The 51720-nt window shown below is 40.6% G+C and overlaps 2 protein-coding genes across 2 annotated transcripts; one reads left to right on the top strand and one right to left on the bottom strand.

Annotated features, from left to right (window-relative positions):
- The first annotated feature begins 3726 nt into the window (after window positions 1-3726).
- GFM1 (G elongation factor mitochondrial 1) lies at window positions 3727-42541 on the top strand. Its single transcript, XM_037126354.2, has 18 exons — window positions 3727-3917; window positions 5184-5336; window positions 6670-6802; window positions 7240-7444; window positions 9227-9343; window positions 11261-11411; window positions 12483-12640; window positions 13902-13986; window positions 16419-16556; window positions 18061-18162; window positions 20268-20324; window positions 23234-23371; window positions 25468-25550; window positions 35113-35275; window positions 36866-37010; window positions 41080-41240; window positions 41975-42028; window positions 42185-42541. The coding sequence occupies exons 1-18, from the start codon at window positions 3828-3830 to the stop codon at window positions 42314-42316; spliced, it is 2265 nt and encodes a 754-aa protein (XP_036982249.2). The 5' UTR covers window positions 3727-3827; the 3' UTR covers window positions 42317-42541.
- Window positions 25580-31622, bottom strand: LXN (latexin). The gene is made up of 6 exons (XM_037126352.2): window positions 31079-31622; window positions 29819-29881; window positions 28562-28739; window positions 28326-28462; window positions 26151-26213; window positions 25580-25896 (listed from the first exon to the last, which is right to left on the bottom strand). Exons 1-6 carry the CDS (start codon window positions 31205-31207, stop codon window positions 25798-25800), a joined length of 669 nt encoding a protein of 222 aa, XP_036982247.1. The 5' UTR covers window positions 31208-31622; the 3' UTR covers window positions 25580-25797.
- Window positions 42542-51720: the final 9179 nt, after the last annotated feature.

Genomic DNA, 51720 nt, shown 5'->3' with positions numbered 1-51720 from the left:
TGACCTTCATGACTCCACTGTCCTGTACTGTCACAGGGCAATTTGGGGAGCACCTTGGGGTCCAAAGGTGTTGTGCACGTGGCAGTATGACGGGATTTAGAGGTGGGGCCTTGAGAGCTGATTAGGTCAAGAGGGTGGAGCCCTCAAAGCGGGGAAATAGTGACTTCAGGAAGTAGTCTCGGAGAACTCACTTGCTCTTTCTCCCAGGTGAACACTAAGTGAAGTTATTGCCTTTGAACCAGGAAGTAGTTCCTCACCCAACTTCAAATTTCCTGGCCTTGCTCTTGAACTTCCCAGCCCCCAGAACTATGTGAAATTTCTATTGTTTATAAGCCACCCAGTCTAGAGTACTTTTGTCACAGCAACCAGAAGGAACTAAGATAGTGGTCCCAGGCTGATCAGGCTAGGACAGTTGGGAGATTCTACTGAGGCCTGACCTGGACTGCAAAGAACAGGACCTTCACTGCGGTGAAAATGTACGTATCTAACACTTCCTACGGCCCCTTTTACATAGGTTTGCAGTGATCTGCATTCTAATGATGTCACGCGGGGTTTGGGGGTTCTCAGATTTCGTGTCCTCTGGTGAATTTTGCTTTAAACCCCATTTGCCACCTTCTGTCTGACTTCCCACCATCTTATATTATTTGTTCATGAAAATGTACTTCAGGCTTGCCTTCGTATGAGAAGTTCGCTTTGGGAGCATCCTTCTGCCCACGCATGTTGCCTTCTAACCACAGGTTTCTCAGGTCAGTAGTCAGCCTGAGACGGACAATGCCCCACATTCGACAGAACACCAGGCAGCTCTTCATGGGCTTGTTGGCTGATAGATTTGCATTATCTCGGGCATAACTTCAGCAAGGCCTCGCAGTGACCACTTTGGGGAACTGTGGCATGTCGAAGACTTTCCCTTGAGAGGCCCATTAGAAGACTGCACCAAAAAATACAGCCAAAGCCTCCATGTCATTTATCTGAAGACAAACACTTTGTTTCTGTTGAAGCTGCCTATCTTCTATTTTCATGCTTCAGGGCTTTTTAACTCTACAGCTTATAGTTAAACTCTCTTCTTGAGGAGGGAAAGTAATTAGACTTTTACATGGATACTCCCATATTTGAATTGTTAAATTAATGAAACAAGGAGGCCATTAGATCGAAGTGGCTTTCATGCCTCAGTAGCCCCTGGGAGCAAAGCAAAACCTGAGCCTGTAATGGCTCAAAGTGAAGAAATTGAAACCTAAAGACACCCAATCACAAACAGCCAAATAGGCTTTCCTAAGTAAGGCAACAGGTTAAGCTACAGCCAGTCGAAGACTTTCACTGCTTTGCTTTTGCCTCCTTGTAAGTCTTTCCCCAGCTGCCCTTGGTGGAGAGCTGCAAATCACTTACGGATTGATGCTGCCCATTGCAATCGATTTTGCTCCAACAAAAATATGCCTTAGTTTATCTTTTATCAGTGCAAAGCTTGCTCTAGCTAGCAAAATTTATCTACATTTTAGCTAAATTTAGTTTTTCAGATCCTCAGTTAACTTTTCAAAACCTTAGAAATGTTAACCCTTAGATACTTGGACAATTTCTAAGTAAAAGTGATACAAATCTTTGGTTACTAAAGATAGTTTCAACTTGTCTTCATTTTTATGCTTTATATGATGACTATGAATTGCTCACTGTGCAAATAGGTGGGTGATATATTTTATATTTTACCTCTTTATAACTTAAAAGAGGTAATCTATAATGTGTACTCATAAAAATTGAGCTAAACAGTGGTTCATTTTCTGTCTTTCCATTTTTTATGTGGAGAAAACAAAAATTGACTACTTTGGTTAAAAGTGGTATTAAAAATAATTCAGAATAGCCCTGGCTGGTGTAGCTCAGTGGATTGAGCACAGGCCTATGAAGCAAACAATCGCTGGTTCGATTCCCAGTCAGGGCACATACCTGGGTTGCAGGCCAGGTCCCTAGGAGGGGACACATGAGAAGTAACCACACACTGATGCTTCTCTCCCACTCTTTCTCTTTCCCTTCCCCTCTCTCTAAAAATAAATAAAATATTTAAAAATAATAATTCAGAATATACTTGGTATAATTATAGGAAAACAGATAATGAGTATGAATTTTTACTGAAGGGAATTTTAAAGTAGTAATTTCAATGTCAATTGATACATTTTTATTTAACATAATTATCTTAAAATTAAAGTAAAAAACAATATTACTATTTACATAATTATGTATTTAATTTATATATTTTAGACATACATATAAAGATTTAAATACTTTAAAAGTCTATAAGTGAAAAAGTTTAAAGTTATAGTCAATGTTAATGGATTTATCAAAGCAGCTCATAAACCCTTTATTGCAAATTACATGGATATGCAAAGAGTGCATTCAAAATTCATCATTGAGACTTTGATTTTCTTCTTGTCCCTTGTGATTTTCTCTGATTTCTATTCACTTGGTCTCATTCATTCATGTAACGAATGCTTACTGAGCACTCTGCACATGCAAGAGGATACAGCAGTTAACAAAACCAAAGCATGTCCTTACGGAACTGACATTCTCACTGGTAGTCAGACAATAAACAGGTATCTAAATGTCTGGATATGTCTAAGAAATGCTCTGCAGGTAATTGAAGTAGCATGAGAAGACAGAGGAACTTGCTGTTTTGGAAGAGTTGGTCAGGGAACATCTCACCTAGAGGCTGTTTGAACAGAGAGCAGAAAGTAAGTGGAAAAAGCTGGTGCCTGGGGAAGAGCATGCACTCCGGTCATGGGAGGCTAAGCAAAGAGGCCAAAGTGGCTGGAGCAACAGAGCAAGGGAAGCAGAGCTACACTGTCAGCTGCTCAAGCAGAGCCCTGCAGCTGGGTGCTTACTCTGACAAGGAGGGGAAGTTGTTACAGAGGTCTTTTAATCAGTTATGAAAAATTTCAAACCTACACAAAAGTAGAGATAACAGCAACAATGAATTCACTGGATGGAGTGTTGCTTAAAGGGATCCTTTAGTTACTGTGTTGACAATGGGAAGAAGGCCAACAAGGACTATTGCAGTAATTCTGTCGAGGTGTCAGGGCTTGAGAGGTGAGGAGAAGGGGCAGGTTCTGGATCTGTTTTTGAAGGTAGGGCCTATATCATATGCTAACTGATTAGGAGTGTCAGAGTGCCATCAAAGTGACTTAACATTTTTGGTATGGGCAATCAACGTTGTTCCCGTTTATACAATGAAGACTGCGGAAGTGTTTGGGAGGAAGACCAGAAGATCTCTATTTTGGACATATTAGGTTTGAGATATCACTAAGAGACTCAAGTGGAATTATTAAGAATACTGTCTTCCTTGGGCTGGGCATATAACGTTCAACATCAAACAATGACAGAATATATTGTAATGAGAAAATGCACAAATAATTGATGGGTCATTATTTCCCCACATTCTTTTCTGGTCAGTTCCTACAATATTTTTTTTTATTTGTATTAGCATAGATAACAATTTTGCATTTTTTCACTTAAATTCTGCTACAAACATTTCTCCACATTGCTGTATCAGCAAAACATTGACGTTTAAAGACTGCATCTTTCTGGAAGTATGCAAAAGCCCAGTTAGTGCCGACAGCACTTTCTCTTCCTAGTCGGCAGATGGCGCCCGGGAAGCAATTGGAGCCGCTCAGCTCAGAGATCCGGAAGCTCCTCCCTCTTTCCCTTCTTTTCCTCCCTCTCGTCCTTCACCCCGGAAGTGTTCGTCCGGCACTATTAGACAGCGTGACTTTGAACGCTCTGGCTGCAGTGCGTGTTGCTGAGCACACACGGAGTGGCTGAACCTCCGCACCGGCTCTGCATTTGTCATGAGGCTGCTGGGCGCAGCCGCTGTCACGGCTCTGGGACGCGGGCCGCTCCCGCGGATCCCGGCCGTCCTGGGCTGGAGGGGGAAGCAGGTATTTATCAGTGCCCGACAACACGGGACCGAACTAGGAACTGTCCCCGGAACCTTGCGTCCCTCCGGGGCCAGGGAGGTAGTAACACCCCTTCCCTTCCTGGCACTGGGTTACTGACAGCTCTGAAAACAGGCGTCGTTCCTCTGTGCTGAAAAGCCCATCGTGCTTTCACAATTACTTGTTATTCTTGAACAGCGTTTCGGTGCCCTGGGAAGTTGGACGTGCCCCGATTTATGGTTAAGCCTCTTCTTTTTGGTATACCACCTTAAAGAGAAGTGACTGGAGCGCAGGTCAAGACAGCTGAAAAATTAGTGTGTCCAGGGCTCGAACCCAGACCTTCTTACTCATTATCAAGCGCTCTTTTCATTACAGAGCGTCATTGGTCTGGCTGCCCTCTCTTTCAGACGACCCTGGGTTATTTGATTTGGCGCTCAAACCTCCCGGTCCTTTTCCGTTGTCTTGTTTCTGCCTTCTGCGAGGGGCGCAGAATAAAGAAGTATAGTTAGGTAGGAGTTGAGTCTTTCCTATCACGCAAGCTTCATTTGCTTCGTTTGCTGGTGTCTCAGACATTGACTCAACTAAGTGCCTAACACCCAGTTTCCATTTAATATTTTATCCATATTTTCCAAGGTCTTTTACTTTCCTCTTCCCAGAAGTGGCTGCAGAGGTTTATGTCATGTCTTGTCTCCATAAAATGCAAGATTTCCCCCCTCCCCACAATTAAAATAAAATTGTAAAAATGTGATTAATTGTTTTTTTGTAGAAGAAATTGGAAACCTTTTGTAAGCTGTGTGGGAGCAATTTCACTACTGCATAGAACATACAAGCCCTTGAACAGCCTTGCTTGTGGTGAACTACAATAAAGGGGAAGGGGAAGAAACTAAGTAAATTTTAAACTAATAACTGTTTCCTATTAAAGTAGTTGTTGGGAGCTGTCCTGGTTTTATCAGCCCCAGTGTATAGTTTCAAACCTGTAACCAGTAAAAGTATCTGCCCTGTTTATTTAATTATTTGAATATTTCTTTCTTGTTTGATTTATTTTTATTATTATATCCTTTTTTATTTTTAAGGCTATTTTTCCCTGCCCTTTGTTGCAGTCTCTCCTTTGCTTCCAAGAGTTGCAGGTTGAGACATTTATTCTTTTGCCTTTCCAGGCTGTCTGGGATGATGTTTTGCATCCATGGAGACTCCTTGGAGGAGAGAGATCCCCCAAACCCATTCTAATTTCTTGCTGTGCAATGAATTGAACTTTCTTTCTTTTTTTAGATTAATTGGAAGGTCTGCCGATGGTGTTCTTCGGAGGTGATTCCTAATGAAAGGATAAGAAATATTGGAATCTCAGCTCACATTGATTCTGGGAAAACTACTTTGACAGAACGAGTACTTTACTACACTGGCAGAATTGCAAAGATGCATGAGGTAGCGGTTCATACAGATTCCAGATTAGTTAGAGCTTTGTTTTCATTGTTTTGTGGTTACAATTTAATAAGCTTCACAACCTGAAAGGGTCAAGGAGTGGTTACAGTGGATGTTTAATCAAATTCCTATCCCAAAGTGGATAGTTCAGATGGGCTTGAAACGTTGCCCTAAAGACTCTGTCTAGACCGTCACAGTAGGTTTGTTGAGCACTAGTGGATTGTCTTTTGAAAATGTTAAGTCAGTATGATGTACCCTTAAGCAACCATCCAAATAGTACTTACAAAATTTTTATTATATTTTTAATCGTCACCTAAGGATATGTTTATTGATTTGAGAGAGAGGGACATCAGTGTGAGAGAGAAATAGCAATTTCTTGTCGCAATCCCCCCTCTGCCGCCCCCCGCCCCGCCCCCCGCCCCGCTGGCCCCGCTGCCTTCCCATACCTGCCTGGGCCCAGGGATCAAAGCTGCAACTGTTTGGTGTACGGGGCTATGCTCCAGCCAACTGAGCCATCTAGCCAGGGTGCATTTACATAATTTTTAATGTTATGGAGAGATGTTTATAGTGTTAAGTGGAAAAAAGAATTTAAAATGATGCATAGTATGGGCTTAACAGTTAAAAATGCATATATCATCCCTGGCTGGTGTGGCTCATCTGTTTGGGCATCATCCTACAAACCCAAAGGTTCCAGGTTTGATTCCTGGTCAGGGCAACTGCCTGTGTTGCAGGTTCGGTCTTCAGTTGGGGCGCATGCAAGATGCAACTGGTTAGTGTCTCTCTCTCTCTCTTCCCCATTCTCTAGAATCAGTAAAAGAAAAAAAAACCTTTAAAAAATATATCAGAAAAGAAAATATTTAAGAAAATCTTGAAACTTTCTTGAAGGAATTCCATTATCATTGAGTAACGTAACTTTCCATTTAAAAATATTTCTTCAGATAAAGATCATCTTCTTAAATCACATGCTTTAAAAGCTGAGTTCTTCCCACTTGGGCCTCAAAATCCATGTGCAGCAGAGCAGGGAAAATTCTGTTCTCCGAACATCTGCTCACAGACCAACACAAGGCTGGAGGACAGGACCCTGCAGAAGGAGCAGGGATGGCTCTCAGACGGGGTGACTGCTCTGGCGGTAGTGGCTGAGGACGCCAGTGCAAACAGGGTTAGGCAAGTAATGGAGGGCAAAACCTGTAGTGTTTTCTGTTTCATGAGGTGACATGGTTTCACAAATGAGGCTTCTCTGCAAATCACATCAGTGTTCTGGCTGCATCTCAGTAAAGATTTCTTTGCTTCTTGGAGCGCAGGATGGAGCAATCTGAATTGCCGTGTCTGTGTTTAGGTGAAAGGGAAGGACGGAGTTGGTGCTGTCATGGACTCCATGGAACTGGAGAGACAGAGAGGAATCACCATTCAGTCGGCGGCCACCTACACCGTGTGGAGAGACACTAATATCAACATCATAGACACGCCTGGTGGGTTCAGTTCTTGGTTTTATTGCAGCTTGTTTGGGCAAAACCACATTTAGCTATTCTGATGCAGCTCGTTTTCGAGTACCAAATAATACTCAAAAGTGGGACTGAGTCCCTGTTGAACTTTGACTTGGCTCCTAGAGCTCCTCGTCCTCCTGCGGTTTCCCTGGAAAACAGTGCTAGTAAATCGTGAGTGGGAAGGCTGTGCCTGTCACGTGTGGGAGCTGATTCCACAGGTTCCCGTGCCCTTGTATCTCTTTGAAGCGATCTTGTGGGGCCCCTGGACCTTATGGTGATGAGCAGTATTGGTGATTTAAAAAATTCACATTCTAATTAGAAGACTTATGTGATGAGCAGAGATACGAAGACTTTTAATCATACATGTTATAAAAATGCACACTGCTCTTTAAGACCACCACGCACTTCTCTGTCTCGTCTAGGGCACGTGGACTTCACAATAGAAGTTGAAAGGGCCCTGAGAGTGTTAGATGGCGCCATCCTCGTGCTGTGTGCGGTCGGAGGGGTGCAGTGCCAGACCATGACTGTGAATCGGCAGATGAAGCGCTACAACGTTCCATTTCTAACCTTCATTAACAAACTGGACCGGATGGGCTCCAGCCCCACCAGGGCCCTGCAGCAAATGAGGTACCGAACCTGGGAAAGGACAGAGTGGGTGTGGTGATCTGATAACAAACTTTGTTTGCAGGATAATTCATTCAGTATCATTACGCTTTATTCTTACATTTCCCCTCCTTAAAAAAATGTGTTTATGTGAGTGACTTACTTTAGTAAATGGAACACTGAAGTCAGTAGTTTGGTTGGTGGTGTGATCTCATCAACTGCCTTTTCTGTAAAATGGGGAGAATGGGACCTAAATTATAGGGATGCTGAAGGTGAGTTCAGAAAACAGTTTGGTGGTTTCTGGTTTGCTGTGATTAGAGAAGTTAGAACCTAGAGTAGATTCTAAAAGTGCTTTGCATTTATTTAGACAAATGTAGAGGATCCTCTTCACTTTCACCTTCCCCGGAGGAATGTACCTGAGGCCCCCAAGCACACGCTGCGTTCCCTTGCTCCCAGGGTGACACAGCTGCTAGGACAACATAACCCTTCCTCTCTGTACCAGACAGCCCAGTGCGTTGCAGAGCATGTTACGTTTTGCACAGTTCTGGGTGTTTCAGCCAGCCTTGAAAAGAGTCAGAGTTCCACTTTTTACCCCCTGCAGAGGTGTGACAGGAGCTGCGGAGTTTTGGCCCAGCTCACACAGGGCAGAGCCGATGGCCGTGGGCAGCGGAGGTGATGGGAGCGGGAAGACTGAGTGTGATGACAAAAGAGACGGTGTTGGGGAACTCTGAGTGACTGTGCCGCTCTGAGCACTCGGATGCAAGTGAAGCGTTTGAGAATACGAGAGTGAAACTTTTATTAGATACTTTCAATATTTTCTTGGTAAAATGAAACATTTTCACTTTTTACCTTTATTGCTCATATTTTAGTTGTGCTTGGCAGTGCAGGGACTCTGCCAAGCCTTTTTCTGAATTTTAGGAACATTCTTTTTTAGCATCTGTTTGACCACTTTGGTTTGTATCACTCCCTTTTCCCCTGTTTTCTCATTTTTATAACTCCCACTTGAACAGAATTCGAAACTTCTGGATCTGATCTCTGTGTTTTAACTTTTCTACCATACTTTCTTCTGCTTTCTGTCTCTATTTTATAATGATGAGCAGTGAGTAAATTACTGAGGTCGGTTTTCCAGTTCACTAACCTGCTGTTCATCTGCAGCCCCGCAGTGATTTAGTCTGTGTTTTTCTTTTTAATTTCAGCAATTATATAGTTAATTTATATAAAATTTCTCTTTTATTGCAATATTCTTATTAATAGAGATAATTCTCAGACCTTTACATTTTATTTCTTCTAGTAAATCTCTCCTTGGAGTTTAGTACTATTTCTTGAACTCTCATGTCTCTTTTAAGCTATTGGTTTCCTTCAAATATTTGGGGACGTCGTGTTTTCTGTCCATAATTGTAGATGGGCACCTGGCGTCCATAGCAAACAGTGGGAGCTAGAGCATGTTTCTTCTCAAGTGAGAATCCCGGCCTGTGAGCGCAGTTTCCGGTCAGCGGTTGTGCCTGGTGCTGGTCACAGGCTGATGATCGGTGTCTGACTTCAACACCCGCGCTGAGAGGTTCCCGTCAGAACTTGTCCAGACAGCTGTAGTCTGTTGCTGGAGTTGGCTGATGCGCTGTGGGCGTGGTTATCCCAGCATCCTTTCAGAGTGCTTCTGTTGCCGAAACAGGGTTGTGGCTTCCTGGGCACGCCCAGTCTGGCTGTCAGTCTTGTCCCAGCTGCTTTCTGTCCTCTGTTCTGTCCTGCTGGTGACACCCTCCCAGGTCTGCAACATCTGGCGTTGACTCATTTTTATCTTTATTTTAGGTCTAAACTAAGTCATAATGCAGCGTTTATGCAGATACCCATTGGTTTGGAGGGTGATTTTAAAGGTATTATAGATCTTATAGAAGAACGAGCCATCTATTTTGATGGGGACTTTGGGTAAGTATTAAAAATATACCATTAAATTCTTACATTTTAGAAAGTACTAAAGGGAGGGAAAGGATGAATTCTTCAAACATAGACACTTTTTTGAAATGTTGCCGGAAGAATATCCTCTAAGATGATTTTGTTTTAATGCCTTTAATTCCATTTGCTTCCCATTTTGCTTAGTATTCATTCAAAGGGAGACTGTGTTACTTGTTGGGTAATATATTTATATCACGTTATGACATGGACGGTGTGGTAGAAGGCCTTCAACTTGGGTTGGTGGTGTAGTGCACATTCATTCATCAACTCACTTATTCTGTGGACTTTGAGGGAGCAGCTGTGTACTGGGTATTGTGATAAAAACTGGTAAGAAAATAGGAATCATAAGTATTTCCTCTACCTACTTCATGGCATTACAAAGATAAAATGATTAATGTATAAAAGGCAGAAGTTGTACAGATGTTTAGGCGATACAAGGAGCAAATGGATAACTGACACGGTATTTGGCTTGTCAGTCAACTTTTGGGTGACTTTAGCATACAAAGTACTGTAATTGCTCAGTGGTCATCAAGCCGTAGCATTCGGAAAATCACCCGCAGAGTTTGTTAAACACATACTCTTGTGTCCACCTGCAGAGATCGAGTCAGTAGCTCCCAGGGTTGCATTCAGCCTGGAGTTCGCATCCCGGAAGCTCCCAGTGATGCTGCTGTCCCAGGCCTGCAGACCACCCTGTGGGTGGCACTGATCTGGACAGTGTGGGTCGTAAATGACCTTTGCTCTGAGGAGTGGCCCCAGCAGCCTGGCAGTTTCCTACCTCTGCCATGAGCTGGGGTCGCTGTCCTGGCCGATGGGTAAAGGGTGTTCGTGGTCATTGAACAGCGATTTCTCTTCAGCAGCCATCTCGAAGGGCTGTCCCACAGCCGGAGTGTTTCTCACACTTTGTGTGTGACAGCTAAGTGATGACAGCAGAGTTGGCCTGTTATTCCTTCAAGTGGGTGCAAGGCCCAGGAGGCAGGGATTTTTATCAGGTGTGCTCACTGCTATTTCACCAGCCAGAGGGCTCTCTGGTGCATAGTGGGGACTGAACAAATACTTGTAAATAAATCAGTCAGTCCACTTCTCCAGAACCGCATCAGAACCACAGATGGGACCTTCTTGATAAACCTGCCCCCTTCCCCAGCCCTAGACCACTGGGTTTGTGTATTTTGATGATTCTGATGTAAAAGTCAAAGAACCAGAGAACTTGCTAGAAAGGAAGAAATTAAGCTCTAAAGACTATGAAAAACATTCCTTAGAACTATTTGCAATTAGCTATTATTTATTTAGTTATAGTTTTTTCTGAAAAGATTATTCTCGATATTAGTTTCATTTTTTAAATACTTTGAAAACTTCAATTTTATAAATATCAGGTATATTTGCTTATTCACCGTACATATTTTATTTGTGACTCTCACCCCTTTGGCCTCCAGAGGAAGGGAGAGCCGGTGCCAAGGTGGATGAGTCTGTCCTGTTTAGTGCCCCCTTCTTACTAGAAGATGGGGTAGTCTGTGTTAAAAATTACGTGATTGGGTTTGTTACGAATGGAAAGGGATAGTCAGGTCTCTAATTCTGCCTGTTAAGAGACTGTGATGTTTTGATTAATTTGGGTAATAAAATACTGAGGTGTTCACATGGCTTTGGAGTGAGGTTGGCTTTGAATCTTGGCTCTTCCATTTACTAGTAGCACAGCCTGGAGCAGTTCGCTTTGCCTGTGTTGCCTGCTGTCTGAATTTTAAAGATACCTATCAGTATTATTTACCATGTTAATACCAATATATCAGAGTCCTTTCTCATCTAGATTATTAGCTATTAGTTTAACTTTTTCACTGGTGCTTTATATGTTTGATTGCATGTCCTTAAAGTACCAAAATAAACCATTTCTGTTCTTAGCCAGATTGTTCGATATGAGGAGATCCCAGCAGAATTCAGGGCAGCGGCAGCTGACCACCGGCAGGAGCTGATTGAATGTGTTGCCAATGCAGACGAGCAGCTTGGTGAGATGTTCCTGGAAGAGAAAATCCCCTCAGTTTCTGATTTAAAGGCAAGTGTTCTCAAAAGAAGTCTTATATTAATCAACAATAGAGGGAGAGGAAGTTTTGTTTCTCAGGGTATGAACATGATGCCTTTTTTAAAAAAGTTATATTACTTATTTTTTAGTGTGTTTACACAATGGAATACTGCTTGGCCGTAAAAAATTAAAAAAGAAAAAGAGATCTTACCTTTTGTGATAGCACAGGTGGACCTGAATATGATGCTTTTATGCATGGGTTTTACTAATGAAATTGGAGTAATTTATTTAACATAATTGGTTTCTTCAAAATATACTTGACATGCATTACTGTCATGTAAGAGTTCTATATAACTCAGTTACGTGTTACATAATATATATTGTGTTATATAACTAAGTTACATAATATCTTAAAATGGAAAGGGAGTCATAGTTTGTTCTAGGAAAAAAAGACATTTACAGAGCCAACCTTTTGAGTACATTTTTATTAAGAAAGAAGATAAATATAGAAATAATACAGCAATAAATATGTATGTTCTTTAAAAAAATTAAGCAGTTAATTAAATATTTTTTATTATATGACACTAAATTTTTTATTAAATGGAACATTTTTAAATGTTTATGGTTTAAACATTTAAAAATATGTGAAAGTACACAGCTGCTTAGTTTTCTGCCCCCCCCGAAATAGGTGACCAGTTAATAAGTTGCCGGTGTATCTTTCAAGATACACACACACACACATAAATTTTTTTCTTTATTTTACACACTTAGCATAGTGTTTCACATAGTGTGCTGTCTACACTGTTCTCTGTGTGTGTCTTCTAAGTGTGTATATATGTACTTGTGTATATATACTTTTATCAAATTAAAAATTAGTGACATTCCAAAAGTGTTGAAAGCAGCTTTCTAGCTCTAAAAAGGCATCTGTTTTTTCTCTTTTTGTTTTGTATTTTGACTGTAAGTTATAGAGGACCTGATACTCCACTAGAGCCAATACTCCAAGGAGTATTAATAATTTCTTTGATTTTTTAGTTTGTAATTGGTCTGAAACATAAAGTATATGACAATCATTTAGGATTGACTAATCTTTTTTTTTTTTGGTAGCTTGCAATCCGAAGAGCTACTTTAACGAGGTCATTTTCTCCTGTCTTTGTGGGAAGTGCCTTGAAGAACAAAGGAGTTCAGCCTCTTCTAGACGCTGTTTTAGAATACCTCCCCAATCCATCTGAAGTCCAGAATTATGCCATTCTCAATCAGGAGGAGTAAGTCTCGGAAACAGACTCTTAGTTTATGCAGAAATACTTTAACATGTATGCACTATGAGAGAATGCAAGAAGTGTTCTTTTAGTTGTGTTTGTGTTATTTTTCATAATTTACCAAAACAATTACCATTTCTATTTGGGTAACAATTTTGGCACATACAAAAATATTTATTATTCCAGTTCCCATATTACACTGTATTGGTGAGTTAGAAGTATTACTTGTTTTATTTTCCATCAAGGTTTATATCATTAGAAAAATTTGGGACCAGCTGTTCTCAGTCATAATTTTTTTTAAAAAAGGCTACATGTAGCAAAAAAATTTTTTAACTCTCATTGATTACAAGGTCTGTCCAGAGAAAGTCCAGTCACTGTTAATATAATGAGAATGGTTTGCACAATATTGATGTAAACCTGGAAGCCAAGGAGAGTGGACTGGAATGCCCACGAGTGAACAATGACGACTTCACCGGGCTACTCAGTGGGGGTGGTGGATGCCGTTGACTAAGCATGTGTATGGTGTGGCCATCGCATTGAAGATGACTCGAGTAGAGCAACAGTTCTGCATCAGATTTTGTGTTAGGCCTGAATATTCCCCCACAGAAACTATTCATATGATTCTGAAGGCCACAGTCATAGGAAGCTGGTGATTGGCAGCTGTATCACAACAATGTGCCTGCTCATGTATCATGTCTCGTGCAGAGATTTTTAGTGAAACAGCAAGTCACCCAGGTGACTAAGCCCCTCTATAGCCCAGATTTGGCACCCTGTACTTGTGGCTTTCCCCAAAACTAAAATCATCTTTGAAAGGGAAGAGATTTTAGACCATCGATGAGATTCAGGAAAATATGACCAGGCAGCTGATGGCAATTGGGAGAACTGTGAAGTCCCAAGGTGTCTACTTTGAAGGAGACTGAGGCATCATTGTCCTATGTACAATGTTTCTTCTATCTTGTACCTTCTTCAGTGAATGTCTATTTTAATATTACATGGCTGGATACCTTCTGGACAGACATTGTATCTTTCTTTTCTTTCTCTATCAGACCATTTTTGTGGGTTTTTTAGTTTCCTCTGCATCTGTCACAGTGTAATGACTAAGGCCATAGAAGTTATTCTTACAGATTTCTTTCAGTGAAACTTCACTAATGTGTGAAGTCAGAGTTTGGCACATGTGCTTTTTCTCAGATAATATGGTTCGATGAAACAAATTGATATAAAATATCAAATATTGCATCTCACAGAGTTATATTTGCTTTACTTTAAGTGACTCAAAAGAGAAAACCAAAATCTTAATGAACTCCAAGAGAGACAATTCCCACCCATTTGTAGGCCTGGCTTTTAAATTGGAGGTAAGTTGCTTTCTAATGTATTTAACTGTTATATGTAGAAATTTTCCTTCAGGCTTTTATTCCTATTATGAGATAACTCTCATGACATATTTGGTTATAGGTTTCTTCGCTGTTACTCTTTTCTCTCCCTTTCCATTCTGACTCTGTAGAAGGAGGTGACCGTGCACCTCCCACACTTAAGGAGTGGACATTACGTTCCGCCTCCTTGAGGGAGCAGTATCTACCCAGGCCGTCTGGGGTTCTTCTGTGTGGGAGAGTTGTCTTTTCTCCCCGTTTATGTTTGTGTTCAGTCATTTGTTTACATCAGTATGGACTTAGGGTATGTGCTGCATTTTGCCATGCGTACTGTGCTGCTGTGTATGGTGCGCACCTACATTTTTGTGCGCACCATACGTGGGATTATCATTTATTCCCATGGCTTGCAATCATTATACCCATGTATAATGCACATCCTTATTTTCCCCCAAAAATGTGGGCAAAAAAGTGCGCATTATACACAGCAAAATATAATGCTTGGTACTTTGAGTTACAATTCAGGAGTACGTTACTTATTTTGTTGCCTAGATTAGCCAGGTTTTGCCCTTGTAGCTCTTTCAGTTGGGTCCTGTGACGTGCCCCAGTGTTTGCTTTTCTGGCCGCTTCCTTCCCTTTCTGGCAGTACAGCATATTCCAGGCTTATCTTGAGTGTTCCCTGCCCTGGCCCTAGAATCAGCCTGTTCTTCAGGAGTCCTGTTCCTTTTAATAAAGAGAATGGTATCAGATATCAAGATTTGGTCACTGGGTACGCTTTTTTGTTGGGCTGTCTTTGCTTCTGATCTTACTGTTTTATGTGGGGAAAGAAAAGTGGATAAATTGGAAGTGGTATGGACAGAATTATATTTTGGGGGCTTTTTCCAAATTTTAAAATTTTTATAATGTAATTTTTAGTATCAGTAAAATGAGAAAAAAGGTAATTTTAAATTATAAAGTAGAAATAACATAGCAGTGACAATTTTTATACATAAAGCTTTTAAAAATACGTATTTAGGAATACTTTCTTAAGATCCCCAGAATAATGATTATATAGCTACAGAATACATTAATATTTAATGGTTTGTGTCACCGAATTGCTTTCATACTCAGAATTAATGTATTAGATTATTTTGATGGATCTTTATCAGCAGAATATTATTATTAAAATCATTGCTGACTTCTTAAATGAAAAATGTTATTTTAATATTTTGCCTTGCCTTAATTACTAATGATAGAGAATATTTTTTCATATACTGTATTATGCAGTTGTGTTTTGTAATTCCTTTGTAATTGCTACTTTTATAAAAAAATTAGGGTAAAAAATTTTTACTTGTATGAGCTTTCTCTAATGAAGTGAATTTTTTAAAAACAGTCATTGCTTTAAAATTTATATAATCAAGTCTGTGAGTCTTTGTCTTTAGTCATTCTTTCAATTTTAACCTTAGAAACTCTCTTCTTTGACTATATTTAATAAATACTTCTTACTTTCTACTTTTTTATGGTGGGATTTTTTTACTGTTAACCCAACTGGAACTGGCTGTGCTGTGTGCTGTGTGCTGTGTGCACCGGGGCGGGCCCAACAGACCTCTTCGGAGAGTTGTCCAGCGACCAGCTCTGAATGATGTTGCACTTTTCCGTTGGTTGCCATGTCTTCTGTATCACCTGTTGATAAATGAATTAAACATTTTAGATGTGTATACCATACTTGGTGGGATGTTCAGTCTAATTTGTGCTAGTTCTATACTTTTTAAATTGTGGAGGATTCAAAATGTTTTAATATTAGTTTTAGTTCCTTCTCATTAACATACATTTTCACAAGTTTTTTATTTTTTACCTATTCCTCTACATGACTTTTAAGATCACTAATCAAATGTTTAAATTTTTTTCTTGGGATTTTGATTGCAATTGTGTTAAACCTGTAAATTAATATGGGAAGAATTGTCAAGGTTTAAATATGTGTCTTATTGTTATTAATATTCAGGAGGAATTGACCCTTAATTATTCATTTTATATTCAGTTACTTTACAAAACTCTCACTTGTAAGATTTCCAGGTGATTATCAAATTTTTTTAGATGTCTTATTATTTCTAATGATATTTTTGTTGTCTTTCCAATAATTATACCTTATTTTATGTCCTATTATATTAAACTGAAATTATAAAATAATACAGAAGACAAAAGTATAGTTCCTTAAATAAATAATTTTAAAGTTTTTTCTAATAACATTTATTTTAGAGAGAGCAGAAGTATTATCTTGGATTGTGATACCAAAAAGAATAACACAACCATTTAATTACCTATATTCGAAACTACTAAAATTGGCGAGGGAATATCTGGACAGAGTTGTAAAGTTTTCCTCCTGATTTTGATTCTTATGGGTTTGTTTTTTTTTTCTGCTCCTCCTCAATCTTGACTCCTAGGCAGGTCGCTTTGGACAGTTAACTTACGTTCGCAATTATCAAGGACAGTTGAAGAAGGGTGACACCATCTACAATACACGGACAAGAAAGAAAGTGCGGGTGCAACGGCTGGTGCGCCTGCACGCGGACATGATGGAGGTAAGTGCCTGGCCACTGTGAGGTCAGAGGTTTCTTTACCACAGGCAAAATAGGTCTACCTTCTTGGTACCCCAAGCCCCACAAGAAAATCACTTGCAGTTGAATGTGTTTTCCTAACTTCTTCCTTTGTAGTTAGGTGTGGTACAATTCTGATGTAGCACTTCACTGTGGGCTGCATCAGCAGATGTTAAGAACACACAGTTCGTACCATTGTTCATGAGGTAGCTGGGTTTCCTCGATCACCGAGGTTAAGGAGAGGGGGCAGTTAGTTCCCCAAAACTCAGAACACAAATTCAGCACTATCTTTAAGAGCTGTCGTTACACAGAATACAGTAGGTTTTTAGGACAGTGGAACTGTGGTTCTGAAGGGTGAAAGTAGTAAATTCATACATTGTCCCATTTTGTTCAATAAAAAATTCTGAAATATGGTTGGTCCGAAAGCTCTGTGTTATGCTAGAACTTTATATTTGTAGAACCCACCCCAAGAATGGCCAAAATGGTGTTAAGAGTCCATCTGCAGGTTTCAGACCTCTGAAATCTGGTCTGGGAGATACGTTTTGGCTTGAATTCTTGAATTGGTTCTGAATCTGTCCCAGCCATCTATGGTCCACACACAGGGTGAGGCCTTGGTAGGAATACCAAGTGTGTGAGGTTATCTCCTTCTCTCACCTTTTCCCAGTTCAGTTCCATATTCCTGGAGATATTTTAGTCTAAGCAAAGTCTTCGGATGTTCAGTAATTTTTGGTGCTCGTAACTTCTGTAGCTCCTGGAAGATGCATAGGCAGTCTTTCAAAATTGGACCAAATTGCTATTTTGAGATATAGGCAGCAGGGGGCAGGCCAGAGGGATTAATGATTGTCACAGCTGTTTCATAGGCCAGAAACCAAGAGAATTGTACAGCTGTGTAACCATTAAAGTAAGACACACAAACTTGCTCATTCACAGCCACAGCTGGTATGAATGAACTATCATGTAAAAGGACAAAAACAAGGAAGTTTAGAGGCGCCAATGCTTTGTTCTTAGACTTCCTGTTTTCTTAGCTGCATCCATCTGTGAGAAATTAAGATTATTTTAAGTAAAAGGGACTCCACTCTCCTGCCTTTGTTTTCAGAACTTCCTTTGTAGGCTTTTCTCGTGCACCTTTGTCATATGCATCTTGTCCTTGGACTGTGGCAACACACATAGTACATGCTGTTAATCCCTGGGAGTAACTGCAGAACCGGGAGGCTCTGCATTCTGTCAGCACTGCAGACACGCCCAGTAATGCTGCCGTGGCTCAGTTCCCATTAGAGTCAAATCGTGTCTGTTGAAATGGGGCTTAAATAAGGGCCCGGTTTAAGGTATGTCTTGCCACAGTTGGTGTTGCGTTGGTTCTAGCTAATTCATTCTTTACAAAATTCATGGGGAGGTTCTGCCATGTTTGTCTATGCTCAGTGGGCTTAGTGTGCAAGTTCTGTCTAGCTGCCCTGGTCTGATCTGTATTACTTGTTATTTCTTTATTTAGGATGTTGAGGAAGCATTTGCTGGAGACATCTGTGCATTGTTTGGCATTGACTGTGCCAGTGGAGACACATTCACAAACAAAGATAATAGTGGACTTTCTATGGTAAGTCATTTAATTTCAAAGCTGTTTACCCCTTGAGTTTCAAAGGTCTGTGTTTGTATGCAGTACATTTACTACTTCAGAGAAACATCCACAATGTTTTCATTGCTTAGCGCTGTGAACATCAAGTACAGATTGGTTGTGACTCTTTAAATGCCAGTTGGACAAGTGTGCTGTGTGAGCTAATTTATCTGGCTTTCCTTAGGAAAGTCGTTCACGATCCTCCAGGGATTCTAGTGTCAGGGGGAAATCTCTACACAGGAAAACACACCTGGACTGTGTAGCTCCGATTCCTGAGCTCTGCCTCCCCATCGTGGGTAGGTCTCCGGTTGCTGTCACCATCCCCAGGCTGGTCCCCATGGAGTGCTCCTCCCTTAGTAACTCAGCAGCCGGAGTAGACCCTTCCCTCAGGAACTGTAAGAGCAGACTAACATTTAGACTAGACTTGGCTATAATATAACAGAAGGGAACCAAGATGCAACTGGACAGTCAGACAGCCTGCTCTGTGGCACACATAGGTCCCTTTTTATCACTGAGGTACCCTGAAGGGAAACACATGCTGTTAGTACAGACAGACCCTGGGAAAAGCCCTGGGACTGAAAATCTACCTCCGTACACGGAGGGCAGGGAAAGCCTGGAAAAGAGGCAGGCCACTCCAGTCTGGCACCTAACCGTGTTTTTCAAGGGAAGCTTACATAGGAGGCACATCTTGGGCAGCTGCAAGATGAGGTGGGTAGTCTCTGCCCTTCCAACAGGTGCCAAAGAATTGTTCTCTAGAGTAAGAAGAGGGGAGCAGTCACAGGTGCTAGTACAGGAATGCTTCCTGATGTGGAAATTACGTAACGTGCTTGACCAGGTCGAGACATCAGCCCATTCCAGGGTCCAGCTCATAGCAGGAGGCAAGAGAGGGGCGCTTTCTTTATGTCAGAGTGAACGTCAGTTAGAGTCCGAGTCTCTAAGCGGCTTCGGCGGTAAGCCACCTCCGTTCTGGCCCAGGTCGGCTCTCAGCCCACACAGTGGTCACGCCGTGGAGTAGTCTCTCCTCCACACGTGCTTCGGCAGTTCCTGCCTTTGAATTCCCTTCACTCACTGTCCAGTTTTGTCCCATTAAGAGAACAGATTGTTCCACATACAACAAGACACTCCACTGAATTTAGTAGAGAAAGAATATGACTACACAGAGGATAGGTAATTTGTAGGGAACAAATTGACCGTGGATCATCATTATGTAAGAACTGGTCCAGCCCTGACAGATGAGCACTGTAGTAGTCCCAGATTGTACGACAGACCCATAATTTTATCATGCAGGGTTTTGTGTAAAATATTGTCTCATATCTGGTTTTAATGTTGGTGTAAGACAGTACAAAAATTAAGTAAATCTGTGCAGGCTTTTGGGGGCTCTGGGTAAGAGGACTGCCATGATTAATAAGGCTTTCTCCATGTGCCTGTCATTAGCAGTAGGAAGCCACCAGGGGTTGCGGGAAGTGCTCAGGCTTTGAGCAAGCAGACCTGGGTGAGAGCCTGCCCTGTATTTCCCACCAGCCTTTGGCCACATTATTTTCTCTTCTTTCCTTGCCTTCCAGATTTTATTTGTAAAATTGGGTTAATAATATCCGCCTCTCAGAATTGTGGTTGATTAAATGAAGTATCATGTATAAAGAATCTAGTGCCCTTTCTCTGTTTCTCTTATCATTGATCATAATTCGATTAAATAAATAACTTATCAGAAGATAGCAACAGTAAATGTAGCCACCAGTCAATAAGAATTCTACATGTCAGCATTTGGATTCATTATAATGTGTTAAATTGGAAGTATCGATAGACTTAAGGGTCATTAACAGTTAAGTAAATAAATAGATATTTATTTTCATTGTTTTGGGAGGGAGGAGATCATGTAAATGGATGCCTTTATTTATGAATGTATTAGTATTTTTATTTATTTAATGCATATAATACATGCTTTTAACTCTAGGGTATATGTTGCGTAGCCTAAAGATGTTTAGTACTTTTTTCTGTTGTAAAACAGACCATTAAGATTAATCCATCCCTGACTCTGATTCATTCAGTACTAATTGGAATTCTTCTCTGTTTTTTAAAAAATATTTTAGGAGTCAATTCATGTTCCTGACCCTGTCATTTCAGTAGCAATGAAGCCATCTAACAAGGTAGGAATTTCCTTTAATACCCAGTGTATCACAGTAAAGACTTGAACTTTTTTCAAATAAAATATTTTATTTATTTATTAACAGAGGGAAAGGGAGGGAGAAAGAGAGGGAGAGAAACATCAATGTGTGGTTGCCTCTCACACAACCCCTACCGGGGACCTGGCCCACAACCCAGGCATGTGCCCTAGACTGGGAATTGAACCAGTGACCCTTTGATTCCCAGGCTAGCGCTCAATCCACTGAGCCTCCTTAGCCAGGGCTGAGTTCTTTATCATCTGTCTCCAGAATGCACATGGTATCTTGTGACAACCAACAATCTTACATTTTCTATTTCCTCTTTTGGTGTTGAGATCACTTTTTAAAATTTACCAGTCAGTTAACAGTAATTACTCCTCAGTGTATTTAAAGAAGTTGATGGTATTTACAAGACTGCTTCATAACGTTACTAAGTAAAGCTGTGACTTGCTCCAGACTGGAAAGCATGACTTCCTAGGTTCAGATCGTAAGAGGATGGACGAGGGGAACAGGCATTTGTCCTAAGTTGGAGGAAAACCTTACTGTGAAGCACATGAGAATACTGCATAGATTAATTGCCTCATGGATTATAATGCATCTCTAGATCTGTTGTAGTTATAAAGTAAATGTACAGCCATAACTTGGAAAGACTGCTTTTCTCACTTTCAAATATAACAAGTTTATGATTAGATATGATATCATTTAGCTTTTTACAAAGCCAACATTGCTTAAGTTTGCATTCACATTAGCTTGTCATTGGAATTGAATCTTAATTGTTTAGTGCTTAAATTTCTTTGATGTTCTTAACAATCACATTAATGTGGTATTGAAGTGAACTCATTCATGCACAGCATGAAGAGCTATGACCTCATGTCATCTGGGAACTATCATGCACAGCACACATTCTGGTTGGTGTTGTGGATGTAGTAACAGCTACTACTTCATGTATTTTGAGCAGCTTGAGATTTTACAGAACCATTTCATTATAGAAAAGAATGTTGAGGTGGCAAGAAACATTAAAATACTCCCATCTCAAGTTTGAAGGAAAGCAAACCTTACATCTTATTACAGTAAGATGTCAGTTTATTCCAAGTACTTTGCTTAAGTGTTTGCTTTTCCCTTCAGAATATGCAGGGCTAGAAGTTAAAGATACAAAGCTCTTCATTCCTAAATTCAGAGTTTATGTAAGACTTTTGTCCTGATAGTTCACAGTAATGGAGGGAAATCAAATGCATCAACATCCCAAGGGTTTTTTTGGGTCTCAGGATGATTTGCTTGCTGAAGTGAATTAATTTAAATTAAATAATCACATCACTGCGTAAAGCTGTGCATTTCAGGAGTGGAGGCAGGGATGATCTAGTAAGCTGAGAGTACCCGACAAGTACAAGGAAAAGGGGAAAAGACTTTGGAGACAGACTAACCCCGGGTCATTCTCAGCGTTGCCATGCACATCTGTGCAGTCTTGAGCAAGTCACATCACTTCTCTGTGCCCAGTTTCCTCACCTGTAAAATGTGGAGAAGTCTGTCTTGCAGCATTGCAGTTAGAATTGGAGATAGCATCTACAGAATATAGAACACACAGCTCCAGGCATATGTAATAACTTAATGCTGGTGATTCAGGGTGTGTTAGTTTTCCATTGCTGCCATAAGAAATTACCACCAACTTAGTGTCTTAAAACATCACAGATGTGTCATTTTTTAGTTGTGTAGGTGAGATATCCGATGCAGTTCTTAATGGGCTTGAATCGAGGTTTTGGCGGAACTGTCTTCTTTTCTGGAGGCTCCAGGGGACGGTTTGTTTTTTTGTTTACTCAGATTGTTGGAAGAATTCAGTTCCTTGTGGTTACAGAACTGGGGTCCCCATTCCTTGCTCTCACCTGAGAGCTGTACCTGGCGTCGAGAGACTGCCCCGCCCCCTTCCTCCCATCTCCAATGCCTGCGACAGTGAAATGAGCCCTCCAGTGCTTTCAGGGGGGTCCAAGCCACAGGCTGCATGCAGCCCAGGATGGCTATGAATGTGGCCCAACACAAAACTGTGCATTTTTGTACTTGAAACCTTTCTTTTGCTCATCAGTTTTTATTAGTATTTGTGTATTTAATGTGTGGCCCAAGACAACTCCTCTTCCAATGTGGCCCAGAGACACCAAAAGGTTGGACACCCCTGCATATTTCTTGCCTCTTCCCTCTTCATGTCTCTCGGACTTACCTTCTGCCTTCCTTTCCCATTTTGTTAAAAGGACATGTGATTACTTTGGGTCCAACCGAGTTGTTTATGTCTGTTCCCTTAATCACACTGCAAAGCGCCCTTTACCATGGAAAGCGACATTCACAGGCTTGGGGGTTGAGCACATACCCTTCGAGGGCTGTTACTCTGCTTCCCCCTGTAAGGAAATTACATCTAAAGAGAATAAAGGTGCATATAAAACCACCTCCAAACAGATTGTTTTGCAAGTCTCAGTGTGGCACTTGCCTTACTGTTGGTCTTAACTGTCCTCTGAATCTGCAGTAGAGTCTTGGTAAACATGCCTAATCCTTTGATTATTTATAGGATTCCTGAAATCTAACACAGTAACACAGATTTTACTTTCTGCTTCATGGGCAGTTTTCCACTATTGGACAGACTTTGTCAGTGTAATAGGAGAGGGCATCGAGTTAAGTCCTAGGCTCTTGTATCTTGGTATGGAAAGAAAATTCCATCAGCTAGCTATTTTGAGCTCTATTGGCTGGGTAGTATCCAAGCTCACATATTTAAAGGCTACTTTCTAGGAATTAGATGGTAGATTACTTTTATTTCTTAACTGCATATGTATTTAATTTTATGCAGTGAAGTTCTTTCAACAGTCCCACTGCTTATCATGATTAGTAAACTCTGTAATGACTTTCTTTTTTTAAAGAATGATTTGGAAAAATTTTCAAAAGGTATCGGTAGGTTTACAAGAGAAGATCCCACATTTAAAGTTCACTTTGACACCGAGAGCAAAGAGACAATTGTTTCTGGAATGGGAGAATTACACCTGGAAATCTATGCTCAGGTAATGAATAACAAGGAAATTAAATTCAATTGATTTTATTTATGTTTGTGTTTTGTTAAGAGTAAAACTGTAATTTTCAGTATAATGTCCATAAACTACTAGTGGCTTTTCAGTCTCACTCTGGTTTGTATCCAGATGTGGTATACTGCTTTCTCTACTATGTATTACAAATTAGTTATTTTTGCTCTGTAAGTCCTTTTATTTGTAAAGCATTGCAGACTTCTAGAGTCAAGGTGCAGGGGTTTTGTAATAAGACCATCCATCCATCAAGGTCATGGTTAGTTAGGTTCAGTATATCTTGGTCCCAGCCTTAGGGAGACAGCCTGCAGGGAGAAACTTGCTGAGAATGTCGGCCCACTGGTTCCCACTCTTCAGGCCACTTCTTGCCTGTTTTATACTCAAGTCAGTACTTGGAGATCATTATAACATAGATAAAAGAATGGGTAGATGAAGAGTAAATACAACTAAGTGACGAAGAGATAGCCAACCTATCAGATGCACAGTTCAAAACACGGGTGATCAGGATGCTCACAGAATTGGTTGATTTTGGTCGCAAATCAGATGAACAAATGAAGGCTACACTAAGTGAAATGAAGGAAAACGCACAGCGAACCAATAGTGATGGGAAGAAAACTGGGACTCAGATCAATGAAGTGGACCAGAAGGAAGAGAGAAACAACCAAACAGAAAAGAATGAAAAAAACAAGAATTCAAAAAAAATGAGAAGCTTAGGAACCTCCAGGACATGTTTAAATGTTCCAACATCTGAATTATAGGGGTATCAGAAGGGGAAGAGGAACAGCAACAAGTGGAAAAGTCATTTGAACAAATAATAAAGGAGAACTTCCCTAATCTGGCAAAGGAAATAGACTTCTAGGAAGCTCAGAGAGTCCCAAAGAAGGTGGACCCAAGGAGAAGCTCACCAAGGCATATCATAATTACAGTAGGCAAGATTAAAATGAAGGAGAAAATTCTAGAAGCAGCAAGAGATAAGGAAACAGTAATCTACAAAGGAGTTCCCATTAGACTGTTAGCTGATTTCTCAAAAGAGACCTTACAGGCAAGAAGAGGGGTCTGGAAAGAAGTATTCCAAGTCATGAAAGGCAAGGACCTACATCCAAGATTGCTCTATGCAGCAAAGCTTTCATTTAGAATGGAAGGGCAGGTATAGCGCTGCCCAGATAAGGTCAAGCTAACGTGGTTCATCATCACCAAGCCCTTATTATATGAAATGTTAAAGGGACTTACCTAAGAAAAAGCAGATAAAAAAACATGTACAGTAAATGACAGCAAACACACAATTATTAACAACCACACCTAAAACAAAAACAAAAATAAATTAAGCAAACAACTAGAACAGAAACAGAACCACAGAGTTGGAGACGACATGGAGGGTTAGCAACAGGGGAGTAGGAGAAGGAGAGGGGGGGAGAAGGTACAAAGAATAAGTAGCGTAGATGGTAGGTAGAAAATAGACAGGGGGAGGGCAAGAATAGTATGGGAAACATAGAAGCTAAAGAACTTATGACACATAGACATGAACTAAAGGGGGGAATGTGGTTGGGAGGGGGTGTTCAAGGTGGAGGGGAATGAAGAGGGAAAATGGGACAACTATAATAGCATAATCAATAAAATATATTTTAAAAAAGAATGGGTAGATAGGCTATGTACTTTCCTAGGAAACATCCTGTGTACTCGTGAATGAAAACAAGATGCGTAACTTAAGATTAAAAATTCTAACTGTGATCATATCTTTGCAGTTGAGACAGTACAAAACTCTGCCAACAGATCCATACACTATTCCAGTGAATAGGTAATAAGATGGAAAAAAGATGAAGTTTTAGAGGATATATCAAATGGATATAAGTGTAAATTAATCAGTCTAAATTAGAACGCACTTATATAGAACATATAAAAGCAGTTTTATTGTTTAATATGTAGCTAATGCTTGTAAGATATTTAAATGGTTTACGATTGATCATTTGTCTATCATATTTAAATAACTGCTTCCAATAATTAAGATTATTAGGATTTATTTTATTTTTATTTTTTTAAATTTAAACACACCAAAAAATTATTTCCCCTGCTCTTTTTAGAGGATGGAAAGAGAATACGACTGTCCTTGTATCACAGGAAAGCCAAAAGTTGCTTTCAAAGAGACCATTACTGCCCCTGTCCCGTAAGTATGCTGCACAATGGAACATACTATGAGGCTGTAATTGAAGCTTTTTATTATGGGATATGCACAGCACTATTACTGTTAATAAGATACTTTTACATCATGAAACTCTTTATTATGGAAGCTGTACAGTTCTGTGCCGTAATGAAGACATTTATACAGACTGACACTGGGATTTGCCCGGTCCCTGACGCTAGATGTCAGTGAAGAGTGACGAACACCTCAGTAGTAAGCACGGGGTCTTCGCTCATTCCAGCTGTGCTTCCTTTGGCAGACGGCTGTTATGTTTTACTTTAGTGCCATACTGTGGATGCCAGAGAACTTGCATTTGCCAAGGAATAATCTCCTGCAAGTAAAGGAAACTAATGCTATGATAAAATTGAGAAAACAGAGTTGGATTTACATTTTGTTAGAAACAAAATAGCCCTCATAAAGAATATCACAACATAAATTCATTTGTTACAAGTATAATATACCTGGTGCCTATTTGAATTTACATGAATTCTGATTTAGAGTCAGAATTAATAAGGCATAGTAGCTATGAAACAAGTATTGATTTTCAAAGTGGCATCACATGAAGGTTAAGTGATGATACTTTACCTGAGATGCAATATCATGAAGGAGAATGGTGTAGTCTAACTCAATGAAGTCGTCGTTTCTTTGCTGTAATAAATAAAAACCTGGTGTGTAAAACAATATCATTGGCAAAAATAGTACTTGAATTTTAAAAATCAGCTTTCATTAGATGATTATAATACTTCCACTTAAGTAAAAGTAAAAATTGAATGTCATAATTGATTTGGCCCGACGGAAAAACTTTCTCTTATAAATAAGTTTTTTTTCAAACTACAACTTAAAATTGTGATGTTTCTCATTTGTGACTCTACAAATCATTTCCCTTCCTGTTTTTAGTTTTTGAGTTGTGGTAACTGCTTATGAGTAGTCCAGTCTGCAGCTGGCCATTTAAACTTCCTTGACGTGTGCAGTGTGCAGAAAAACACCACTGAAGGGATAAACTACTGAAATGAGTGTTTATATTAACGGAAACCAATTTTATGATAGAAATTCTCTTTAAAAAACCAAAAATGGTAAAATACAGTGAATGTAGTTACCTGATTTGATAATTAAATCTTTGATCTGTGCTGCTTATTGCTTTGTGCATTAAAGTATTTATAGGGTCAGCTACACAGAAATGCTGCGACCACGTGGTTTAAAACCACGGTCACCAGACACAGGGCTCTTCAAGGCTGGCAGTCAATGTCCTGAAATAAGCCCCAGACTTCATGGGGCAGCACAGGCTCTGTGGCTCCTTGGGTTGACAGTGATTATAAATGTAACCCAGGGCCAGATAAAATATACTAGTGTCTCCTTATGGTATCTTGGAGTAACCCTTTCTTTGACTATGTCAGCGAAGAATGTCATTTAAAAGATAAGGTAAAAATCAGTAGCAAGCTTTCTTACATGTTGGGTCTTACTCGGTAAAGATATGTAGTAATACAGGGTCTGGCAGAAGTAACGCCTGCGTGTCGTTGGTAGGGTAATAATATGGGAGTAATAATTTACAGTTTTAATTTGAACATTTCCTTTAAAATGTCGCATGGTGTGCTCGAGTGTGATACTGTCATGTTACAGAATTACATGCTAATGATTTTGTAACAAAAGGGCGTTATTTGTGCTGGACCTTGAAGCAGTGGTTAAATCCTTCTGCTGAGACTTTTATTAGTGCTTTAAAACTACTGTTTGGTGAAGGGTTAGAGAAGTTTTCTTTCCTAAAACTACTAGCCCTATCTTTTTGCGTATCTTGCTATAAACACACAGTGTGAAAAGCCACGAGTGTGGTTCCATAGTCTCTGCAACCCAGACCAGCCAGTGTCTCAGTTACTGGAGGCCCTGGTGCACATGTAGGGATGATGTCATTAGGATCGATGTCTGCAAAAGTGCATTAGAAAAAGGGACTGTTTCTTAAAATGTCACTGTAATGTTTGCGTTAGGTGTTCGACACCACGCTCTGAGTATTGTAACTGGGTGCCCTGCCTTCCAGTGCCCGTGTGTATCTAGTAACTTGTTGCAAAAGCCTTTGGAGTAAAGGTGTTCCAGGTGCTCTCTTGCAGTCACCCACAAGCTGCAACAAGTCATTGGAAAGTCTGTCTTTTATGGAGCTAAAACTGCTGTGGCCTCTTTGCACACTGTCTTCCTTCTTTTTCATTGGATACTACGAGCTGATATAGTTTCTTTAAGGTCTAAAAAGAAGCAGTTTATAATGGTCATATCAGACTTAAGGAGAGCAAGAGGGTAAGGTGTAAGGTTATAAAGTACAACTCAATGGGTTATGGAGAAAATTCATATACAGAAGCTTCATAAAGCCTGAGATGCTAATATTTCTTTCCTGGCCGACCTCGGGGTGGGGGGAACGGCAGCCATGTTTCTGAGTAACTGTGGCACTACGATTTCAGTAGAGGAGGAAAGCAGAGGCAGTTTCAATATTGCATGACTATAGTAATTTGAACACTAAACTTAGGCCGCCAAAGGAAGTAATCTGTATTAAGCTGAGCACAAAAACTGACTGCCAAATTATTTATAATTTAAGACTTTGCTCCTCTTGAAACTGCACCTTTACTTTCTCTGGCCTTGATTGGAATCAGCTTCTTCAAAATCCCAGGTATACTATTTTAAATACAAAATTACTAATGGGGGCACTATTTATCTAATAATGATTCATAATACTTCCAATAAATATTAACCCTATTAAGAGCATATTTTATAGGCATTACTTACCACTTGCTTGACGGTTTGAATTTTCACCATTTTATACCATGTGTTTTCAGTAGAATTCTGCCATACTATATAACCACAGGCAACCCAGGCTAAATGTCGAACCGGCTTCATTTCTGGAGATATGTTTCCAAAACTGTCTGGTGAGGGAAATGTGGTAAATGGAATTACTTTAAATACACAGAGTTAACCTTTTACAAAATCTAAATTGTATGTTTTCCCATGCCTCATTTATATACCTGGAATGTTTTGTGCTTCCATTGGTTCCTTCATGGATTTGAGTTTTTGATAAAATGTGTTATCTTCTTCATCTGGGTTCTTTCCAATTTCCCCTTCAAACGTGAAGTTGACTTCGGGTGCAGTATCTTGTCCCACTGGCGGGTAAAGTACTTCAGCTGTGCAGTTCACTGTCACTTGCTGTTTGAGACATTTTGCAAAAGATCTTTATGTGTAGGCAACCATCCATTTCTAACTACTGCTCTTTGAGAGACAATATTTAAAGCACTGGCCCCTCCCTAATGGTCTTCTTTCAGACTGGCCTTCAGTGTGCCTACTCCAGAGGTAATCTAATCGGGGGTGGCCTGGTCATTTTCTGAGATGTATCTAAAATAGACAACGCATTTTATAACTTGTTCGGTCTCATCTTTTAAATTCATCTTAAAACTTGGAATATATATTTCAGTATTAATGGGGTATCCATTTTCAAGGCCAGATTTTAGTCTCCCTTTATATACCAACTCCAGACTCTGCTTACTTTTTAATTCTTTCTATTACTCTTACTCTACTCCAGAAATTACAGACATTTTTTTCAAATTGAGACACAACTATCTGTATCTAGATGTAAAATTTAAAGATTGTAACATCGGTTCTGCTTCATAAAGACGATTGTCTAGCAGCTCAGATGCCTTTTAATGCATCTTGTGTTAGCCTGTATCTCTTCCGAATTATGCTTAACAAAAGGGCAAGCTGTTTTTAATTTCAAGATGGTCACAGTATATATTGCAGCTCCTTCCTTTTGAGTTTGTCCCATTAATAACATGACAAGTATATGACAGTTTCCCTCCCCCATTACTGAACATTCTTATCTGAACGTGGTGATATCAGTTGGCCACTCTATGGCTCATAAATTTTTTAAAAACACTTGATTGCTTTAAATAAAAGAAATCAAAGGCAGAATGAGAAAAAGGCAGACAAAGTGATGATGATTGGACACTAATTTATTTCACTTGTTAATAGAGTTCAGACTGCCCTATGAGTATGGCATTTGAACCAAAATCTATAGAGTCTGTCTTTTTCCAAGAGCAACAGAAATATTTCATGTATCTCAGAATACCCCAAAGGAGTAAAAGCTGACTCTTGAATGGCCATTATCTGTTCAAGGCAGAGTTTCATGGCAACTTAGAAAAATACAAATTAACCCTAAGATTTTATCAGCAAAGGTAATCTGGAATATTTAGAGTCAAATTTTATTTAATAATAAAGGATATTTCACTTACTTTTTGGATAATTTCTTCCACAGAAAACTTAAGGCGATACTTATGTCCTCGTCCTGGAATATCCTAAAATTGAAGAAATGTGATGAGTTACTATGACAGTAACTCAGTTCTCTGCATTGTTAGAAGAATCCATTCCCTTTTCGTTGGGGGAGGGGGTGGCTGACTGGCGGGGGTAGATAAAGCCTCAGACCTTAAAAGCATCTGACCCTGTATGTGACCTCTAGCCTCACAGGACCTCCACTGGGCTTATTTTGGATGAGAACAGGGTGGGACGAAAGCACATGTAAACAAAGGGGCTTCAGTTCACTTTCAGTGAGAGGACTTCAGCCTCTGGGTCTGTGATCTTAATTCTCTATATAAGAAATTTTTAAACAGCTTTTAATTCTAAAGATGACAAATGGGCTACATCATTGAAAAAATTTTTCATAGAGCCCTGTTTACCCTCCAAATAGTGTTCATTGAAGATGAGTTCCATTCTGAGACAGATTACTGCAAAATGATTAGCATAGTAAGTAGTTTTTACTTGTATATTAGTAGACCTGAAAATTGATACTTTAACAGATTTTATAACAGTAAGAAACATTTAGGTATTTCACTGTTGAATCAAGATACGATGGAGCATTTACACCTAATTACCTGATTTGGTTCAGTTACCCTCTATTCCCTGTGAGCTCTTAAAGACTGTTTGCAGTTAAACTGTCAGATACGTAATGAACAATCTCAAACCCATTAGATTTTAGTAAAATGGAAACAGGCTTAGTAATTGCTGAGGTCTTAAGCATTTAATGTAAGCCCCAAACCACATAATTCAGGGCGGTCTGCGTGCGGCAGTGTTTGGGCTTCATTGCCACTGATACCGGCTCTCAGATTCTCCTGCTCTTTGTTGCCCCTTGTTGGTCAAAGGGTCTGAGCAGCATTGGTCTTAAAATGAAGAACCGTTAGCTAGACAGGAACTCTGGTTGATCCAGATTGTGGAGTATTTGATGAGGAATGTCATAGCAGTCTTAAGATTCTTTTGAATGGTTACTACAGGTTTCACTCAGAGAGAGGGGAAAATGCTGCCTCCCGTGGGAAACATTTTCCCATTTCCCTGTATTAGTGCCCATAAAAAACTATCCTGTCTGTGCTGTCCCTGGATTTGCGTTGTCGTCTTCCCCGGAAACATCAACCCTTCTAGATCTGACAAGGGTGCAGCCGCCGGACGGGCAGCTGCTGCAGACCCTCGGGAGTGGAGAGCCGGCGCCCCACTGCTGGACTCACCTCCATGCTGGCTTGTTGGACTGTCTGCACCAGAAACACCTTGTGGGGGGTCCCCTGCTGGTAGTTAATGCAGTTCTCCACCACCGAGGCCGCCCTGGAGGCAGGGTAGTGGGTCGGTGGGATTTCCATTCTTGGTGAGCACAGCTCGGGTCTGCTCCAGCCTAGCTGGACGCCACGAGTGCGCGTCCGGCCCGCAGTCGCCGCCTGTGGCCGAGGTTGCTGTGCTGGGTGGGGTGTGGGCGGGACCCCGGCTCCTTCCCCGCCTCTCCCTCCTTCCTACCCTCCTTCCTTCCGCTTCAGGAAGCTGCCCCTGGGCGCTGGCTGAGGCGGTCCCCTGCCGTGCTCCGTGCACTTTTACTCTCAGGTTCCCTCCTGGCTGGAGACCCCCAGATCAGGCTGGGTGGGATGGAGATGTGGGCCGGGTTAGCTAGCACTTCTTCCTTTTGTAGCCCTTACAGAAGTGCGGGAGGGGCTTTTTGGCTTTTGCCTTACTGGAACGTCTCCTCTGGAGCCTCCAGTTTCCTCTCCCTGGCAGGCAGTCTAGTTGCTTCCCGTGCAGAGTGAAGCACAGCTAGCTTCCTTGTACACCACCCACAGTATCACGCACAGGTCAAAGTGCAGAGGAGGTCCCGGCAGTGACTAGATTCCCTTCCTTCTTAACCCCTCCCATTGTGAGAGTCCAGGAACAGGGTTGCTGTCCCCCACTTTTTGTGGGGGGCTGGACCAGTTCTGCCCAAATCAGGGTGTGAGAGACTGCAAACCGTAACATTGATTTGGAGGATTATGTGATTTGATTCAGGAGAAATTTTAAAAATGTGCTTGCACAATCTCCCTTCACTTAGAATGATGAGATTTTTATACACAAATTGCTCCGTCACTTTGAAAATTTAACTGTAAGGATTAAACACACTTGAAAACTGAACTTATATGGAGCCAGTACAGTGAAGTCGAAAAAGCAGGGATTTTTAAAGCCACTTACTTTGTTTAAGCCCAAACTCTTAGTAGGCAGTGCATTTTCCGTTTAGATTTCTTAATTACCTTCTTGGGTCACCTTTGAAGGAGATCCTCCTTAGGCCGTTCAGATTTTCTCCAGGTCTGGAAACTAAGGTTTCTTCTCTTCTCATCAGATGTACTGTCAGAACTTCACTTTAGCTTGTTGGCTTGGAAATAGAGATTCTTTCCCCTTTTTCTCAGAATGGGTTTTTGAAGATTTTTTTTTCTAGGCATATGTCATAGTGATACTTTAAAAACCTTTAAAATGTATAATAGTAAGAAGTAAGGCATTTTCCTGTGCTTTCTAGTTCTATTAGCCGACAACTCTGAAGTAACTAGAGAGTGAGGGGGTTAGTTTCTCCTCCAGGTTTTTTCTAAAAAATGGAAAATTGAACCTTGTTTTTCTTTTGAGGAGAAGAGGTGTGAGTTATTTGGCCAAAGCACTGAGGGTGTGTGTGTGTGTGTGTGTGTGTGTGAATGGTTTGGATTGTGTGCTCCTTTGACAGTATCCAGGAAAGAGTGGCTGTCACATTCTGATGACACCAAAAGAGCTTTGTGCTGATAATGAATTGTAGTTTCACAAATAGCTGGTTAACACCTGTGTCCTTATCAGAGTGGTTAGAAGCACAGCGTGCGTGCTTCCTAGAAAAGGTCACCCTTTGGAAGCTGGGGGAAGTTGCTGTCTCTGTAGTGCAAAGCTAATAGTATAGGTTAGGAATTAACAGCATTTATTAAAAGTACACATACCAGTATAGGTTCTTTTGAAAATATAAATACATTAAAATTTACCTGCCTATTTAAATGTTAAACTACATTAAGAGAATCTTGTTCCTATATTTGAGTCCTTGAAATCTTACTAAAGCTTCATGAATGGTTAGTCAAGAGATCATTATCCTCAAATAATGTATGGGTTATCTTGAAAGTAACAAAATTATTACTGGCCTCTGAGAGCAGATAAATTATAATTTTATGTAACTATAAACATAGAACTAAGAAGAAACGTATGGCTTGCAACTTTGGTATAGCTATAAAGTCAAAATGAATCTACAACATAGAGATCGTAAAACCAACACAATTCTAATTAAGATTAATTTTAATGTGAGCAGTGATGTTTTGCAAAAATGAAATGGCCTTTCACAGCATTTCAGTGATCTCACCACAGGGGCATGGATGCTCTTAGTTTGAGCACGCCTGTATTCTTCACATCTTCTCTGTTTAAACTATTGTACAACTATTTGTGTAGCACCCTGTAACAGCTTTGGAAGGGAATGCTTCATTCGTAGTTTAAATCCGGTTATATTCTTATTAACTCTTTAGAAAAACGTTTGATTATGAGCATTGATTTCAGTGGGAATCCTGGCTGCCACGTGACCACTGTTACTGTGTTTGGCAAGTTACCTTCTCTAACCCTCAGGTTTCTCAACTGGGCAGTAGTGGTAAAAATAGTACCTATTCATCAGCTTGTGGTCCAGAACAAGGACTACGATCCACAAAAAGTTCTGGGTACAAGTCTGGCACAGAAGTGTTTTGTTATTTGGCGTCCACTTCGTTATAAACTCATACCCGGTCCCTGGACCTTCATAGATGACTGCCTGGTCAGCGTGCTGGCCCTCGGAGCAGCCGTGTCCGGCGGAACCTGGAGCAGTAGCAGACATGCTCTGTCTGTGCCATCCTGTGCAGCAGCTGTTCTCCACGTATGGCTGTTAGCCACTTGAAATGGGACCAGTGCATCTGAGGAACTGCACTGTAAATTTTATTTAACTTCAGTTAACTTAAATGTAAATATCAGTGCTTACTAATTACCATATAGACAGCACAGATCTCTAGAGTATGGAATATAGATGTTATGTTTTTGTCAAATTGAAGACGATTTAAGATGTCTCAGAAGCTCATGCGCACTTGATAGTATGTCGGTGAACCCCAGTTTGGAATCCCTTCACTAATTCTGTGGTGACTTGGCAGTTGTTTCTCTGCTGCTTTCCTTCTCTTTGTTCCACTGACTGTTTCATCCCTCCCAGGAAAATGAACCTTTCAGCATTTTCTTCCCAGCCCATCCTGAAACTCTTGACTACTGGAAGGTTACTTAAAGGGTTTCATCAGGCACATTCTCACTTAGGCTCTTTATGAAACAGCCTAAATGGCAAAATGATAATGACTGAACATGTCATTCAAATAGACACATGTACAGACACAGTTCGGTGTTTACTTCAAATCACTAATGGCAACATAAATAGAACAGATGAAGCATTTTACGTACATATTAAGCATATGTAAAATAGGCTACTATTTCTTCGAAAAAACATTTAATGAGTAACTGCTGTTTGCAAGACATTTCTTCCTTTAAAATGAAACTTCCTCAAGACCATAATGTAGAAGAGACCAGCTCCTTTCAAAGTTGTCTGTGAATAACTGCAGATAAATGGACACGAATGAGTGTGCGTCCCCACATCCATGTCCAGGGTGGTTTGGGAGAAGTAGACATCAGTTTTGGTAGGAGATGCTACTCAGGTCTCTTCCTGAAACTCCCTTTTTTGTATTGCATCAGTCTATAATGCCCAAGTCGTAAAATCACATAGCAACCATCTGAATAAAATAACTGCAAATCTCTCATTTTCAAATAACTGTCCTCGGTTGTAGAGATTTAAAGAGAGAGCACTCTCCCAGGAAAGGGAGGCATTCCGGAAAAAAATGAGTAAGCTCTTTGGAATGTAGGCTACTGGAAGGAGAATCTTAGACTGTCTCAGTTTTCTTATTAATAATTACTTCTACTTTTCTACTTGGGAAATAAATTCAAACTTGGCGGGATGAGGGCATGGATTATTTTGGTGGTGTGCCCCTCCCTCAGCTCCTAGTATGAACAGAAAGGAGAGAATTTCTTTTAAAATAAATTCTGCAATAAAATTTGATAGCAAGGCTATCATATTCAAAGAAAACATAAAAATGATGAAATGTGGTTTTCCATTTAAATCAGTAGGAGTGATCTCATTTTGGTAATTACATAATGCTATGTTGATTTTTTTTTTCTCCTAAATTACTTCCAGGTTTGAGTTTACGCATAAAAAACAGTCGGGTGGTGCAGGCCAGTTTGGAAAAGTGATGGGTGTCCTGGAGCCTCTGGATGCAGAGAACTACACTAAGTTGGAGTTTTCAGATGAAACATTCGGGTCAAATGTGCCAAAGCAATTTGTGCCTGCCGTAGAAAAGGTAAAACATGTATATTTATTGCATTTTACAAAATCAAAAAGTTTTGGTATTAAATCATGTTTCCATCGCATTGTCTTCCATGGCTCATTTAATTACAGTGCTGCTTCTTTATGTAATTGTTAAGCTTTCCATCCAGTTATGAATCCTCAATTCGGTAACTTCAGAACTGTAAATATATGGTATGACACTGAAAGGAAGTCATTCAGTTTCTTAATCATGGTTATTTCTCCTGGTAAGTTGATAAAAGTTAATATTTCTCTTAATAAATTGAAACTACTTCATTGCTTGTGATCAGCAGTGGAAATTTGTTGTAGTCCTGAGGGTTCATGAAGGTTTTAGGTGGCTGCAGTAGTAGAATGATCGTTAATTCAGAATCCCCGCAGCTGGGTGCTGCCCTCAAGTCTGCTCCCGGTTTCTGTGCGCTGCGGTCACTCCCAGTGCTCAGAGCCAGCTCGTTGTCTGTGAAGCGAGAGCGAAGGACTCAGACCGGAGCGCCTCACAAAACCGAGGGTCACAGAAGACGACTTTGCTTTGGGAGCTGTGACGTGCTTTGCACATGGAAGTGGTTAGTGTATTGTTTGCTTTCTAGGTCACCGGCTTTAAGACTGCTGTAAACTTTTAATAGCTGTTTTTACAGGTTGAAAAACCTATTCATTTTTTTAACCTTTTAACTTATAAATCTTTATTAACAGGTAGTAATTTTGATTTCATTAGTGATAGAATTTTTTGTGATTGGTGTATTTTATTAATTATACTTTCTCTCAAGACAATATTTTGTCAATATCTTCTGTTCTCTGAGATTAATGTAGCTGAGTAGGGCATAGGTATTTTTCAGCAGATAGCATTTGCGGTTTCGAAATATCAGAACTACACTGTGCTGTGTGTGTAGTCATGTGGCTGTTATGCCAAGAAAAATTAACTTGAATTATAGGAGCTCTATAAATATATGTTAATGACCGAATAAAAAAGAGCTGCAAACTTACCAAATTGTACTCTTTAAAGACTAAGTGAAAAGTACAATTTGGTATACCTCAGTGGAGCTGCTTTTTAAAAGAAGAATTGCATTTGGAAAAACGACCTCTTCATTTTAGTTTTCTGACACTACAGCTATCGGGCCATGATCTGTGGGTGGGGAGTACAGTGGCGGGTGCATAGTAGGAGCTCAAGACACAGCCGTTGAATAAACGCCCGTCCTGCTGGGGGTTTTCTTTTCAGGAGTTCTTTATATTTGCCTTTAACATTGCCTGTAGATGGCCCTGTAAAATTAAGGTCACACTGTCTCCCTCCTGGGTGGAAAGTGTCATGTAATTCCCGAAGGTGAGGTTTTGAGAAGGTGATTGTTACCACTCTCAGCATCGCTTTCAGACCAGCTCACACCTTTAACCAGTATGCTTTTCGAGGGGATTACTCATCTGGATGACACAGTAATTAAATAGTAGGCTGTTCAACTTTTAAAACCTTTTTTGAGGAGTAAAATATAGCAAAAACAAAAATGTTTAACTTCTGAATACTGAAATGTTTGGGGGTCCTGGGAAATGCATCTACAAGTCAAAGCTACTCACTCCAGGAGGGGTGTCCGTTCATCAACAGGGGTTTCTGGATGCCTGTGAGAAGGGCCCTCTGTCTGGTCACAAACTCTCTGGGCTCCGGTTTGTCCTGCAAGATGGAGCGCATCACATGGTGGATTCCAATGAAATCTCTTTCATCCGCGCAGGAGAAGGTGCCCTTAAACAAGGTATGCTGGGTCCTCCCGCTTGCTGCAGACCCGTGCTCTTTCGGTCCTCCCTTCCAGAGCACTGGGCGGCGCACCGGGGCACGAGGCTGGTCCTGGGCCAGCGTTCGTAGACTCCAAGTGGGGATAGAGGGTGCTGTTCTCTTTCTTCTAAAATTAAACGCCTACCCTGTTCTCCTAAATTATTTGTTAATTTTTGTATATTTAAAATCATAAATAAACCAAGTTTTTAATAGAAAAGATAGAAATGCCCAGAATTCTAAGAAATATTTTAAATATTAACTACAGTCATTGTGGTTTTTGTGATTTGTTCACATGTCAGGAAATCCATAAATAATTTTTTTCATTTAGGACATTGAATGCTTTTAGGCAATTTGAGAATGGCAAAATATTTTGAAAGAATTTAGTAAACTATATTCACAGTGTAGACTTCTTGCTGAACTGCTAAAATTGTCAGCCTTTCTCACACAGAATAATATGTATATTAAAAATAGAAACAGAAAAACAGGGCTCGTGAAACAGAGCCCTGAGCAACTGCACACATGTCTGATGCGTTGCTTTCAGGAGAGGAGGCAAATGACAGTGCAGCACTTCGACATCAGGGTCACGTGACAAAAGAACTTCAGAGTCGTGTCCTGAGGCCAGAAAGCTCATCCCCTCTGTCACCTTTTCCATGTCTGTTCTGTGGCCATTTGTATCTAGTGACGTCTGTGAGCATCTTCAGGAAAGTTACGTCATGATTCACCAAACATTTCAGAAGTGTTTTCAACCTTTCATTTCAAAATGGACAGTAGAAAACTAGGTTAATGGACACATTTTCTAAGCATTCTGTAAATCACAATTTTATTGATTCTGCATGACTTTTGGACTTTCTGTTGTTTTTGGTCCGTTTGCATCTGTGATCAGGTGGGTCAGTGGTTGGAAAAGGCTGTTCATAGCCAGTTTGCTAATTCGTTATTATACTGAAACTAATGGGAGACATTAGTAATTTCTGCTTTTGTTTCCTGGCTGTGAAAGGGAGAGAAAATCCTCTATTTTCTTTATGCCAGCGGTGTATTAAAAATGCATTCGAGCCCTGGCCAGGTGGCTCAGTTGGTTGCAGCATGTCCCGTACACCGAAAGGATGCAGGCTCGTTCCCCCGTTGGGCTGCATGCCGGAGGTGGCCAGTCCATGTTTCTCTCCCTGATGTTTCTCTCTCTCCCTTCGATCTTTAAAAACCAATAAACATATTTAAAAGTGCAGTTGAAATACATGATCTAGAACTCCTGAGACAATCTAAAGACTATATTAATAGGAAAAGGGGGAAATAAAGTCACGAAGGCAACAAGACTTTATCAGCCGTGACTGAGATTACAACACCTGCCCCTTTCCCTCTGAGTTTGCCACTGTCAAACCGACACCCAGGTGGTAATCACTGTGTTCTTTTCAGCTTGATGGAATGTAATTGACAAAACTGTAAGATATTTAAAGTTTGCAATGTGATGGATTGGTAAATGTATACATAGTGATACTTTTTAAAAGTACAGTTAAAACAAATTAGAAATCACCAGTAGTTCAATGCTAGTTCTCAAGTGGAAATTGGTGGCTTTCCTGCAGGTTGAGGTTACAGGTTACATATAGCAAGAAAATTGGTACGGTTATCAGTTAATGAAGAGCCTCATTTTTTTCATTGTTCTTATATGAAATGTAAATAAATATAGATGTATATGCTTATAATATACACTTATGCATCCATGAGAAAGGTCTGTGTATCTATGAATATTAACTACACAGTTCAGTATGTACCATTTAATTTTTAATTATGTAAGTCTGTAAATATTATTAAGTATGACTAATTGCCTGTTGGGTGTGCAAAGGAGAAACAGTAAATGAGAATTGAATTGAGACGTTTGGGGGATGTTTTTGGTCAGATAAACGAGTGCGAATAAGCAGGGTGCTAGCATGAAAAATGAATTATTTTGTTATTTCTTCATCTAATTCTTATTTTTCTGTGAACAAAAAAACAGAACTATGAAGGGTAAAGAAAGCTTTTGCCAGGCTCAGTAAGAAAATCACCCTTAAGCACACATTTCCATTGAATGTCATAGGAGAATTTTAGAGTAAAAATATTGATAAATGAGCTTAGTGTTAAAATAGCTTATACTTATCATCTGATACCAAAATTGGAAGAAAAACAGTTTATGATCCTGTGTATTTTTCTTTTTTGCTTCTTTAATCCTGCCCTGAGGATATGTTTATTGATTTTAGAGAGAGGGGCGGGAAGGAGAGAGGGGGTTAGAGGGAAACAGCCTCTGTTGCCTCTAGTATGTGCCCCCAGCAGGGATGGGCCCTCAGCCTTCTTGGTAAACGGGACGATGCTTTGACCGACTGGGCCACATGGCCAGGACCTGTTTTTCATTCAAAAAAATGAAAACTGAAACTTTTTTCAGTCACTATTTAAACTCTGACCTTAGATTAGTCAGCGATGTAACTGCAATGTGAAATTGAATATTGTGGGCATGGTTCACCTTGTGGATGTGACCTTGCCCTCATTTCCTATGACCAAATTTTAGAAAGAGCACTGTGCTTGGTGTCCCAGAAACATTGAACTTGTAGCCGCTCTGTAAGAGAAACAGAGGCCAGCCAGAGTCATGGTGAGCTCATTTAACTCAACAGGCCTGCCTTCCTCATCCCCTGGCCAGTTACGGCCGGGCTTTGAGTTTAAACCCAGGCTCCACTGCTTGCTTCCCGCATGGAAATGGCAAGTCGTTGGGACCTTTTTGTTTTGAAAGATTTTATTCTTATTTTTAGAGAAAAAGGAAGGGAGGGAGGAAGAGAGCAGGAGAAACATCAATGTGTTGTTGGCCTCTCATGCGCACCCTACTGGGGGGACCCAGGCACGTGCCCTACACTGGAAATTGAACAGGCAGCCCCTTGATTCACAGGCCTGATGCCTTTTTTAAAAAAGATTTATTTATTTATTTATTTATTTATTTATTTATTTATTTATTTATTGAGAGGAGAAGGGAGGGAGAAAGAGGGGGAGGGAAATGTCGATGTGAGAGAAACATCGATTGTTTGCTTCTTACATGCCTCAACCAAGCAACTAAACCTGCAACCCACGCTTGTGCCCTGACTAGGAATCAAATCAGCGACTTTCGCTTTTCAGGACAACGCCCAACCAACTGAGCCACACCAGTCTGGGCCAAAGTCTGTAATTTTTTTTAAGATTTTATTTATTTATCTTTAGAGGGGAAGGGAAGAAGAGAAGGGGAGATATATCAATGTACGGTTGCCTCTCGTGTGTCCCCTGCTGGGAACTGGCCTGCAACCCAGGCATGTGCCCTGACTACAAATCGAATCGTGATCCTCTGGTTCACAGGCCCGCTCTCAATCCACTGAGCTACACCAGCCAGGGCCAAAGTCTGTAATTTTTAAGTGAAGAAACTTGAGACATGGACAAATTGTGTTTTCCAAAAGGCATATAACTTATTAGAGGCAGAGTGGAAACTAGGAACTTGGTATTTGTAATTCTCAAGCAGATGTTGACATTGTTCAGCCTAGAAAAGGAAAGACGGATCTCAGACGTGACTTGATTGTTGTCTCCAAGTCTGTGAAGGGTGCCCTCCTCCCAGCTCGTGCCTGTGATGGAGGTTGTTTTTGTACAGTTAAAACTAGTTGTCTGCCAGGGACCAACAAGAAAGAATTTTCAGAGAGAAAGAATAAGTAACTCTCCCCTGCATAATTTAAATGGTAAAGGACTTGACTGCATGTGATTTTAAGACCCCTTTTATATTATCCTCTGTGGCTTAATGATTTTTAAGGATAAAATGACAGTAATGGAAATACAAATACTAAGTTTCATCTTTTTGAAATTTTCATTTAGAAGAGTGACTCTTACTGCTACAGAAAAAGGAGTCCAGATTAGATATTATAACCTCATCATTTGTGTGTGTGCCTTTGGGAGAATACCTTCTGTCTCCCGTTTGTATATCTGGATGGAAAAGTGTTTCAGCTTGCTTAGAGATTAATAAACTAATATATATAGTTTATTAATATACATATATTAATATATATATATTTTTAATCCAGCCCTGGCAAATGCAACATTATGTATTCTCGAACCCATTATGTCTGTGGAAGTTACGGCCCCAAATGAGTTTCAGGGAGCAGTGATTGCAGGCATTAACCGGCGCCACGGGGTGGTCACAGGGCAGGACGGAATCGAGGACTATTTCACACTGTACGCAGAGGTGAGTGCTGCTGGTCCCCGCCAGCCTCACGTTCATTGACCACAGCCAGAGATCAGAGTCAGCTTTTGTTTTGGGTGCTTGTGAAGCAGACTGACACATTTCCCTGGCTATTTGGGTGTTGAACTTGTGGCAATTTCTGTAATTCACTGTAAGGGCAACTCTTAAGTGCAAAAGCTAAAAATAAGATTTATTTTATGTAGGCCTTTTGTGAATATGTCATTTTCTTAGATATTTTGTCATTTTTCTCATTACAGCTTTATTATGTCATCTCTAATTTATTGGGGTAATATTTCACTTTCTCACCTGTACCTTACTTGACTGAAATCTTATGGGAGAGAGTATGTTACCACATTCTGTAAGGCTTCCTGAAGACACTGCTATCAGCAGATTCATTCAGGTGTCCCAGGAAAGCTGTGTTAACATCCCCGCAGAAGAAACTCCTGAACACTGAGCGCGGCGGAGGGGGGCGGGGTGAGCAGAGCAGGCCGTTGGCGAGTCTGCTGTGAGACGGGACGTTTGCTCTCCAGTTGTGACTGTCAAGTGAAGTTATTTTCAAATAGGATTTCTACTTGTAGTAAAACAAAAATATGTTTCTCTTTGGCTTCTAGTTCTTTTAAACCAAGAGTCGTTAGTAGAAACCTCACTCTAAAGGAATTAAATGGCTAAGGCTTCTCTGGTTTTTTCAAACGTTTTTCAGTGAGCAGTGCTAAAATGTCTGCCGTGTTTGTTTCCAGGTCCCGCTAAATGACATGTTTGGTTATTCCACTGAACTGAGGTCATGCACAGAGGTGAGCCGGTGCCTGAGTTTTACTTCCATTTCCTCGAAGTGGTTATACTACAAAAGGATCACATTTGTGAAATCTTGTTTTTGCATGATTTTACTTGATAGTTATACATTTTTCTAAATCTCTGGGTTTTTTTTTTCTTTTTCTTTAAATTGCCAGGGGAAGGGAGAATACACAATGGAGTACTGCAGATACCAGCCGTGTTTGCCGTCCACACAAGAGGACCTCATCAATAAGTATTTGGAAGCTACGGGTCAGCTTCCTGTGAAAAAAGGAAAAGCCAAAAATTGACTGTCCCCATTTACATGGACTGACTTGAACTGAATCTGCAGAGTTTAGATTTTTAATGGCTTCCAGTGGAATGAGTTCAGGCAGAAACAAGAAATTTTGGAAGCCCTGTCTATTTTATTCAGAAGCTCCTCTCTTATCAAAGTCAATTTGGTATATATCTCAACTCCGTTGGCTGCTTTTGTAGTTCACTGAAAAGCCTCAAATAAAATACACTTATTGCTGAAACATATGTAATATTTATTTTAAGGGGAAGAAACTATCAGTTACACTTCTAAGCTTAGAATGTGTGCAACCTTCCTTTCCAATTTTTAAAAATTTTTTAATTTATTTTTAGAGAGGGGAAGGAAGGGAGAAAGAGGGAGAGAAACATCCGTGTGTGGTTGCCTTTCACAAGCCCCCTACTGGGGACCCGGTCTGCAACCCAGGCATGTGCCCTGACTGGGAATCGAACCTGCGACCCTCTGGTTCGCAGGCCTACACTCAATCCACTGAGCTACACTAGCCAGGCTCCTTTAGTGCATAATAGAAATAAAAGAGCTTTTAAATTCCTTTGTTTTGCCTGATTTATAGATTTGGCTTTATAACTTAAGGTTTCTAGAAAAAAGATTTTTTAAAAGTATTGAGCACATGTTTTCAAGGCATTTGCTAGATACTTTAAATGCATTGATCTAATTTGTTTTTTACCCCCTGTGAAAGTAGGTACTATTGTGTCCATTTTGGAATGGAGGGAGTGAAAGCGCAGAGAGGGTAAGTCACTTGTCTGAGACCACGCGGCTTGCTCAGTTTTCAGTTGACAAATTGATTATTCATTGTCTCAAGTGCATTTGCCACATGAATATGTCAGTGGCTACAATACCATCAAGCCTGGAAAGCGCTGCTGCTTTGGCATTTCATTGGCCTCTCGTGCTTTTCAAAGCCACGTGGAGTATTATTCCTGCTGCGGGACCACTTTCCAAGAACCCAGCACAATTCCTCTGGCTATTGCCAGTTAGAACTAAGATGGGTAAGTGTTGATGTTTTTAGCTAAACATTCTGGTTATAGAAACACAGTGTCAGAAAAGCGTTCAATCCAACACCAGCATTTCATAGACAGCACGGCCCAGCTGGTGGGAGCAACTAGAACGGGGTCCCGCAGGGCAGATCGAGGGCCAGAACCCACACTTTCTGCCCACTCATTTGGTTGGTTAGAGTTAGTACAGGACACATAGCAGCCAAAGTCTGGAGCAAGAAAGAAGTTAAAGAGAATACCTCACTGAGGATCTTTTCAATGCTACTGTCGTGGAGGAGAACTAACCGTTGGCTCATTTAGAGAAGGGCAGTGCCGCCTGTGCCGGAGAGCGGTGGCGGCCCCTGCAGAATCGCCCGGACCCCACTGCTGGCTGCACTTTGAAAACTGCCGAGGACCTTGGGAAGAAACACCTGGCCAACCCCAAGGCAGTCTGACTCTCTGGGTCAAGATCAGAAGTGTTCCAAGTGATTAGAATGTACAGGTAAGATTAGAGACCACTGCGGTATTGCTTGCACCTTTGAGACCCGAGATGGATTCTTTTGTGTGGTGGTAGCGTTTGGGCTACTGGTTCTTAGTTTGATAACTTTACCTTGAGAGAGATACAAGCAATAGCCTGTTACTACTTTCTCCTTGCTCATTCTCAGATTGTTCAGTGATAAAATCACTGAAATGTAATCCATTCTGAAGTTTTATTTTAATAGTTTTGAAATCTGAGTGAATCTCAAAATTGATGTCAATAAAATGAGAGGGCCACCAGGAAGTAGTAAATTGTCACTTGAAGGAATACATCTGTTTGTAGATGCCAGCTGTTTGCATTGCTAAAACTACAAATTGTTGAATTAGAGCTCTTACTGCTGCTTGAGTTGTCTTCAAATAAATAATACTAGAATGCATCATTGAAACAGTCCATCATTGAGACTATTGTGAGCACTCACATAAGTGCCGGGCAGCATGTTCAGTGCTGTAGTGTGTGGGAAACCAGGAAAGAGGACAGACCAGCATCTAAGCTGAGAAAAATGGGTGTAATGAACTCACTTCATGAAGCACTGTCATTCAAGGGCACATATGGAAACTTCCAACTGACTTGCAAAAGAACTTCTAACAACTCATAATTCAGGCAGGAAAAGAAATGAAACTATGAGTAGAATCAAATGGAATGTAGACAAAATCCAGGTACCGCTGGGTTTGTCTTAAAGTTCTCAAAGAGGCCAGGAAAGTGATGGGGCGCTAGATACAACTCTCATTGCTGTGGACTGATTTAGGAGAATTTAGACCTAATGAAAAGAGGCTGAGGGAATTTAGAGTTTTTCATATTATGTCAAAACAGATGGGAGTAATTTTTCTCTGCTGTAAGCTAGCAAAGTAAGTATTAGTAAAATCAAATCAGCAATTTTAGAATTTGTGTGTGAAAGATGTTCTAACAGTGATGTTGAGAAATTTTTAGTTGGTTTAACTGTTGTGGGTTTTGTAAATTTATAAATTAGGTAACTATATGTATGTCATCAGTATGTGTAGAATTCCCCTTCATTATCTATTAAACTGAAATAAATCTGTTACAGGGTCACTGTAAGGTCCTGAGCTGATTGAAATATGGTAACGTGTGAGTCTAATCTCACTAATTAAAAATGCCTTCAGTAGGATGAAGTGAGGTTCTGGAAACCAGAAAGCCCTCTCTAGCCCTTTAATGTGTGACACTGCAGAGTGACTGGGGGTCAAAGGATGTTGGATTTGCCATTCCATTGTTCCTGGTACCTTCTCTGGAGACTTTTTGGGGAATCTCAGTTAGAGGAGTTCGTCCTTTCATTTTGGCATATTTTAGTCATTATAGGTTGTTATTTTAGAAAAAGTGTTTTCTCTGCATTATGACACAGGTGGGGAGATTTGATGTTTTCTTTAAATGGTGGTTTCTAGTGCTTGACATTGGGGTTTTAAATAGAAAAATATATAAACTAGATCTAAAAAGCAGCAGTGGCATCCACCTTTTATTTTTGTAAGAATCCACATCTTTAAATGTTTTTTCTTCTGTGTAAAACTTTCCAATTTTCTAGTAGTGCAAACTTAAATGTTATATTTTGGTATATTTTAAGGCTGATACTTCCTAACTGATTACTACCCAAGGAATCTGGCTAAAGGTTTTTACACACAGGTGTGAGCATTCCATTAAATGAAACTCATTTTGAGAGGCAAATGATGGCCACGTTTCCTGGATCACTTCTGCCTGCCCCGGGTAGGTGACGCACCGAATCAGATTATGGCGCGTATTGTGTCGTTTAGTTTTTCCCATAAAATAAAAGACGCATTTTTCATTTTCACCAATAACTATTGGCTTGGATATTTTGAGTATGTGGGCAGTCTCCCACATGATATAACGTAGACTGTTCTCAATTAATGTCTCAATTTGATCACCATCAACTTCAGCTGGTCTACTTGACCATGGGAGCATTGTTCAGCCAGGAATCTCCAACGTGAAGTTTCACAAACCACTTTGGACACATTTGATCAGTCACAACGCCTTCTTCACATAGTGCACAGTTTTTTGTGTGTGTTTCAATTGCACTTTTACCTTTTTTGAAATAATAAAGCATTATATGCCAAAAATGTCACTTATTCCATCTTCAATATTAAAATGGCTACATAAATTTCACCAATTTTGATGGTTTTTTTAAAAATGCACACGGATATGACAAGCTGTCACAATACAGTCTAACAAAATTGTTTTCAATGAAGTTAAAAATAACTAGGCACTACTATGGGGGGACCGGTTTGTCTTGGCCTGGCAGATGTGACTCGGCTCTGTATGGAAAACCTACAGATGCGAAGTGGTGGGCAGGAGCCAGACCTTCAAACCGAGTTTTCCCATGGGAATCAGGCCTAGAAAATACTTAGACTGTTACGGCTTGCTCTTGCTAAAACTCTCTCACCCTGGTCTAAAGCAACAAATGTGTATTGTTTATCCTCAAGGTAACTTCCAAAGGATGTGTGAGCTCCCCCAAGGACAGAGCTAATGAGCTCATTGCCATCCCCCTCTGCATGCTATTTTTATTTCCTTGATTGTACCTAGAATGGAGACAACAATGTTCTGTGTAATAGATAATAAATCTTTCTATGATGTAAGACCCCAGGAAAACAATAAAAGCCTGTCTAGGCAAGGGTTGACTTGTTCCCCTCTTGAGGGAGTGGCCGAGGCACCATAGGCACTCTCCCCTTGAGAGAGTAGTCGTGCCTGTTCCCTTTCTCCACACAGGGTTCTTGTCCCCTGTGTATTGATTTTTGTCGTCAACCACAACAGGTGGACTCTGCTGGACAGGGTCTGCAACATCTGGCGCCCGAACAGGGATGCGACGTGAAGGCCATGAGCCAAGGGTATCAGGTTGTGGTCAACACACCAATGTGGGTGGAATGTGTGCAAAAGCCCAGGTAAGGGTAGATGACCCCAGTGCTTCTCGGAGGGTGTAGGGTGTGTTGCATTTTAGGAAAAGGGTTGTTTTTTCCAAGGCCACTCTCTCTGCAACCACACTTTCTTTAGTAAGCAGAAGCCTTGCTCTCTCTCTCTCTGGCAATTGCTGCACCTTGAGGGCACAGGTCCAGGTCGGCAGTTAAGAGCCACAAGGGCGTTCGCTGCAACAAAGGCACCTGTGACAGGAAAAGTTGGACGTGGGCCAGGACGGAACGCTAGGTTTCCTGCCAACTGCAAGCAAAAGCCCATACAACGAGAGGTACACTGTAAAAAACACAAGCCGATCCCCACATCACAATCCCCAATCAGGTTTTAGGCTTGGGAGAGAGAGCAATGAACTTCCCTTCCAATTAGCTTTTTTACAAGTGTCTCTGCGCATCCTTTCTTTAAAAGCTGCTCTTTGCAGCCCTTTTTTTTTTTTTAATATTTATTTATTTATCTTTAGATGGGAAGGAGAGAGGGAGAGAAACATCAATGTATGGTTGCCTCTAGTGCATCCCCTGCTGGGAACTGGCCTGCAGGGAACTGGCTTGCAACCCAGGCATGTGCCCTGACTGGGAATTGAACTGCGATCCTCTGGTTCACAGACCTGCACTCAATCCACTGAGCTATACCAGCCAGGGCCTTTGCAGCCCTTTTGATTCTGCCTTTTCCCTCTGCCTGCCTGTAAATAAAAAAGCGGATAGTAAATGAGTGTTTCAGTTTTAACCGGACTCCGAAGATTGCTTTGAGAACTCAGAGTTAGTTAACAGGGTTGTTTATGAACGTCTCGGCCTCTTGCTGGGCATCGAAGATAAGAGGAATCTCCTCCCTCCTGCTTGAGATCTCAAGCGTTCCTACGTGAGTAGGGGCCTTGCAGAGGTGTCTGGGGTCAATCCCTGCGACGTGTAAGGGCCTCAGAGGGACTTCCAGTCACAATAATTTAACTCTGGGCTGGGTCAGGGAGCACGATATAAAAGCTGGTCCCCTGGCGCTTCGAGCCCTTCCTCGCAGTCTTAGACACGTGGGAAAAACCTGAAACCCATAAGCAGGATTAGGGTTCCCTGGACACCAAGCAGCCCTCCCCGACTGTTCAGCAACAGTATGTTTTTGACCCACCACACTATACTGCCCAATAGATAATTAGCTAGGGTTCGGAATCTGAAACAGCAGAAATTGAAAGTAAAAATAGTAACTTTTTAACAAGTATAGGCTCTCTAAAGAATAAGAGCAATGTTTTATACTAATTTGGCAGTTTTTTAAAGCTACTAAATACTTCCCTGGTAAGGGACCTCTAGACTTAGTTATTTAGGAAAAGTTGGGCAGAAGTTGAAACAGCACCAGGTGGTGTGAGATGACGACTAGTGTCTCACTCCCTCCTTTAGAGGATTTAATTTGAAAATACTGGTTTGCCTGAATTTTGTTTTTGTTTCTGTTTTTAAAAGTAACACCTCAGTCTCAAAATATTTCAATAAATAGAATGAGCTCTCTAATATTGTTACATCATAAAGATTCTACTCAGAATTTAAATTGATTACTAAAGAAAGAAAAAGATCCCACTTCACTCAGATAGTAAAAAAATGCAGGAATTAAAAAAATGACAAAATGTGTCTTTTAACCTTTCTGAATCCTCTTTCTGAAGACCCAGGGACTGCTTCAGTCCTGGGAACAAGCTATGTGGAGCTTAATATCTTCCCTCCCTCTTCTTCAACCTCCCTAAAAATTTTCAAGGGCACTAGATAATGAGACAGCTCACTTTTGAGCACATTGCAAGAATGCAGTAATCCCAAGGACAAAAAAGTCAATGCATTTGCCAGTAGAGAAAACCTGTTTCTAAAAGTTATGAATGTGTTCATAAATTTGTTCATCTAAAGCATACTGTAAGTGGGATAGGAGGTATAATGTGCTGAAAGAAGATGAAGAATCCTCCTTGTTTATGCCAGAGCCGTGACCCTTTACTGTAAAACTGAAATATAGGTGTACTGTCTCCCTGAGGGAACTACCCCTTCTCCCCGGAAAACAAAGTACCATTTTTAACTCAGTACCTGTAAACACTGATCGTTTCCTTGCGGAAGTACTGGCTATTCTCTCAGAAGAAAACAATTAGTTTTCAGTGAAGTCACAAAAGGCCCCTGGCACATAACCACTTTTGTCTAAAACATGTTTGAGCAGAAGGCCCCTCGTACTCCTCATTTTCCTTGCAAACTCTAAACCGAAGAACTACTAAGTCCTAAAAACAACAAGACAGTTAACTTAATGCTCTAACTCATTGCAGCTTGCAAAACAGCAGAGGGCCTGTCTTTACAAGAAAAAAAAATGGCACTTTTAAAACAGGCTATTTTCTAGCCAACTGCTCCCTACCTATTTGCAAACCAGAAAGCCAAAGGTTAGGAGCTCAAAGGAGCCCTTCCAGGAAGGCAAAAAATTCAGGCCCCAGGGGCTAAACAGAAAAAGTAATGGAAAAACTTAAAAGACTATGTCTTTATCATTCTCAAGCTAAGCAAATTATTAAAGAATGCCCTGACTGCCAAGCCCTTACTAAGACATCTCCATCCACAGGAGTTAACCCTCGAGGACTAAGCTTTCAAATGATTTGGCAAACAGATGTCACTCATTACTCTCCCTTTGGAACATTCAAATACATTCACATTTCTGTTGATACTTACTCTGGTGCCCTACATGCATCTGCTTTAACAGGAGAATCTGCAAAAAATATACAAGCCCATTAGCTTGAAGCCTTCAGTCATTTGGGTCGGCCTCAGCAAATTAAAACTAATAATGGCCCAAGATAGCTTTCCCATTCTACCCAAGCCTTCCTTCAGCATTGGAATATCCAACATAAAACAGGAATACCTTATAATCCAACTGGTCAGGCGATTATTGAATGGGCACATCATACCTTTAAAAATCTTCTTAAAAAACAAAAAAGGGGAAGTCAGGAGTCTACCCCCCAAAATTTGACTATGTTAGCTATGTTTACTTAAAATTTTCTAAACTGATGAATCACTCTGTACTCCATTTGAGAAACATTTTCAGAAGAAAGAACCAAAGTCATCTTATCCTCAAGTTTTATACAGAAATCCGCTGGGAGATAGTACTTGGCAGAGTCCTGAAGATCTCTTAACACGGGGAAGTGGGTGTGCATGTGTTTCCATCCCTATAGGTCCTGTCTGGCTTCCAGCTAAAAGGGTGAAGCTTTAGAACAAAACAGACATCAAGCTCTGCTACCTGGAGATGAAAATCGATCAGCTAGCAGACCAGTTGACACTGGCCAACCAGAAGAAAACAAGCACTGGGTTCTAGTGCCAAAAAATGCAGCTTATGTTACTAAGTATTTACTAGTTTATTTTTCTGTTCTTATTGACACTTTGTGTTTTCCTTTAAAGGAGCAATTTATGCTGTAAGCAAAAAGCAATACAGTAATTACTATCAGTTTTCCATAGCAACTATAATTGGCCTGAATACTCAGGAGAGGATCTATCATACTCTCAATCCCTCTCCGATTCCTCCTTGTACTTTAGATATAAGCTACAAAGACTCAGTCTCTTGGTCTTTGTGCAGAGGACCAAATGCCACTATTGCTTTTCTCCCCAAAAGTCCTTTTGTAGTGGAGAACTGGGGAGCTAACTGGAAAGTACTGGCTAAGTTCGACAAAACAATAGTTTCAGCTCTGCCTGAAATCCCATATACTAATATGTGGTGGGAGGGGCCCAGTACTGGGGCACCTATTACCAGAATTATTTCTCCCAACCACACTAGCCCTTGGCATTAAAACTCATGGAAAATGGGCTTGCCTTTTATTACTAGAATGAATCTGTATATAAGAATTGTGTATGACCCTAAAGGTGTCCAAGGATGTTTTTATCAAATTGACCCTCTAAAAGAAGATTGGGTCACAGTTTGTACTTCTCACCCTTACTTGTTTTTGGCAATTCCAGGAACAACTCAAGTTTTTTTTTTAACGAATCAGCAAAAATTTATTCTTTGCCTGTTCCTTACAGGCTCCATATATGCCAACCGTCTTACTCATCTCAATATTACTCAGTTAAGTTCACTACAGTTTATATAGTTAGAAGACAAACTCAGATGTGGATGCCAGTTGATGTAACCAGAGAATGGGAAGATCCCTGTGGCATAACAGCACTTAACAATGCGCTGGCCTCTTGAAGAGTCTCACGGTTTGTTGGCACTTGGATTACATTTATCGTTTCTGCTATAGTTGTCACGGCTACTGCGACCAGGGCAACCGCTGCCCTCATTGGGTCAGTTCAGACTGCTCATACTGTTGATGTTCCCTTAACCAACTGCACTTTAGAAATTCTTCAACAGGCCCAGATTTATCAAGAAATCCTGACTCAACTTTCTGCAGTTGAATCGGCATTCAACTGGATTGGTGAACGCCAGGATGCGCTAGTCATCTGTCAGCAGCTGACCTATGATCCCGGTTTCTCCAAACTGTGTGTCACCCCACTATGATGGAACTCCAGCCAATATTCCTGGAGTGATGTTCAACATCACCTAAGAGGAGCTTTTCCTACTAATTAAAGGGATGAATCAATAAATTGCAACTGGTGTTACACTAACAGTTGCAGGACATTCAATGCTTAACTAAACAGGAGATTCTTCAAACCCTTAGTGATAATCTTGGCTCACTAAACCCAAAACACTGGTTTGATAGACTCAACCTGAGGCTGTGGGTCACTGGAGCCACTGGTTGTTTACTGATTTTAATGATGTTTTGCATATTACGATGCATTTACAAATTATTTGCCCAGGGTCACAAAAGAGACCAGCAAGTAGCAAGTCTTGTGGGATGTATCACCACAACAGCCTTAACAAAAAAACAAAAAAAAAGGGGGTGAGGGGGAATTGTAGGGGACCAGTTTGTCTTGGCCTGGCAAATGTGACTCAGCTCCGTATGGAAAACCTACAGATGCGAAGTGGTGGGCAGGAGCCAGA

This window comes from Artibeus jamaicensis, unplaced genomic scaffold (assembly GCF_021234435.1).
Source record: "Artibeus jamaicensis isolate MK-2021 breed Jamaican fruit bat unplaced genomic scaffold, CSHL_Jam_final scaffold_474, whole genome shotgun sequence".
Lineage (NCBI taxonomy): Eukaryota > Metazoa > Chordata > Mammalia > Chiroptera > Phyllostomidae > Artibeus > Artibeus jamaicensis.
Note: the sequence above shows the minus strand (reverse complement) of the source record. Positions and strands in the feature narration are given on the sequence as shown.

Bases quoted from the DNA above. Each gene is read 5' to 3' on its own strand.
- GFM1 (XM_037126354.2), top strand. From the start codon at position 3,828: ATGAGGCTGCTGGGCGCAGCCGCTGTCACGGCTCTGGGACGCGGGCCG. The intron at 6,803-7,239 runs GTGGGTTCAGTT...TGTCTCGTCTAG, and splicing joins CAACATCATAGACACGCCTG to GGCACGTGGACTTCACAATA. The intron at 11,412-12,482 runs GCAAGTGTTCTC...TTTTTTTGGTAG, and splicing joins CCTCAGTTTCTGATTTAAAG to CTTGCAATCCGAAGAGCTAC.
- LXN (XM_037126352.2), bottom strand. From the start codon at position 31,207: ATGGAAATCCCACCGACCCACTACCCTGCCTCCAGGGCGGCCTCGGTG. The intron at 28,740-29,818 runs GTAAGTGAAATA...TGTCTCAAACAG, and splicing joins TGGAAGAAATTATCCAAAAA to CAAGTGACAGTGAACTGCAC. The intron at 28,463-28,561 runs GTATATAAATGA...TTCCCTCACCAG, and splicing joins GGAAGCACAAAACATTCCAG to ACAGTTTTGGAAACATATCT.